At 46.7% G+C, this 72,089-nt stretch overlaps 2 protein-coding genes across 2 annotated transcripts in view; both read right to left on the bottom strand.

The window, feature by feature from the left end:
• The window catches only part of LOC129380098 (uncharacterized), a 17,975-nt gene extending 4,334 nt beyond the window's left edge, over positions 1–13,641 (bottom strand). The window contains exons 1-4 of the mRNA XM_050172226.3: positions 13,528–13,641; positions 7,382–7,530; positions 4,081–4,148; positions 2,753–2,836 (exon numbers count right to left, since the gene is read on the bottom strand). Coding sequence (XP_050028183.3) covers positions 2,753–2,836; positions 4,081–4,148; positions 7,382–7,530; positions 13,528–13,641 — 415 coding nt within the window. The remainder of the gene's footprint in view (positions 1–2,752; positions 2,837–4,080; positions 4,149–7,381; positions 7,531–13,527) is intronic.
• Positions 13,642–29,182: 15,541 nt separating this feature from the next.
• Positions 29,183–45,418, bottom strand: LOC126523627 (uncharacterized). Its single transcript, XM_050172228.2, has 5 exons — positions 45,295–45,418; positions 38,726–38,874; positions 35,355–35,422; positions 34,035–34,118; positions 29,183–29,437 (listed from the first exon to the last, which is right to left on the bottom strand). The coding sequence occupies exons 1-5, from the start codon at positions 45,406–45,408 to the stop codon at positions 29,286–29,288; spliced, it is 567 nt and encodes a 188-aa protein (XP_050028185.1). The 5' UTR covers positions 45,409–45,418; the 3' UTR covers positions 29,183–29,285.
• Positions 45,419–72,089: the final 26,671 nt, after the last annotated feature.

The raw sequence follows: 72,089 nt of genomic DNA, 5'->3' as shown, positions 1-72,089 counted from the left end.
GTCCCTAGAATAGGGTCTCCGATCACAATAATTGAGCCATGCATACATGCTGTTTCTTCCTCTCCATGGAATACTACGAAAGCACGCTACAGGTACTGTCAATAGAAAGGCTGACCTCAATTTTGTGAGCGTAAATATTGTGAACCGTGCACACGATGCGAACCACACTTTAGCCACTCGTCATCGCGAGCCTGGTATCAAGTTGATGGACAGGCACAATAATTAGTGTCAGCACCAAGGCGAAAAACAAAGGTGGGGTACCTTTGTGCGACAGTTCTCAGATGAGCTTTCGTACTCATTATCACAAGGGTTCAGTCTTCCTCAAAAAAAGTCCCCGAAAACTTTTCAGAAAGTGAAGTAGATTTCTTGCAAGCGTAGTTTCAACTTGTGTTTTGAGCATCCTCTGTAGAATGGCCCAGTAGCTTTAGCACACCGTGCGTCAGAACAATCTAGCCGTTATTTCCAAGTGATTGTGACATAAAACTTGAGTAATCGAAGCTAATATTTATGTGATATCTTCAATGAGACAACCATTATGAAGTCATTGCTTCGGCTCTTCATTCAGCAAAGCTAGTAATTGGAAACATGACTGTCTTACGTTATAACGTAACCTTTTGCTTTGGTTATATGCCAGTCCATAAACACGCTCACGTGCTTTAATATTGCTGACTCAATGAACCCGTATGTATCAGTCGACCAACGTTACTAAGAAATATGGAAGACTCTTAACACCCAGTTTGTTGTTCACTTTCTAAGTGTGAGTAACTCGCAGTAGTTGGTAACACTTGATAGGCGTGGCTTCTGGGTCGTAATTCTTCCAAACGCCCAATCTACGTTAAATTACAAGCAGTAATTACCGCCTTCAGGATTGCAGTCCAAGTATCAGTGCTAGATACTCTATGTACATCCCTCTCCATCCTGAGACAACACTGCAACAATTGAGAGACCGTTCGAGCAATTTTTCCTGATCTAAACTTGCAAGCGCCATTTTTTTCCATGACATATTGATAGCTGATAATGCACTCGAAATGTGCCGCTTGCGGCAGCAAGTTGGAAGCTATATTCATAACCGAAAATTTTCCACGCGTTAAAAAAAATTAAGGTCCCAGGTTTCAACTAGCTTAAATTATGTGATTATGAAGGACGCTGCAGTGGGGGACCCCTGATAAATTTTAACCACCTGTGCTTCTTTAACATGCTCCTAAATCTCAGTAGACGAGTGTTTTGGCCTCCAAGTGTAGCCGCCGTGACCAAAGCTGCAATTTAGAGCTCAGCCGCGCAACGCAATGGCCACTAAACAACCGCAGGATATAGAGAGAAAAACACAAGTTGAGACGTCTAAAAGCTTAACACTCCTTTCCAGTTGTTGGAACAGCGGTGGTTACTAACTGGAAATGATTTAGAGACTCGATCCAGGCGACACCAAATCTGATGACCCACAACGGACCTTTATATAGCTTTAAGTTAAAAAGACCCACAAGATTATATGTACAATTTCTGTTCTCGCATGTAAATAAGTCTGCTTTATTACAAATATTTTAGCTAGTTTCATAGATCAGTCCAAGCATCTTTTCAGGACAGTGTATTAGATGAACTGAGCTCTACTGCTCACTTCCCTCTTCAGCTTGTATAAGTCTCACCGATCCTTGCAAGGGGAGCGGCTTGGACTCAACCGCCAGCCAAATAGCAAATGGAGCTCTCAATGAATTTATAAAAGTAAAGTATCTTTTTTCACACTATCTGCGACGTCCATGGACATCCTGATTGGTATATAAATTGCTGCAAACGAAACGCATTCTGTCCATCTATCAATGTTTCTATGCATGATTGCTAAGTTATGACCATACAAGATAGTGTCACGCTGTCATTTACAATACCCAGGAAGAACACGTTTTGAGTCTAGTTGGTTTATAGCTTTCAAACATGAAGCGCCAACAGAGACAGCACACTCTTCATTAGTGGGCAGTCTCTGTTGGCGCTTCATCTTTTGAGAGGATATGCAAGCCTTTCTGTTGGTTGTGCTACAAACCCTTGCGTGCGACCTTATGTTTTTCTCTTTAAAGCACATTGCTTAGTAATTCGTCGTTATTATAAAGAATAGCCAATTGTTGATGTAGAAAAAAGAGCTCCACTAACGTACGGTTACATTTCATATATATATATATATATATATATGCAACGCTTTTCGACCGCTTCGAAGCTTCACCATGCTGCCTGCTTCAGGTGAAAATTCCAGTGCTTACAAAAACCCAGATGGCGGAAATTTTATAAACATAGATGACGTTGTATACAAATTTCGTTCGTTCTTTATACTGTACAAAACGTCCATTCGCAGCCAACACACGCACAAACACTCACTTTCGCGTTACAATTTTTTCTTTGAAAGCTTCATTGACTTTGTTTACGTTTTTGTTACCACACAACGGGGCCGCAAGCTCAGGTTTACTGATCAACCAAGCATTTTTGTCATTGAAAACACCAACATGATCGCTTTGGCAAGTCCAAAACGTAGCTACTTCCTTCAATATTTATGTTTCGCTGTACTGGAGAAGGGATCTTTGTTTGCCTTATTGGAAAGCCGAAACATTCGGCCCTTATTTTAGGGGCGTGAGCCCCATATGAGTAACTGTTCATTTTTCTTTAAATTGTTACCCTGACTATTATTAGTTTGTCAGTCACATAAGTTTAGCTTCAAAAGCAAGAAATAATTTCATATAGCGATCGATTGAGTGTCATTTGACTTAATGCTTACGGTCTCCGAAGTGTGGAACTTCCGTAATGGCGCAGTCCTTGTAGTCGCTCCAAATTATATACGCCACTTCCACCTTGTTCGAATCTGCAAAAAGGCGGGAATACAAAGTAAATACATGCGAAAATTGAAGCACAAGGCAATTGCTAATCGGTAAAAGTTTACAATGCACGTCTATACACAGAAGTAGCAAGTGGTCTGCAATGATCGAATACGGGAGTGTCCGACTCTAGAGCCATTGTTTTGATGAACGTATCTGTTACTGGAAGAGCAACTGATTTACTTTTCCATGGGCATATAACTAACACTGTCCTAATCCCCATCGGTAGGAGAATAGCAGTGCACTGGGAGTAGGGTCACAGAAGTCGAAATAATAAAAAAAAGGATATGCTTATTTGTGACAGCAAGGTAAATGATCACAATGAGAGCGGGGAGGAAATTGTTTGAAGTTTATTCAAGAAGAAGGTGCAAGATAAATGCAAAGGAATCTTGTCAAGTAGGCCGGTGTTGCCCATCCATATCGGCTTAGTTTTCACCGAAAACCATGGAATTATTAAGAGAGAGGCTTTGTACAAAGAAGCATTAAACAACATAAACACATACCGTAGTCGTCAGAGTCGTAGATAAGTTTGCAATATGAAGGTAGACGTTTTGATGAAGAGAAAAAAAACATCATCTAGACATTTGCACAATGCTTGACTGCAATTACTCCTGTAGGGTATCATTAGCTCAAGTAGGCTTGGTGTTGTCGCCCCGTTTCAAAGGCAGTGCCACTAGAACTAATTGTCACCAAACTATGGGTCACTGGAGGGAGTGGGGATTACTTTCTTGGTGGTAAGTGCCACGAAGAAACGCAGTCGTCTTCAGCTGACGTAGAACAACCACAAGGGACTAGCTGCACTTGAAAGGTCTCGTGCTATAAGACGTCAGACATTTACAAGTGCAGCTACGGCCGTCTAGAGCATACCGACAGCGTTGCGCATATACATTGGCGGACACAGCAAGTACGGGAGCTGTAATGTAGACTGGAACGTTCAATACAATGAGCCGACTAAAGATATTCAATTGTATTCAAGGTGTAATTCTTACACTTGCATTTTTACACAAGATCAATCAACATATTTTGCTGTAATATGCGGAGAATTTCTTTCGGCGATAGCAGTGCACGTCTTTATGTTATGGTACGAAAGAAAAATTTCCAGAAGTGCTCACGGCATTTTCGTTTAGCGTTGAATGAGAAATTCAGGCACTGTGGCCTCGTTACGACACAGCCGATCAAGAGTTGAGTTTGACAAGTACGATCATGAAGTGAGAATATTCAATGTACGTACGTCTGCCAACTGTAAAGTTTGTGGCATCGGGCGTTGCCCCGGCGGTGTGGTGGAAACCAACATGCTTCCTGAAAGGCAACATTGCTCAATGAGCACCCATTTTGTGCAACGCTTAATGCAGTTCATCTTTCAATAAAGTTAGTACGCGTGAGCATGACCGTGAACTCTCCGAGTCAGCGCTTCAAATGCTAAAAACTATCAATACATTCTGCTAAGCGTGCTACCATCAATCGTGCTTTGCCTTCTTTATATGCGTAGGTATATTTTTTTAACAATGCACCAAAAGAGAAAGTTTCTAAATATGAGTCAAGCATGGGCGTGACAGCACTCTTCTGTTGACTTTCCTTGTAAGATTTCCGTTCGACATCCGTCAGCGTGAAGTGATGATCATGTAGATAGCTGTAACAAGTTAATACACAATGTCACAATGATAGATAGCCACCAAATTTTTTTCCTTCCCCTTTCCGATCAGTGGCCTTGCTGCTGCTTCATCCGGTTCCATCATTCTCTCACCGGATACATAGAATGCCTAACGTCATAAAGCATGCACCTTTGCTGTGAACACATCGCTATCTGTATCAGGGGAGCATTTAACAATGTGTAATGGTATCGACAATTATTATAGACCACCTGCTTAGTGGGTATGGTGTTGGGCTGCCAAGTGCGAGGTCGCGGGATAGAATCCCGGCCGCGGCGGCCATATTTCGATGGGGTTGAAATGCGAAAACACCCGTGTACTTAGATTAGGGTACACGTTAATGAACTTCAGGTGGTCCAAACTTCCGGAGTCCCTCAGGACGGCGTGCCTCATTATCAGATGGTGGTTTCGTCAAGTGATACCCCCCCAAAAAATCATTTAGTGTTTGCGTATGCGCAAAGCTTGTCAACACTGGAGGCCATAAAATAAGATGGTGAGAGAAGCCTTAGTTGTGACTTGCGCAGTGCAAAAACAAAATTAAAAACACATAAGACTGCATTTCCATAGAATCAAAATAAACAAATTATACGATTCGCCATTAAGTGTGTTGCACTTACTGACTTAACTAAATATAACGTTCACCACTATTCTAAAATGTGCGGTAGTTCTCCAATATTGTTTTCATTTCTACTGTAAATTGGTGTTCTGGAACTGCAGTTCTGTCAATGCTTTTTATCTGCCAGGCAGCGCCCAATAATCAGACTCTGCCGACAACTTGTCCTTGTACTCAATTTTCCCTCTGGCGTCAACTGATAGTATTTCCTCAATCATTAAATAATATCTAAAAATTGCCTTAAGCTCAACCTCCTAGTCAATTCTAATTTCTCCATTTAAATACATGTAAAACACAGAAAGTATCTCATTGGCCAACCGCTCATCTGATATTAATGAGGTTTCTTACACTCCATTGAACTAGACGATTTCTTGGGTCAGCAGAAAGCACTACAATAGACTCCAATTCTTTCTTTACGATAATGGACTTAAATTTATAAGCTTAAAATTTTAAATACGCGATTACTAATCGGGTGCTTCGTGCTGAGAGCAGATATCGCAATAATAGAGGTCGCGTAAATGTGATCTATTATGCAATGTTGTGTTGGAATGTTATAAATATGATTCCAAAGATTTTTTCGCAATATTCAAGCATTTTTTATAAATTATTGATAGCTTTAATCTCAAAACTGCTCCTTTCCCCTAGGGATCTTTTATGTTTTTCTCTAAAATTTAGTAATGTTCATGAAATGTGGGGCACTGATAGCAGGGAAAACGATTTCTCGGATTCCATGTGTTTAGAAAGAAGCCTCTAGGGAAAAGCTTTCTAATAACATCCCGTTTTGAATCAACTTTATGTCAAGTACAAGCGTTATTTCTTCGTTTAGATGTTTTTTACTTGCATTCGTTGGGACATAGAAGTGAATGTGTGTGGAAGCAGCGGCAATTCGTATCACCTGAATTTTGCACTGCGGAACTGCGTCGCACACCACTCTATTTCTGTCTATGCGCGTAAAATTCTTGCTTTGTTTACTGTCATGCTGGAATAAAATACGAACAAAAAGAAATAAACAAGTATACATCTTCAACGCAACATCTTGAAATTAATATTTCGCAATGTTGGCGTAGGAGGGCCTTAAGGCTCCTCTGGAGGTGAACGTTAGCGTGCGTAAAGGAACAGTTTGGCAAAAATAGAAAACGTGCCAAAATTATTTCGATTTCTAGCTAGTTTTCCAGTGTTAGCGTTTCCTTCCAGTGCGACTGTGCGTAACAGTATTGTTTGTCTTTTATATCCTTCGGAGCGAGACAATAACTAGTGCTTCTAGAGACGATACAGATAATCAATACGTAGGCAGAAATGTACAAGCTACGATAGTTGAAGCGCAAGGTTTTGAGAAACAAATATCTGTTTTAACCCCGCTTGCCTTACTGTGCACCGTTCCATATCTATACTAACAGGTACTTTGCGGTAGTAATGTTTCCGTCCTGCCTCATCAGCCGCAATCTTTTCAATGAAGATGAAATGTGGCTGCTCTTGGAATTTTAACCGGAGCCGCCATCGCCATGACCAGACGGTCCACCCATAAGGTCACAGAGGCAGTCATAGAAGGCGTGAGTAAACAGTGCTACAGGCGATCCTCGTTCCAGTTACTTCCTGCAAAAGATTGGCGAGCGGGCCCTGTCATGCATTCACAATTTGCGCCAGCATTCAAGCACATCTCCGAAGCAAAAGGTTCGTGCTGCTTAAAAAAGGTTCAGTCATTGTCGTTGTCGTCATCGTTCCGCCGACATTGCAACCGTGCTGCTGGCGTCGTCTTGCAGGAATCATCAGACACAAGCTCGCATCAACCACATACTTGCTCGCCTTTCCCGCATATGTGCCACCTCGTGCAAACCTTAAACAGGCCTCATAGATTACTGCAAAATGCTTCGCGTGAGATCTCTTCCCCCTGCCCTGAAAAATGAAAGCGTAGGATCTCCAATTTTGGTTTAATGTAAGAGCTTAACCTACTCCAGATGGCGAAACTGAGGCTGCAAGTCTCTTTCATCTTCTTTTTTATATGTGATAACTGCTAATTATTCAAAAATATTGGAAGCAGAGCATTTTGTCCGGACACTGCGGAGCCCTAAAGTTTTCAGGATATCTTGGTTAGACCAGGATATTATTAATATGTAGCACGATATCTTGCGCATCTCAACTACAAATGTAAGTCCAACGAATTTTTAACAGGCATTATTGAGCTCAGCTATGACGCTTTTGTAGCCTTGAATATCGCTATGGTGTTTGCTTTGGTTAATTTTTTTGGAAAACGAGAGTTACGAAAGACTTACCTCTTGCCAGGACCATTATTTATTGACCACACATAGGTTACTGTCTTCGCCTCTGGGTCAAAGTCCTTGCGCATCGTCGTCATGCATTCAAAGATGGTATCATTGTCAGCGTCGGAAATGGCGACAGCGTAAGGGAACGCCGCGAATACCTAGGAGTGAAGAAACCACATTTCAGGTATATTGCCTACCGAAAATTTTGGTTGTAAGCTGTGCATTTACGAAGTGATGCCTTCCTCAGAAGATCTAAAAATGTGACAATGTATACTCTACGCTCAAGTTCTAATATTAAGGGTGACAGCTTCGTAGAGTATATACGTCAGGTTTGTTGCACCGGGACATCTGCAAGTATACATTGATACCTATTCCCTGTGAAGGACTGTGCAGTGAAGAACTCACTCATAAAATAAAGAAATAAAGATAACTGAGATATCTACCTTCAGGAATTGTCTCGCTCTCAGATTCACCCTCATTTCCTTCACAACTTTTCATGTCCTTGAAAAATATCTTCGCAGTGAACAACCGAAGAATTCTTTGAAAGTTGCGCCCACGACACCACACTGCACCTGGTCTCTATACATCTGCGCTTAAACGTGGAGTTATGCGCGTTTTTCGTCGTACGTCACCAGATAACATATAGAGAGGAGATGTAGCACTTACGTCTACTGTGGGGACGTATTATGGGGTTGTCACTTTCGGCGATACTATCAATCGCGTAAAGTAGTGCTGAACAGACACTTATCTTTATCACTTTATCTGGTTTTGCTCAACCACCCAATAAGTGCCCAGTGAATGTAATATAGTGGAAAGTAATCATCCAAGAATACGCCCCCTACTCTCGCTGGAATTCCGCAGCAAGATCGCCTTTTATGGTCCGGATTATTCGGTATAAGCACTTCGCTTGATTAATTGCTCAGTTTCTCAAAAAAATTGCAAATATGCTCTAATTCCGCCCCTCGCAATGTCGCATATAATGTACGTCCCAGTGGCTAGTGAAAACTTATGTCCAGTGGTATTCTGCGAAGTGCTGCCAATGACAGAAGCGACAAAGTGACGTCACAGCCGCAATATCTTGAACATCGCTTAATCTCAAAGGACCTGGGCAAAACTAAATGACAATATATTTCGTCAAAAACGGGCTGGTTGAAGAACCAAGTTCTATATAATACAATATCCACAATAAAATGGAACCTTCATGTGAAACTTCAGTGTGTAGAAAACAGCCGCAATCGTGAAGTTGATTTTTTTTTTATTGATATCCTCCGAAAACCGTACGTCTCCGTATCCCCCGAGATGCGTCGATAATACATGATATTCGCCTCCACCGGCTCATCACAGAAACGACTGAGCTCAATTGCCTGTCATGTGTGTACAGCGCTGAGTGGTACAGCTATATGTTGGGCACTGTTAAGGTGTCACCGCGGTCAACCATATTAAGCAATATTTCCTTTCTTTATATTTGCTGTGTTCTTCGTTTTTGCCAAGACAATCTTTTCCTTCTTCCTTTTCTGGGTGTTTTGAAAGTATTCTATAAAACAAGTGAAGAAACTACCATGGCGCAACAAGTAGGGATAGATAAGATGTCAAGCTAGGCGTTTGCTAGAATGCTCTGGAAACGTCGCATTGAAAGTTTTGTCCAAAGGTTAATAATCGTGAAGTTGCTTAAATAATGTTAAGTGATTATGCTATTAAGCTAAATACAAAATAAATTTTTTTTGTTTCATATGTGCAGCATCCATTTAGCAGCGTCAATCTAAATCGTCGCGCTTTTAAACATTGGCTAAAGCTGTCTGGGACACCCTATGTGTTCAGTCTTCTCATAATGTACACTCGGACACGCGTCGGTTTTGCGGTGACGCCGCTGTATGGCGCAGCGTGTCCACGGGGGTCAGAAAATTTGGTTGTTGGAGTTCATAGTGGTTGTTTTTGTCTGTTTTTATTGTTTAAGCTAGGTAGGGCATTAAACAGTATAATAGCAAGGGCTTGGTGGCGCCACCCACCGCCCCGTTCCAAAGGGGACGCTCATAATATCCATCCATCCATCAGAAGCGAGCTACAATAGACGGCCTGCAGTGCACGCCTCATTCATAAGGCATTTAGCAGGTGTCAAAACGATGGGTCGCTTAGTTGCCTAAATGTTAATCGCATTAATGCCAACAATGAACCTCAGATCGTTTGTGTCCGGATGCATTTTTTTTCTTTAACTTATGAAATGCTAGATTTATATCACACGGATGGTAACACTGATTGCGTGTGCCCCTATAAGTGATCGAACTGTTACTATTATTCTGAGTAATTCGTTTAGAGAAAAAGATATTGCCAGGTTGAGCTCATAAAACAAGTGATAGACTTTTCTTTAGGCAGTCAGCAAATCATATCCTCATGCACGTATATATTCCACGGCCACTACGACCCCCGCACAAACATTCTTCCGATGGAACGTTCTTCTTTCGCGAAAACGCCTGCCTGTGCTTCTTAACAACAGGCGCCCACAAAGAGAAAAAAAATATATCGCAAGGGCGTCTGAAGTATTTGAATAAGTATAAAATATATTGTTTTTCCATTGTAGTGAAGCGTTTTTCAATTCAGTCAGCATCGGATTAACTTCCTAAACCGCATGTAACAAAGAGATGTTACAATATTTGCTGTGACTACTAGTACGTCTGACATCTCCCTACAGAGAGAGAAAGAGAGAGAGAGAGAAATAAGGGGAGGAGAGACAGGGAGGTTAGCCAGTGTAAGTACCGGCTGGGTACCGTGTGCTCGGGAAAGGGGTGAAGGGAATAAAAGGTAGAATAAAGAATTTAGAAAAATTATCATCTCCCTACAACTTTCTCTAAAGGTACACTCGCCCACAATATATTGCGCGACGCGTAAGCACGTGGCGAAACGGCCCTCCTCCCCTTCTAGCGGCGCACCCCTGTTGTCGAGACCGACGCCTGCGCGCATGCGCATCTCTCCGAGTCTGCAAGCGTGCGTATTTCCGCGCTTCATCTTTGCGCGCCGGCGATAACCGAATGTAGCCGCGAGACGCCCCTCTTGCGATTGGCGCTGTGGCGGCTTCGACAGGCAAAACTAATTCAAGCGCGAGCTTGTGCGCTATGCTGCGGCCGCGTTTTCTCGGGTCACGTGCACAGACGCATAGGGCATGGTGGCGAACGCAGGAAGTCTTTTTTTCTTTCTGCGCTGCACCTTTAAGTGGCCAGTCTTCGGTGTTTGTTTCATTTTACGAACGGGGTATTCTCCCGCAGAAGAGCGTGGCAGAAAACGCGCTCAATAGAAGGAGACAGGCAAGAGAGAAATGGGGAAGTCTTCATTTCCGTTGCGAAAACGAAGTTTCGCCCGTCACAGCCGCCACGGCGCCAATCGCAGGAGGGGCACCTCGGGGCTGCACAGGGATATCGCCAATGCCCAAGGAGGAAGCGCGGAAACATGCACGCTTGCACTCTTGGAGGGACGCGCATGCGCGCAGGCGTTGGTCTCGACGCCAGTGGTGCGCCGCTAGAAGGCGAGGAGGGCCGTTTCTCCGCGCGCTCGCTCTCCCCATAATATTAGAGAGATTTAGTTTAGGGGACGCAAGGCGTTGGGGCCCCTATAGCGCTTGGGTGCGTTTGCGTTTGCGTAGGAAAGCAGAAACACCCTATAGGTTAGCGCCCCAAACGCAAGCCGCAGTGAGGTCGCATGCGCTCGCAGCGCCATCAACGTCCGATCTTTGCTGCGTTATCATATTTTAAAACATGGAATCAAGCATATAAAGTTAAGCACATAAAACTATTCTTATTAAAAGCTGTTAATAGAGAGGTTTAGCGTGTCCAGTATTTGGCTAAACGCAGGCGGAGCAGGTTGAGGCGTTAGGGCGGAGCCGTAAACGGGAGCGGCCTTCATGGTGCAGCCACCTGGTGGCGCAAAGCTCAAACAGACAAAAACAGCTAATATTGCAGTAACCAAGTGTATTTTACTCTGCTGCGGATGTATATTTTTGCCAGCAACACGATTACGCCAGTGCCGAAAATTTATACCAGCAACTAAGTAGAATAGACTCGGTTACAGCAATATTAGCTGTTTTTGTCCGTTTGAGCTTTGCACCATCAGGTGGATGCACCATGCAGGCCGCTCCCGTTCACTTTCTCGCCCCAACGCCCCAGCCTGCGTTTTTCCGAATACCGGACACGCTAAACCTCTCTAATATATATAAAAACGACGTCTGTCGACACTTGGCGAAAGATTTATTAGATTATCTACCCGCTAGCTACTCGTAAGTTCTCCTACACCGCGAGAGTCACGTGGGTAACGTGACCACTTAGGGGAGCGATGTTTTCAGCCGGCCAAACAACCCAATGACGCAAGTAGACGAAGCAGTCTGCGCATGCGCAGTACCGTCGCTCCCAGTTCTTGCGTACGCAAGCCGCTTGCGTCCCCTAAACTAAAATTCTCTATTTTCTGGGCGAGTGTACGTTAGACGGATCCGGCAGTCTTTATGGAAGTCGCCCGACGCTTCTCGTTGATTTTGCAATGGTTCACGCTTGGATACGTCCTGCATAAGCACGCTGAACCGCAAATCCACGTTCACCTCGTGTCACTGCTTATTTGGTGTGTGTTGTGGTGCGGTGTGCCTGTCGCTACCCAGCCAGCACTGATCAGCGTGCTCGTCATAACTGCAACAAATGCCGCATCTGCTTCTATATAGCGTTGATGTGCGCGTTCACAGCACGAAACACGCATTCTATTCGCTGCCCCTCGACGCTATACTATTAAAGAAATTATCTCTGGGGTGTTGCATGCGAAAGATACGATCTTATTTGAGGTCCGTCGTAGTGGGGGACTCCGAATTAATTTTGACCACCGTGAGATATTTGACGTGCCCCCATTACGGGACGCGAGCGTTTTTGCACTTCGCCCCCACTGAAAGGAGCCCGCCGCGGCCGGTATTTTATCTCGCCACCTCGAGCTAGCAGCGCCGGGTCTGTAGCGAAATGCGTGGCGGAATTTATTTAACAAAAGCAACAATAAAATTTATTCTGTTTCTACTGAGAATATTCCTCTGGAGAGCAGCATTCAGTGAGGCGGCTTATGAACTGCTCGCATCTTTTAAGAATTGAATAATTCCACCGTCTCAACAGCCGTTTTCCTGGCTTCTCTACTACCATCATGCATCTGGATGTACTTATTTGCAAGAAATAGAATTGAACTCAACTCAGCTAAGCAACAGCGTTGAAAATATTATTGTGTTGAGTAACTCTTAGACTTAGCTAGTGCAACAGCAAAGAGTGATAACAAATTTTCGGTTAAATTATAGTGTGCCAGTGCTGTCAAAAACTGGAAGCATTCGTAAACTTCCGTTCAGAAGTACAAATTGCCCTTTCGAAATCCGTAAGCATTTCTATGCCTACACAATGAGGAAACCCGTCCGTCCGTCCGTAAAGTAGGAGGATCACTTTCAAGATAAGGCTCACAGCAGCCAGAGAATTGACCTTCGGGCTGCCTCTCGCTTCAAGGCCGACTAAGCGGCGAGAACACTGAGCGCAACAAGCTATCAGCATTCGGCGCACTGTGTCCCTGTCGCAGATCGCGTTCAAGATAGGCCCCGCTTAGGCACGCCACGATCAGCCGTAGTACGGCTGATCCTGATTGATTACGGTTCATATCGAGTGGAGGCAGGGTCATATCAACGCGCTAGGTCTGCAAAACGTGAGACTTCAATTACGTCACGTAGTACAGCGCGCATCGGCCAGTGCTCATCTGCCAAGAAGCAGCGACATCATTCAAATGCCTCATCATCCAATTTAAAGATAAAGAAGAAACGCAACAATAATAATCACAGAAGACAAACTGTATCTTCCAGATATTTGGTTCATTTACCAAATCTTCCTCGTCATTTCATGTTACGTCCATATCCTCTGGAATATACGTATAACATGAGTGAATATTGCTACTGCTCGTATCTTTGTCCTCGTCTCATGCTGATATTTCTGTGTTGCAACCACGATTCTCTGTTTCATAATTCGTTCGCGATTTTTCTTGCTATTACACCAAACTCAGCAGCAGGCGTCGACGAAAGAGCAGGCGATTAGTATTAAGACCTTATGTATCATTTAAATAACCCATACAGGAGATTGTCCTCGTATTTTCTATGAACCATTGTTCCTTACCTTGAAAGCGTCAGGTACGTCGCGCTGCAGAACATTGGGTCCTTTGCCAGCATCTGATTTGGATAGCAGCACGATGGCCACAGCAGCCAAAACCACAATCAGAGAATTGTTCATTCTGTTAGCTGACTACGTCCACAAGGCTTTTCTCTCGATCATTTATACTCTCGCCGGTTAATTTGATGTCGGTCAATAACGTTCTGCGCGAGAATGTGCAGAGCTGTTACATTCTTCACTGATAAGTTGGACGTTTGAAATTAATTATTCTGTCGCTCTCGCTTCACGATGAATGCCACATTTCTTTTTCTTGTTAGTGCTAGTTCATTGATCTTGTGTCCGCTGGGCATGTTTCACTAGTCTGTCTCCTAGACTGGTACAGCTTATTGTTCATTTCACATCTTTGAAGCAAACAAGCTGTGCAAAGTGAAATTAGGTTTATGTAAATTGGTGTCACGTTCGCAAAGAGCACTGTAGCTGTGAAGCGCGAGGTATGTATGCCCTCGCGTTGCTGCCATGCGTGTCACAGCACCTCGACATTTCTGTCGACATCACTCCTATCTCAGGTCACTCTTTCTTTTGATTTTTTAATGTCTACGTGTACGCTAGCCCAATGTTTTTCCACTTAAAAAGACAATTTTTCGTTGATGGAAATACCTCAGACCTTCAGAAGCCCACACTGGGAACTGCGGAAAGAGAACCGAAGCTGGACCCTGGGGTCATAATTTATCTCCAGCCACAGACCCAAGCGAGTAAAAACGCGAGACATTCCTGGAATTAAATTATTGCCCTTGACAGTGGCTTGTGTTATGAAAAGAGACGATGGATCGCCTTCAGCCAGAAAGTGACAGGACATGCACGTATTCATATTGAATGCCCGCAATATTAAATTGCGGATTTCAAACTGGCGGCTCAGAATTCTGAAGAGTTTTAACGGTAATTGTACGTGAAGAACTCAGAATGACCGCGCGTTTTCGGTAAAGCTGCTCGCTAATTAGTGATGGTGACCCTCAGGCACCGTATATTAAACCAGTTTTAGCGACAATTTTTCAGAATAAAATAATTATATGGCAAAAACATGACAATTTTACACCACCTTGTCACTATTTCAATGATGTGCCCCAGTGTTTGCGTGATAAATTGCCAATAATATCAGTAAAACTTTGCTTAATATGATTGCTTCATGGCTTTACCAGACATGCAGCAAATTTAAATTGAAGTCAGTCGATACAGAAAATGTAACCTTTTTTTTCTAGAAACTATTTACCTTGTACCATTTCTAAAATAAGTACCCAATGTCTTTACCAAAATGCATTGCTTTTCTAGGTTATCTAATTACACACTTGAAAAGAGCAATACAGAAAACACTTGTACAGCAATGCCTCCCCCTTCAAACATTCACTCTGTATTCCTTGAAACTAAAGATGGGAACGGCTTTAGCCAGAAGTCTTTGTTTTAAGAACTGACTGACTGCAGCTCAAAAATGCAATATATCTTCTAAATGCGTTATTCAAACCTTAAACAGCAAAAATTTTCATGTTCACTCTCTTGCCAATCGTCGCGCCATTCGTACCTCGGAGATTGCAATGCGGCTTGGTGACTGAAAGATGTCGCACATCTTTCGTTACCAGGCGACGTTCGGTACAGTGCCACGCATTGCACAGAAACTGTCTGAAATCTTTGAGCAAGCTCAGTCAAAGAAGCCAGGAATTTCCGATACCTTTTCATTAAATAAAGAACGATATTTGCATGAAATGCTTCTCAATATATCTTTATTGATGGCGATAAATTTGAAGTTTCCCACTCTCCTTTCGATCGAGGCACGTGCGCAATCCCGTTCTGTATTGCGGTGCCAACTTCCATGTATTTCGTACCTTATGGGTGTAGCAAGGGCTTCTTCAACGCATGCCTGAAGTTGCGACCTCTGCTCGATTGCTTAAGGATTTAGGGCAGAGATTTCACTGCTTTCGACATCGTAGCGTCAGTGTAAATGTGGCAGAGGAAATCATGATGCGCTAAGAGCCAGCGTGTCCTTGTCGAATCCGGCGCCTTCTCTGCCATCGCGTCGTTCTCCGTACTCATTATTTTGAAGACCTGGGAACAACAATGTCATGTGATAACAATGTTTTGTGATATGGGAACTTCGACAGCACATCGAGCATGACTAAGGATAAAAAAGAAGCTGTCTTTGCCCACCATCGGTTTTTCGCATGGCTGCTGCTGCTGCTGCGGCCGCCGCCGCGGCTCTTTTTAACGCGACAGAACGTGTCGCAGAAAAGCCGGTGTCGTCGGCGTTGGCCGTGGGCCAAAAATCCCGGAAGGCAATTCATAGATATGAACAACTTGCAAGATGTACAGTGTGGGAATCGAACCAGCGTCTTCGGCGTGTAAGACGGAGACTCTGCCACTCAGCCATGAGTTAGATGGTTCAAAGCGAGACAAAATTCCCTCTATTGAATGCGGTGTTGCCTTAGAAACGTGCCGTAGAAAGTTGTACTGCGGTGTATATTGGTAATTCGGAACATGTAAATTACAGAAGTCGCAGTTAAACGAGTAGGTAAGTAGGTTTCCGCTACATTTCTTTTGCGCTTGGTGCACACACAGAGCCACCTTGCGGCAAACACAGAAGACCCCCTCCTCGCAATGTACAGCGCTGCCCCGACAGGTGGCGCGCCACTCACCCGCTTCTCCCCTTCGTCTCGTTTGAGCGCATTGGGGCCGTGCGGGGACCGGTGAGAGGATGCCCCAATACCCTTGCGTTTAATAAGTTTTCTCGCTCTCTCCCCTTCCAACTTCCAGCGTGCGTCACTCAAACCCTCGTGTTTAGGCGACGCGGCTCCTCTTTCCGCTCACAGCGTGATTCCTAGGTGCAGCGTCTCATGCGGGACGCCTTTGACGTGATCGCTGCGCCGTAGCACGTCCGCTGGGAAAGCGTCCCCTGCGATGTGTGCCGTACTGCTGGCGAGGAGTCATGCGTCTGCGTGGTGCTCCTGGAACCAATAATTAGAAAAAAAGTTGTGCTGTGGACTTACAAGTGTTGTATATGAAGACTATGTCTTTGTGTGACTCAAGAGCAAGCTGAGCGAATGAGTGGACGGTGCGAACGGGGTGCGATAACTCTATCGCGTTCGACTCTTGAAGGCGAAGCTTAAGCGTCCACCAAGTTTTTTATCATTCATCTGCTTCTTCCTGGTTACATCGTTGGCTCATCTCACAGTGGGTGTTCACCTCATTTGGTGTTTACATTTCGCCATAGCTTGTGAACGGTGTATTACATGTGCATAAACATTACTTCAGAAATAACTTTGTATAGAATGAAAATGAACATGACGATACCCATTGTATTAGGTTGCATAGTGTTTCAAAGAAGTGTCATTACCCTACATGTCAAATAGGTAAAGATACGGTTGATCTTGCGTACTATGGTGACAACTTACCTTTATGACAACGTAGTATAACCCTACGGAACTGGGAAAATACCATATGACGCTTATTTACGTTTAACAGAATATCGGCGTCCCTTAAGTAACATACGGTTATCGTACATTAACAGGGTTAGTGAGTTAGAATATTTTGCACAATGTGGAAGCACCTGATACTTCAGACTCTATGAAGATTTTCCTGTTATGAAAACTCTTCACCTTGCTATTTTAGTACCTTTCAACCTAATCTAACCTCGCACGAGCTTACTCGTCGAAGAACTAGGTTTCAAATGCACAATCTCCGTAATTTTGCTGGACCACTTTTTCTGAACAAAGAAAACTGCTGTTCCCACGCACTGCCGTCACTGGAGTAAGCGAAGCTGTCTGTGTCGTTTGCGTTTATTGACAATACCTAGATGTGATTTTTACGGGAACTGTTCATCAGCCTTTAGTGAAACACTACAGTGGTGAGTTCATGGTAAATGTTACTTGCGTGCTTCATTTGTCACTATGTATTACTCTGAACACACAGCGACTTGTGTTTTCTTGCGGTGTTGTCGTGCGCAACTGCTCATTGTCTGCGAAAAGGTTAGCACTATCACTGCCTCACATGGCGCAATTCATTGTTACAGAAGCGTTAAACAATAATTAAATCATGGGGCCTTACGCGGCAAGCCCAAATACTAATATGAGGCATGCATCAGTGCCTCTTAATAAAGTAATAATCTTTGATCACTTAGAATTCTTTAATGTTCACATAAATTTGAGTACACGAGGATGTTTGCCTTCAACCGCGGTCGAGTTCGAACTCGTGTCCTCGAGCAATGTCACTGCCACCAAACTACCACGGCGGGTGCATAACTGTTGAATTAATGGGTGCTCGCTTCTGAAGTGTCCCCTAGACACTGCGATGCTTTAGTGCGGCTTTGCGTGCTCATGCCCTACGTCAGTGGTTCGTTAAGAAATTTGCGCGGGACTCGGAAGTAGAAAGAAAGGAAGATGAAGTGATTCTCGTAGAGACCACTGTTTCTTCGCGCTGCAGTATTTTCGGCTTTTTTCCCGTGTTTTACTGGGAGGCGCCACTCCCACTGCCACGGCAATGGAAGTGGAGTCGGCAGAATGCCGACGCGACGTGACTGCTTCGGCAGGTACCGGCCCGAGGAAGAGAAATTGCCCTCCTAGTGAAACTGACAGCGAGGACACTGTGTTGTACTCCTGCTCAAGCGATGACACCTCAGATGACGAAGGCTTCGAAAGAGTGGTACACCGCAAGGCCAAGAAAAGAAACATCAGCGGATGATCTTCATCTTCGTCAAGTAAGTCTACCGTCATGCCATGGCGAAGGCCATCGGCGCACACAGTTCTTTTTGTGCCGGACATACCTGCCAACAACCTCAACCGCCTTAATAGACAAGCGATTTCCGTCTCTCTGGAGACTCTTGTCCCAGGAGAAATCAAGGATATAAAAATTAATACTTGAAAGAACGTCCTGGCTATTGATGTCCACACCCAAAGCGCAATCAATGCTTTGATGACAGTAAAGCTCCTGGGCAACATCAATGTCCACTACCTCATTCCGCAGCACAACGAAACCACGGCTGGTGTTGTTTATGATATTGACAAATCGATTAGCGACAGCGACCTGCCAATTTTAATCAAGCCTGCCAGAGATGGTGTTGGCTTACTACAAGCTCGGTGCCTTGGCAAATAGACCTGTGTAAGGCTCGTGTTTAAAGGTGACTACCTACCTTCACATGTAAAGGTCGGCCACTTTCGGCATGTGGTACGGCCTTTCGTACCCAAACCACTTCACTGCAGAAAGTGTCAAAGAATTGGACATGTGAGCGCTGTCTGCCGAAATACAAGGACATGCCCACCATGTTCCGAACAATACGACACTGACACTTGCCGTGCAACAGAGCTCAAGTGCCCAAATTGTAAAGGCTCGCACGCCGCATCCTCAAAAGACTGTCCACGCCTAAAGAAAGAGCAGAAAATCTTGAGAAAAATGGCTAGAGACGGATCGTCACACAGAGATGCTTCTGCAGCGATAAGGCGACATCGCTCCCGGAAACGAAAGTCTACGAAATCCTCTTCCGGTTCAAGGGAAAAGTTTCGTCCGGCAACGCCGCCTCCTGTTCCATCTGTCTCCAGTAAGAGCACGAATGTCAGCGATAAAAGTGACCCTGCTATTCATGCTTCATCAAGTGAGGTGTGGCCCGCACTGCCGAAGACATGCCACGCGCCAGAGCCAGAGCACATGACTCGCCACTTAACGTCAAATGTCACTTCAGTTGACCAAATGCGAGACAAGGATTCACAAGTGATTGCTATGCTCAAATCACTCACTAATGTCATGCGTCTACTACTGACAAACATGGACACTCCGGCTGCTCGTAGCGCACTCGAAGTACTGGACGTGCCGACTCCAGTACTTGAAAGCATCGCATAGCACCATGGCCCGCCCCTCACTGCCTTTCCACAAGGAACTCAAGAAAGCATCTCTATTGCTGTGGAATGCCCGTGGTCTCAAATCGAGAATTTCAGATTTTAGACACTATGTCTTCGAAAACCGATTTCCCATCCTCGTGATTTGCAAGCGGAACGTGCAGAACGTTATGCGCATTTCTGGCTATGAAGCATTCATGTCTTCTACCTGTGGTGATGTGAGCAAGGTAATTGTATATATTAGATGTGATCTGACATACGTGTTACAACCAGTACCGCCTCATGACGACAACCAGTACGTTTGTTTAATTGTGAAAACGAATAAGCTTACGTTCACACTTGTCGCTGTTTACATTGCTCCTTCAAGTGGCTTCGACTCTAAACGACTGCACGACGTGCTATCAGCGACACCCGGCCCGGCGATTCTCACCGGAGATTTTAATGCTCACCATCCGCTTTGGGGGAGTTCGAAGATGGACTCCAGGGGAAGGATACTAGCATCCTTTGCAACACAGCACGACTTTTACTGCCTCAACGATAGTAGTACGACATATTTATGCGGGCTTACATACAGAAGCTGCCTGGACTTGACCCTGGTTTCTCGTCGTCTTGAAAGAAACGTGCAATGGTTTCCAGACATTGAATCACATGGAAGCGACCACATTCCAACGTACCTGAAGATCAAGGGACTATCTAAATGCCCCTCCACGACCCTCCGGAGAATTGACTGGTCGGCGTTTCGGTCGCACATGGAGGAAGTGTATCAGCAAGGGAACCATTCAAGTCTGGAACACGAAATTCAAAAAGCCATGCAGGAAGCTACGCGTGCTTTTCAGCCTTTCCCGAAATACGAAGAATTTGATGCCGAACTGCAGCGACTACAAGCAATTCGCCGGAGGGCTGAAAGAAGATACAGGAAAACCAAATCCATTCATGATCTCAGAGAGGCAAGGCGGATGCAAAAGAAGATTCAACGCTACATTGATGCACTACAATCCCAAAGATGGAAACGTTTCTGTAAGTCGTTGGATCCACGTCAGCGATTGTCTCAGATATGGAGAACTGTGCGTGGACTTCGCGTATCACCGCAACAGCGTGTTCCTTTCAAATCCCTCGCTTTGCACCAAGGTCGCAGCGAAATAGGCATTGCTGAAGAATTTTGCTCAATACTTGCCAACTCGCAGCTCCAACGCGCACTCACACCTTGTGCCACTCGTGTGCCACGGTATTCCCGCATGGATGTAATGTTTTCGGTGGAGGAGCTTGAAGCGGCACTGGCGACTTGCAGGCACTCTTCGTCACCTGGCCCGGACGGCGTTACCTATGCGGCGCTCGCCAATCTTGGACAGAAAGCACGACTCATGCTACTAAACCATTACAACGAATCTTGGCGCAAGGGTTTGGTTCCACGTGAATGGAAATGCAGCCGCTTGGTTCCACTTCTCAAACCTGGTAAATCACCATTAGATTGGACATCGTACCGCCTCATCGCTCTGGCCAGTTGCATAGGGAAAATAATGGAAAGAATGATTTTGACTCGCCTGGAATAGTACCTGGAAAATTACAACGTGTACCCAGATGTTATGGCTGGCTTCCGGCGTGGGCACTCATCCATAGATAATGTCATCAATTTGGTAACGTTTGTTCAACATCAAAAACGTCTGAAACGACTCACTGCAGCATTATTCTTCAGCATAAAAGGCGCCTATGAAAATATAGCACATTATGCCATTTTATAGGCTGTAATTGAAGCTGGAATTGGTGGCCGCACTTTTCAGTGGCTGTGCAGTTATTTGACCGACAGGCATTTCTTCGTGATGACCGAGGATGGCGCCACAACTCAACAGCAAACGTTCCTTGGAGTACCGCAAGGTGGAGTGTTGAGGCCGACGTTATTCAACGTAGCGCTCACTGGATTAGTCAGATGCTTGCCCAACACAGTTCAAGTTTCAATCTATGCCGACATCTGCATTTGGGCGTCTGCTGTAACACGACTGCAGGTACGAGCACGGCTACAAAAGGCAGCTACCTTAACATCACTGTACTTGCGAAAAGAGAACTTAGAGCTGTCTTCAGAGAAATGCTGCCTTGTTACTTTCACTCGGAAGGCCATGAAGCGTTACTCTGTAAGTGTCAACGGACAAGCAGTTGCAAATGGACTGAAACACCGCTTTTTAAGTGTAATTATCGACCACGACCTATCATGGAGCCCGCACGTTTCACGCCTAAAGAGAAGGTTGATGACAATAATACATCTCAAATTTCCCGGCGGAAAGTCATGGGGCACGTCGGTGCGGTCAATGCTGCAGCTTTATAACGCCTTGTACCTCAGTTTCGCAAGATACAGCCTCCCTGTGCTTGGTAACACCTGCAAAACAAACCTGCGTGTACTCCAGGGACTACAAGCTCAAGCGCTAAGGACGCGTCTTGGTCTTCCGAGGTGTGTGTCTACAGCGGCAACAGTTGTCATAGCTCGAGATCACCCAATATGAACGTACTTGGTAACTGACGCTCTCAGGGCGCATATTCGACACGTTGCCCGACTACCTTCTCACCATCTTGCAGCTCTACCCGCAGAAAGGCCACACGCAACTATCAGTCGTATAATTGTTGCTAATCATACCTCATTGCCATCGAACTACATGCCAGCAGCAAGAGCATCCTCACCTTTATGGTGTCTGCACAGACCTGAAATACGCCTCACCATCCCAGGAATCACGAAGAAAGCTAACATGCCGTCGTTTGCCCTGAAGCAGGTCACATTAGGGCTTTTACATGAGGTGCACAGTGGCAGCGTACACGTTTACGTCGATGGCTCAGTCACTTCTACAAGTTCAGCTGCTGCTGTGGTGATACCAGCAAGATCCGTCAAAATACAGCTAAAAACGCCACATGTATCATCAACGACAGCTGGTGAACTGGTAGCCCTGAGTGCGACTATTCATTTCATTCAGGAGGAAATACCCCATGAATGGTCAGTCTTCTGTGATTCCAAGGCAGCCCTACAGAGTGTACTCTCAGCACTGCGCCATGGATCAAATGAGCAGCTCGTCGCAGAGATCAGTGAAGTCCACCATAGCATAGTTGACGAAGGACACGACAGAATATATCAGTGGTTACCTAGTCACTGTGGCATACATGGCAATGATCGAGCAGACGCAGCTGCCCGATCTGTCCATGACGGCGTCAACTGCGTTGCCATTCCTCTTTCGAGAGCCGACGCAGCAAAAATACTTGCCGTACTTGTGCATGACCTGACGTTAGCTCCGTGGAATTCATCCGATTTCACAAGTGCACGCCGTCATACCCTGGACCCTAATTTACAACTCTGTATTCCGCCCGAGCTTCCACGACGCGACTGCAGCCTTCTAGTTCGTCTATGGCTTGGAGTAGCATTTTCAAATGCGTACTCCTTTCTTATCGGAATGTCCAACAGCCCACTTTGTGACTTCTGCGGGTGCAATGAAACAATCGCGCACCTTCTTTGTCAGTGCTCTCGTTTCAACCCGCAAAGAGCGGCCCTCTCAGCCACCCTTGACAAACTGGACAAGCGCCCAATGACAGAAAACAAGATCCTTAGAAGCTGGCCTACGCGAACATCAGCGCGATCGGCTATGACGGCGGTGCTGCGGTATTTAAAAGACACTGGACTTTCTGACAGATTGCGACTTCACTTTGTGACGCAGGATTGTGCGGTGACACTGCATAACAATAGGAACGCCTTTGCGGGCTGCGTGACAGTACCCACAGAAACAGTTTGTGGGTACGTGCATGTGTGTGTAGTTTGATTTTTTTGTATTTTCTTTTATTTTTTATCCTTCTTTCTCTCATCTATCGCATTCCCTTACCCCTCCCCTAGTACAGGGTAGCCAACCGGTGATAATCTCTGGTTAACCTCCCTGTCTTTCCCTTGCCTTTCTCTCTCTCTCTCTCTCTCTCCGCGGGACTCATTTTTTAGAAACAGCAGAAACCTATCGTAGCCTTCCTTTAATTTAAATTTGTACAGTTTGTTCCCCGCCGCGGTTGTGTCTAATAGTTGCATTTCCTCGCCTTTCCATGTAGCCTTTTCTTTCCCCCGTACTCCCCCATGAAAGGGAAATGCGAGAGAAAGGTGGCAAGACTGTCATACACTCGTTTAGTGAGTGCGTCGACTCTACCCATTCTCTGCGTCCTCTCTCTACCTCCGCTCTACCATCATATCTAGCTCCCGTCTGGACTGTTGCGGGTCAGTAGGAAGGTAATGTGCAGTTTCTGCAAGGTTGCCAGGAGGTCAGGAATAATTACAGTTGTCACGGGCGTACAGTGTGTTGGAACGAACGGTCAAGTGGGCGGTACTCTCCGCGTGGCTCCGGCGGCGTCGCAAGTAGCAGCGCCACTGCGATCGACCGCTCTTGAAAAGAAGCAGGCGAAACGTTCGCATCTACTGCGACGCACGCGTATGTTTGGTGCGCATAGAAGATTTTGAAACAATAGCGTTAAGGGCCCCGTGTCGCCGAAAATCCAGCGTTGCCATCGGCGTCGCGCGTCGCCGTCCAGTGTCGCACGGCGATTAGGCAAAAATATTTACGAACCACCCATACCCAGGCCCTCCATGTGGCACAACAAAGTTACTGGAGTAATTGAATTTCTTCAGTTAAAATACGTAGAAAAATAGTAAAGTACGACGTACACACAACCTACAGACATGATAGCGTCAGATTGTAATTTGAATATATTAGAAAGCATAAATCTGTTATGCGAAAACTCATACCGCTTTTCCAGCGTTTCTGCGATTGATAGACCGGCCACGACGTCCGCCATTTGCGCGCGCAGGCCGCGAATATCTCGGAGGCCACGGACCGGCGTGCCCGTTTCCTTGAAAAACTTCTACATGGCGCTCGCCTTCACCGCATCGCGGCCCACACATGAGATCGCGTATCTACCGGAACGCCTGCGTTCGTGCATGGCGTTCGCTGCGAACGTTTCCCGGTAAACATTACGATTCCGTACGCTGCAGTTGCCGAGAAGAGTTAGAAGCAATCGAGGATCTTTGAATGCTATCGCGCTCCACTCTTAAAGGCGAATCTTAAGCCTACTCCGAATTTTCGTTCAGATTTTGCCGATAAGCACTTCGCTTACTTCGTCTGCATTAGCTGCTTACGATTAGGTAAAAAAATGCATGTTGTTCCTTGACAACATATGCAAAAGCGGTATTTGAAATAACTATAGCGTGTCTGACCTCGCCGCCAGAATCCAGACACTCTCTCGAGAACACGGGCACTTTCGATCGCACCCATATGAACCTTTTCAACATAGCAAGAAATGATCACTCCAACACGTTTAGCAGTCAGGGTCGAGTTTACGATTACAGAGCTTGAGGGCGAACGACAGTGTATACAATCGTGAATGAGCTGATTCTGATCGTACATGATCGCAATATGCAAATATGCATATTGCGATTCAAGTATACCGCGCGTGTAGCACTCTTCTTTTTGGTAGTATGCATACATTGTCTCTTTTGTTGAAGACATGGGTAAGGTAATGCAGCCATAGTTGAGCAGACTGTGAAAGTCAAGTATGACATTGTCGTCCAGTGAAACCAAATTATGATATGCTGCTCTAAGTGTCGCCCTATACTGAAGGTCGTTGCTCCGGTTTTGGCATAATACGGATTTCTCAATAACACAGGTCGCAATAACAGCCGTCATTACTCTTCAGATAGATCCCTTAATAATGGAACCCACTGCTTATATGACAGGTTGGCTAGCATAGCTACTTGGAAAATGTATACCGGTTTACACATTACTTATACACATAATTCATAGCATGGGTCCATATTGTGGAACAGAAACTTCACTATATCTGTACCGAACCTTTCCTACGAAACTGACTACATTCGAACTAAATATTGTCCCACTGATGGCAAGCGAGCTTTTTCGCTGTGTAGCAACCGTCTGTCACCTCGCCGTGGTGGTTATTGCCCGTTGCTCCGGAAATCCAGTTTACCTTATGCTGCCTCACCGTGGGGGTCATTGCCCCGCACACTTCCTTGGAAGCGAGCTGGCAGCCCGACATGGGCGCCACCACAGCCGTTCTTCTAAACCTAACTCCCAACAATTTAGCACATTTAGTTTTTTTTTTCCGAACACTACCCATGCACGATGCTGCTCCTACCCCTGCTGACAGAGACGACGCCGGGATTACGTCTCCTGTCATCGACGCGGAGCTTTAGCTACTCAGCTTTTCGCCCAAGGATCCCTAAGTATGGTTCATGCAAGTGAAAGCCCGTTTTAAAATCCGGCGCATCAGTTCACAGACAGCAAAGTAGCTGCACGTTGTCGCCGCGCTACACCTCCCACACCGCCGATGCCATAGATTACTTGCCAGTGGGTACGCCTCCGGTCACCCCATAAGACGACCTGAAGCGCCCAATCCTGCTTTGCCTCTCGCCATAGTGACAGATCAGGCGCTAACAGCGTCTCTCCGAGGAACTGGGTGACCACCGACCATCCCAGCTGCTGCTCAGGATGCGTCAGTTACTGGTTGAGCACTCCACAAAAGAGAACCAGCTTACGATTTCGCACAAGCTGTTTTGCAACGGCTCCCACATTCCGCACGCATGGTAGTGGCGGGTTCCGATGAGGTGAGTCTCGATCGCCTAGCTGCACTTGCTGGCCGCATATGCGAATGCTCGTCTTCGGCGCAGCTACCTATTTTCGTAGCGAGACTCTCAGAGCCAGGAGACCGACTCTCACGCCTGGACGAAACTGTCGTACGGCTTACCAGTGCACTGGAGAAACTGACGACTGGCGGCAACATCGACGACAAACTTCAGTGCAACTATTCAGCTTCACTGTCTCGCAGTGCACCTAGAGACTCGCCACGGTAGTTGAGCTGGTAACATTGCCACTTTCGCGAACAAGCAAGTCGCTGCACCCAGCCCTGTTCGCGGACGGGAAACGCACTGACCAGTCACTAACGGCGGCACCCGACATCAGTCCCCGAACAAGCCGCCTATACTTCACAGTCCATCGCATCACCTAAACCCGCCTCCTCGTCAACACCGGAGCTGAGCAGTCTAAGGTTGCGACCATGGCCACAGATCGACAGCACGGCAAGTCCGCCCCCACCCTCCACGCAGTGAACAGTACCCCCATCGCGTCAGATGAGCTCCGGTCAATAACGCTAGACGTCGAACTCCGGCACTTGCACAGATAGTTGTTTGGCATCGCCCACGTCAGCTTTGCAATAGTGGCAGCAGATTTTCTTGGCAATTTAAACCTCGATGTAAGTGTTCACGATCGGCGCCCAAAAGATAACGTCACATCCCGCGATGTACTTCGGCTGCAGTCCAACCTCGCCTCATCTGGCATCCGTACGTTTCGCCCGGTCTCAACATACGACAACATAATTTCTGAGTACGTGCCACTCATGAAGCCCCGAAACAATGCATTGGCCCTGAAACACAAAGCGACGCATCATATCGCCACCATCGGCCCATCTGTCGCCGCCTGGCCACGGACGCTCCCTGGATGGAGGCTGGAAGTGGCCCGCCGTGAGTTCGGACACATGATTCAGCATGGTGTTATTTATCCTTCGTCCTGCAATAGCTCTTCACCTCTGCATCTGGTTCCAAAGCAGTACAGTGGTGACTGGCTGCCTGGTGGTGATTGCCGAGCTTTGAATGCCTCACTACTGCGAAAAAATATTCCCTTCCCCACATAAATTACTTCGGCGCCCATCTCGCCAGAAACAAAATATACAGCAAGATTCATTTGATGAGCGCGTACCACAAAATTCCTGTGGAACCCAGCGACACTCCGAAGACAGGAATTGCCACTCCACTTGGCCCATTTGAGCTTGTGCGTTACCTTACGGTTTGCAGAATGCGGCGAAAACTTTTCAAGGCTTCATGGACCAGCTTACGCGCGGACTCCCGTTCATTTTCGTTTACCTCGACGTCATTATCGCTGCAAGTAGCACAGAAGGAGAGTACAAAGAGCAGCTTCACCATGTATTTGAGTGGCTGGATGAACACGGCTTGGTCCTAAAGCACAAGAAATGCATTTTCGGAGTTGCAGAAGTGGATTTTCTCAGACATCGCATTTCACCCCAAGGTATCAAAGCACTGGAATCACGGGTGCGGGCCGAGTTGGACTTCCCCTCACTAACCTCCCTCCGAAAGTTGCGCGAGCTTATGGTGCTCATAAATTCTCACAGGCGCTTCACACCACCTGTGCGCGATTTCTTCAGCTGGTTACCGACATGGTGTATCGTGATTCCAAAAAGAATGCCCACCTCTCACTAGTACTGGGAACACGAACACTGCTTCCAGAAGGTCAAAACGCGGTGGGCGACTGCAATGTAGGTGATTCATCTGTCGCCCGATGTGCTAACTTGTCTTATAATAGACGCGTCGACCACAGCACTGGCTGCAGTACTGCAGCAGCACGATGGCACAGACTGGAGGCTGCTGTACTTCTTCCCAAAGCACCTCAAACCTACAGATGCTCGCTACAGCGCCTTCGGAAGGGAGAAGGGCATCTATTGCACTGTCAAGTAGTGCCGTTTTTTTTTTTCTTCAGAGCTGTTGCTTTTACATCTGACCAACCGCAAGCCGTTAATCTTCCTTTTCAAGAACGACAGTTCCTCGTACTCAGAACATGAGCATCGGCAACTTTCCTGTATCTCGGAATTTTCTACTGATGTCCGCCATATCTCTGTGGCCGAAAATCAGGCAGCTGACGCAGTGTCGCGGATCGGTGCTGTGCCTGCTGGCTCTGTGGATTTGCAAGCTGCAAGCTCTGTGGATTTGCATTTCAGATGAACTTGAAATGAATTTCCATGATGGCACCAGATTCGAGATATTATTTTCGTATGCCTCAATTTCAGCTTCTTTACAATATTAAGTGCTGTTTTTATATTTGGGTAAACAATTGATGTGAGGGTGCTGCAAATCTAAAAATAAAAATTAAGAATGAAATAATTTTATAATTTCGCTGATGAAACACTTATAAGTATTTGTAGTAATTTACATAAAGGCAGATAAATATGAACGGAACACCTGTAGTTGTAGACATTGAACTGTATAACTTCGTGTATAAAGTTGAGTATCGTTATGAAAAGGTGCCGATAGTTTCTTTTCTTAGCTTGCCCATAGTGACCACTGAGATTATGTTTAAATAAACATGGTTCCTACCATTTTTACAGCACTGTTCCATTTAAATTTGATCCACCCTTATATTTGACAAAATATGGTTTACAGTAGCATTTACTTGAAGGCTTCAATAGTGAAATCTTACTTTCTTCTTGAGAAGTAAATTAAATCCTGTTGCAGAATGTGATGCAGTAGTCAACTCCACTTGCCAAAAAGAAAACCTTCCTAGCGTATCAACTTTTCTTATAGAAATGCTTCTACACTAACACTTATTCAATGTGAAAAATATCTACAATTGCAACCGTCGTTCTCTGTAATCCGTCTGCATTACTGTATTTCAAACAACACACTCCTATAAAAAAAACATTGATTTTTTTATTACAAAGGCTAGAGACAAACTCTCCCGGCCAATCTTTCCTCATTTCTCTTCATTATAACCTCCATTTTTCTGTCAACAATACCAAAATCACATTTCGCGCACCTTCGCCGCGAATTCTGTCTTCAGCGAGTTCTCTTCGCTTACCTACAGCATCTGCACAATACATCTCAGCATGCTTTTGTCTCAGCAGTTTCGCGATATAAGCATCGCCTGACAGTACGTGGAAGAAAAATGAATAGACACTTGGGCGTAATAATATATGATCAATACTTCCAAGCAAAATTTTATTTGGTAAAAAACTTGGCCGCGTTCACCGCACAATCCTGACCACCACATCCTGGCTATTAACAGCCTTTTATCCAGTGTGTGCTTTCGGCGCCTAGTCATCTTGGTCCTCCTCGTCATTCTCATCATCCTCACAGAGGTCGCTTTCGTGAAGGGGTACCACGACCCCACATACGTCGTGAAACTGCTCGAGACAGTACACGGGTACAAGGTCCTCCACTTCTTTCGACACCCATAGTGTGCATTCTGCAGAGCAAGAGAAAAAAAAATGTCAGACGATTAAGATACTGACATGTGTGCCTGTTCACCTTTTTATTGTTTGACCACTTTTCACCGTCTAACAAATGTTATCGCTCAGCGTGGGATACACCCCCATCTATCGGAAGTTTCTCGAATGTTATCGATGATTCTATCTGCTGTCGTCACCGAAGCTTGTGTAATCTGATCGCAGATAGTGCGTGTGAGGTGGCAGCCTTCATCGCTCCCCAAAAAAATGTGAGCTCTGAGTAATCCCTCAGATTCTGGGAGCTAGATCCCTAACACCACCAGCTGACATAAACTTCAAGCTTAACGGCACCCAATGCCTATAGTGCAAACAGTCCGAATGCTTGGACTGTATGTACAATGGATGGCAGGGCGAATCACATAGTTTCCATCCTAAAACAACAAGCAGATGAAATAATGGCCATGATACGACGCGTAAGTAATCGCCGATCCGGCCTCAAGGAACGCGATCTGCTTAGAATCACTGAGGCATGTGTCGCATGCCGAATCACATACCACCTTCGATATCACCGGCTCATTCATTCACAAGCGAATAAAATCAACGTCATCATACGGAAGGCAATAAAACTAGCTCTGGGAATCCCTATCTATGCCTCAACTGAACAGCTCCTCGTACTGGGAGTGCATAACACTCTGAGTGAGCTACTCGAGGCCCAACGTCCTACTCAGCTGCAACGACGCAGACTGAAGTACCCGGAAAGGTACCTCTTAGGACGGCTAGGGTACTTCCAACATCACCATCCCCACTGAACGGCACACGAACTACCTGCCCGATCCCCCAAAACGCGCATGCCTAATATCAGTAAGGAAGATGATAGGCCCGGGACAAATACCTTCGCCAGCTCATTGAGCCCCAAGCTTCCGTTACGGTCTACCACAAGGACACTGCCTCAGAGCAGAGAAGGCGGGTGGCTATAGTTATAGATGATAAACACCACATCACATCATCTGTCGCTGTCCTTAACGCCAGCCCCAGTGAGGATGAACAGATGGCTATAGCAATCGCCATCTCGCCCATCCTAAACAACAATAATCCCAACGCACACCTCATAATTAGGCGTTCGCAGGACGCCTGTAGGGCGTTCCTACGGGATACTAACCTGCACCAAGCCACACACAAAATCTTAGCGCAAATCTCTATCACTACCGCACCCCAGAGGGTCAGGCTGATCTGGATACCTGGCCACGCCTTACTGCCGGGCAATGATGGCGCTCATGCGCTGTCCGAGTATTTACTGGCCGGGAGAACCCGTGCACTGGGACGGCCAACCCATACCCTAAATCGTGGAACATTCCACACAAGATTAGAGACACTCTGGATTATTAAAGATTTTGCCATTTCAGATACAAGCCACCCACCAGATCATTTACCCTTGAAAAATCTGTTCGTTTGCGACGCCCCAAAAGAAATTTGTTTCCGAACCTACTGACCGTTTTCCCCTACCTCCTAAACCAGTTTATGTCCAGGCTGCAGCGCCTCACCAGCAACTTTTCACTTCACGGTGGAGTGCCAACAGACACCTAATGGAATTATTACTACAAACATGCCCACGCCAAAACTCTTCAGTGGCAGGCCGTCTTGTGCCACGGCGAACCTCGAGCCCAGCTGGAGCTCATCCGGCGAGGCCAAGACGTGGCGGGGTCCGGTCCCTAGAATAGTTTCTCCGATCACAATAATTTCACCATGTGTACATGCTGTTTCTTTCTCTCTATGGAATACTATGAAAGCACGCTACAGGTACTTTCAATAGAAAGGCTGACCTCAGTTTTATGAGCGTAAATATTGAGAACCATGCACACGATGCGAACCATACTTTAGCCACTCGTCAGCGCGAGCCTGGTATCAGGTTGATTGACAGGCACAATAATTTGTGTCAGCACCAAGGCGAAAAACAAAGGTGGGGTACCTTTGTGCCATATTTCTCAGATGAGATTTCGTACTCATTATCACAAGGGTTCAGTCTTCCTGGCAAGAGGGAAAGGAGACGACACATTGCAGTGTTGTCTTCCGTCCGACCCCTCAAAAAAGGTGCCCGAAAAGTTTTCAGGAAGTGAAGTAGGTTTCTTGCAAGCATGGTTTCAACTTATTAGCATCCTCTGTAGAATGGCCCAGTAGGTTTAGCACACCGTGCGTCAAAACAATCTAGCCGTTATTTCTAAGTGGTTGTGACATAAAACTTGATTATTGGAAGCTAATATTTATGTGATATCTTCAATGAGACAACCATTACGATGCCTCGGCTGTTCATTCAGCAAAGCTAGCAATTGGAAACGGGGCTGCCTTACGTTATAACCTAACCTTTTGCTCTGGTTATATGCCAGTGCATAAACACGCTCACGTGCTTTAAATTTACTGACTCAATGAACCCGTATGTATAAGTCGACCAACGTTGCTAAGAAATATAGAAGACTCTTAACACCGAGTCTGTTGTTTCCTTTCCAATTGTGAGTAACTCGCTGTAGTTGGTAACACTTGACAGGCGTGGCTTCTGGGCCCTTATTCTTGCAAACGCCCAATCTACGTTAAATTACAAGAAGTAATTACCGCCTTCAGGATTCCAGTCCAAGTATCCGTGCTAGATACTCTATGTACATCCCTCTCAATCCTGAGACAAGACTACAACGATTGAAAGACCGTTCGATCGATCTTTCCCGATCTAAACTTGCAAGCGCCATATTTTTCCATGATATATTGATAGCTGATAATGCAGTCGAAATGTGCCTGTTGCAGCAGCACGTTGGAAGCTATATTCATAACCGAAAACTTTCCACGCATTTAAAAAAAATTAAGGCCCCTGGTTTCAACTAGCTTAAATTATGTGATTATGAAGGACGCTGCAGTGGGGGTCCCCTTATAAATTTTAACTACCTGTGCTTCTTTAACATGTTCCTAAATCTCAGTAGACGAGTGTTTTGGCCTCCAAGTGTAGCCATCGCGACTAAAGCGGCAATTTAGAGCTCAGCCGCGCAACGCAATGGCCACTAAACAACCGCAGGATGTAGAGAAAAAACCACAAGCTGAGACGTCTAAAAGCTTGACACTCCTATCCAGTTGTTGGAACAGCGGTTGTTACTATCTGGAAATTATTTAGAGACTCGATCCAGGCGACACCAAATCTGATGACTCACAACGGACCTTTACATAGCTTCAAGTTAAAAACACGCACAAGATTATACGTACAATTTCTGTTCTCGCATGTAAATAAACCTCCTGCTTTATTACAAATATCTCAGTTAGTTCCCTGCATCAGTCCAAGCATCTTTTCAGGACAGTGTGTCAGATGAACTGAGCTCTACTGCTCACTTCCCTCGTAATATTGTATAAGTCTCGCCGATGCTTGCAAAGGGAGCGGCTTGGTCTCAATAGCCAACAAAAGAACAAATGGAGCTCTCAATGAATTTCCAAAAGTAAAGTACCTTTTTTCAAACTATCTGCGATGTCCATAGAGATCCTGATTGGTATATAAATTGCGGCAAACGACACGCATTCTGTCCATCTATCAATGTTTCTATGCACGATTGCTAAGTTATGACGATATAAGATAGTGTCACGCTGTCATTTACAATACCCAGGTAGAACACGTTGTGAGGCTAGTTGGTTCATAGCTTTCAAACATGAAGCGCCAACATAGACAGCACGCTCTTCTTTAGTGGGCTGTCTCTGTTGGCGCTTCATCTTTTGAGAGGATATGCAAGCCTTTCTGTTGGTTGCGCTACAAACTATTGCGTGCGGCCTTATGTTTTTTCTTTAAAGCACATTGCTTAGTAATTCGTCGTTTTTCTTCATGTTACAATTTTTGGTGGCACAATGCCACTAGGTATTAGGAAGAATAGCCAATTGTTTAGTACCAGCTATTTGGCAGAGTACATTAACTAACAGTGTCAGAACTGAAAACTTTCGGCCTGCTTTCTTGCTAAGAGAAATGTAACACTTTATTAGATTGCCAGTAAATCCTTTCGCCCGCTTCGAGGCTTCAACATGCTGCCTGCTTCAGGTAAAAAAATACCACATGAAATGCTTAATTCCGATGGAAATAAAAATTCCAGTGCTTATAAAATCCCAGATGGCGGAAATTTTATAAACCTAGATGACGTTGTCAAATTTCGTTCCTTCATTATACTGTACAGAACGTCCATTCGCAGACAATACACGCTTCTAGTCACTTTCGCGAGACTATTTTCTTTAAAAGCTTCATTGACTTTTTTTACTTTTTTGTTAGCACACCACGGGGCCGCTAGCTCAGATTTACTGATCAGCCAAGAATTTATTTCTCATTGAAAACACCAAGATGACCGCTTTGGCAAGTCCGAAATGTAGCTACTTCCTCCAATATTTAAGTTTCGCTGTACTGGAGAAGGGATCTTTGCTGGCGTTATCGGAAAGCAGAAACATTCGGCCCTTAATTTTAAGGGCGTGAGCCCCATATGAGGAACTGTTCAATTTTTTTTCATTGTTGTCCTGACTGTTAATAGTTCGTCAGTCACGTAAGTTTAGCTTCAAAGGCAAAAAATAATTTAATAAAGCGATTGATTGAGTGTCCTTTGACTTAATCCTTACGGTCTCCGAAGTGCGGAACTTCCGTAATGGCGCAGTCTTTGTAGTCGCTCCAAATTATGTACGCCACTTCCACCTTGTTAGAATCTGCAAAAAGGCAGGAATAGAAAGTAAATACATGCCAAAATTGAAGCACAAGGCAATTGCTAATTGGTAAAAGTTTACAATGCACGTCTACACACAGAAGTAGCAAGTGGTCTGCAATGATCGCATACGGGAGTGTCCGACTCTAGAGCCATTGTTTTGATAAACGTATCTGTTACTGGAAGAGAAACAACTCATTTACTCTTCCATGGGCATCTAACTAACACTGTCCTAATCCCCATCGGTAGGAGAATAGCAGTGCACTGGGAGTAGGGTCACAGAAATCGAAATAATAAAAAAGGATGTGCTTATTTGTGACAGCAAGATAAATGATCAGAATGAGAGCGTAGAGGAAATCGTTTGAAGTTTATTCAAGAAGATGGTGGAAGATAAATGCAAAAGAATCTTGTCATGTAGGCAGGTGTTGTCCATCCATATCGGCTTAATTTTCACCGACAACCATGCAATTATTAAGAGAGGGGCTTTGTACAAACAAGCATTAAACAACATGAACACATACCGTAGTCGTCAGAGTCGTAGATAAGTTTGTAGTATGAAGGTACACGTTTTAATGAAGAGTAATTGCACAATGATTTGCACAATGCTTGACTGCGATTACTGCAGTAGTATATCATAAGCTCAAATAGGTTTTGTGTTGTCGCCCCGTTTCAAAGCCAGTGCCACTAGAACTAATTGCCACGAAACTTTGGTTCACTAGAGTGAGCGTGGATTACTTTCGTGGTGTAAGTACCACGAAGAAACGCAGTCGGCTTCAGCTGACGTAGAACAACCACAAGGGATTAGTTGCACTTGAAAGGTCTCGTGCTATAAGACGTAAGACATTTACAAGTGCAGCTACGGCCGTCTATAGCATACCGACAGCGTTGCGCATATACATTGGCGGACACAGAAAGTACGGGAGCTGTTATGTAGAGTGAAACGTCCAATAGAACGGGCCGACTAAAGATTTTCAATTGTATTCAAGGTGCAATTCTTACACTTGCATTTTTACACAAGGTCAATCAACCCATTTTGCTGTAATGTGCGGAGAATTTCTTTCGGCGATAGCAGTGCACGTCTTTATGTTATGGTACGAAAGAAAAATTCCCAGAAGTGCTCAAGGCATTTTCGTTTAGCGTTGAATGAGAAATTCAGGCACTGTGGCCTCGTTACGACACAGCCGATCAAGAGTTGAGTTTGAAAGTACGATCATGAAGTGAGAATATTCAATGTACGTACGTCTGCCAACTGTAAAGTTTGTGGCATCGGGCGTTGCACCGGCGGTGTGGTGGAAACCAACATGCTTCCTGAAAGGCAACATTCCTCAGTGAGCACCCATTTTGTGCAACGCCTAATGCAGTCCATCTTTCAATAAAGTTAGTACGCATGAGCATGACGGTGAACTCTACGTGTCAGCGCTTCAAATGCTAAAAACTACCAATACATTGTGCTAAGCGTGCTACCATCAATCGTGCTTTGCCTTCTTTATGTGCGTAGGTATATTTTTTTTAACAATGCACAAAAAGAGGAAGGTTCTAAAGATGAGTCAAGCATGGCCGCGACAGCACTCGTCGGTTGACTTTCCTTATCAGATTTCCGTTCGACATCCGTCAGTGTGAAGTCATGATCGTGTAGATTGCTGTAAGAACTTAATGCACAATGTCACAATGATAGATAGCCACCACAATCTTTTCCTTCCCCTTTACGATCAGTGGCCTTGCTGCTGCTTCATCCGGTTCCATCACTCTCTCACCGGATACATAGAATGCCTCACGTCATAAAGCATGCACCTTTGTTGTGAACACATCGCTATCTGTATCAGGGGAGCATTTAACAATGTGTAATGGCATCGACAATTATTATAGACCACCGGCTTAGTGGGTAGGGTGTTGGGCTGCCAAGTGCGAGGTCGCGTGATGGAATCCCGGCCGCAGCGGCCATATTCCGATGGGGTTGAAATGCGAAAACACCCGTGTTCTTAGATTAGGGTACACGTTAACGAACTTCAGGTGGTCCAAACTTCCGGAGTCCCTCAGAACGGCGTGCCTCATTATCAGATCGTGGTTTCGGCAAGTAAACCCCCCTCCCGAAAAAAATTTCGGGGACCACTTCGTCCTTGCGATATCGCTGCTCTCGCGTCTCAGACTGTCTCTCGACCTCATTTATTGTTTGCGTATGCGCAAAGCTTGTCAACACTGGAGTCCATAAAATAAGATGGTGCAAAAAGCCTTAGTTGTGACTTGCGCAGGGCAAAAACAAAGTTCAAGACACATAAGACTGCATTTGAATAGAAGCAAAATAAACAAATTATACGATTCGCCATTGAGTGTGTTGCACTTGCTGACTTAACTAAACATTACGTTCACACGTGTTCTAAAATGTGCGGTAGTTCTCCAATATTGTTTTCATTTCTACCGTAAATTGGTGTTCTGGAACTGCACTTCTGTCAATGCTTTTTATCTGCCAGGCAGCGCCCTATAATCAGACTCTGCCGACAACTTGTCCTTTTACTCAATTTTCCCTCTGACGTCAACTGATACGTATTTCCTCAATCATTAAATAATATCTAAAAATTGCCTTAAGCTCAACCTCCTAGTCAATTCTAATTTCTCCATCAAAATACATGTAAAACACAGATAGTATCTCATTGGCCAACCGCTCATCCGATTTTAATGAGGTTTCTTACACTCCATTGAACTAGACAATTTCTTGGGTCAGCAGAAAGCACTACAATAGGCTCCAATTCCTTTTTACGATAATGGACTTACATTTATAAGCTTAAAATTTTAAATACGCGATTGCTAATCGAGTGCTTCGTGCTGAGAGCAGATATCGCAATAATAGAGATCGCGTAAATGTGATCTAATATGCAATGTTGTGTTGGAATGCTGTAAATACGATTCCAGAGACTTCGTTCGCAATATTCAAGCATTTTTTTCTAAATTATTGATAGCTTTAATCTCAAAACTGCTCCTTTCCCCTAGGGATCTTTTATGTTTTTCTCTAAAATTCAGTAATGTTAATGAAATGTGGGGCACTGATAGCAGGGAAAACGATTTCTCGGATTCCATGTGCTTAGAAAGAAGCCTCTCGGGAAAAGCTTTCTAATAACATCGCGTTTTGAATCAACTTTATGTCAAGTATAAGCGTTATTTCTTCGTTTAGATGTTTTTTACTTCCATTCGTCGGGACATAAAAGTGAATGTGTGTGGAAGCAGCGGCAATTCGTATCACCTGAATTTTGCACTGCGGAACTGCGTCGCACACCACTGTATTTCTGTCTATGCGCGTAAAATTCTTGCTTTGTTTACTGTCACGCTGGAATAAAATACGAACCAAAAGAAATAAACGAGACTACTTCTTCAACGCAATATCTCGAAATAAATATTTCGCAATGTTGGCGTAGGAGGGCCTTAAGACTCCTCTGGAAGTGAACGTTAGCGTGCGTAAAGGAACAGTTTGGCAAAAATAGAAAACGCGCTAAAATTATTTCGATCTCTAGCTAGTTTTCTAGTGTTAGCATTTCCTTCCAGTAAGACTGTGCGTAACAGTATTGTTTGTCTTTTATATCCTTCGGAGAGAGACAATAACTAGTGCTTCTAGAGACGATACAGATCAACAATACGTAGGCAACAACGTACAAGCCACGATAGATGAAACGCAAGGTTTTGAGAAACAAATGTTTGTTTTAACCCCGCTTGCCTTACTGTGCACCGTTCTATATCTATACTAACAGGTACTTTGTGGTAGTAATGTTTCTGTCCTGCCTCATCAGCCGCAATCTTTTCAATGAAGATGAAAGGTGGCTGGTGTTGGAATTTTAACCGTAGCCGCCATCGCCGTGGCCAGACGGTCCACCCATAAGGTCACAGAGGCAGTCATAGAAGGCGTGAGTAAACTGTGCTATAGGCGATCCTCGTTCCAGTTACTTCCTGGAAAAGATTGGCGAGCGGGCCTCGTCATGCATTCCCAACTTGCGCCAGCATTTAAGCACATCTCCGAAGCAAGAGGTTCGTGCTGCTTAAAAAGAGCTTCAGTCATTGTCGTTGTCGTCACCGTGCCACCGACATGGCAACCGTGCTGATGGTGTCCTCGTGCAGGAATCGTGACACACAAGCTCGCATCAATCACATAATTGCTCGCCTTTCCCGCATATGTGCCACCTCGTGCAACCCTTAAACAGGCTACATAGATTTCGACAAAATGCTTCGCGTGAGGTCTCTTCCCCCTGCCGCGAAATATGAAAGCGTGGGATCTCCCATTTTAGTTTAATGTAAGAGCTTAACCTACTGCTGATGGCGAAACTGAGCCTGCAAGTCTCTTTTATCTTCTTTTTTTATATGTGACAGCTGCTAATTATTCAAAAATATTGGAAGCAGAGCATTTTGTCCGGACACTGCGGAGCCCTCAAGTTTTCAGGATATCTTGGTTAGACCAGGATATTATTAAAATGTAGCACGATGTCTTGCGCATCTCAACTACAAAGGTAAGTCTAACTAATTTTTCACAGGCATTATTGAGCCCAGCTATGACGCTTTTGTAGCCTTGAATATCGCTATGGTGTTCGTTTGGCTTATTTTTTCGGAGAACGAGGGTCACGAAAGACTTACCTCTTGCCAGGACCATTATTTATTGACCACACATAGGTTACTGTCTTCGCCTCGGGGTCAAAGTCCTTGCGCTTCGTCGTCATGCATTCAAATATGGTATCGTTGTCAGCGTCGGAAATTGCGACAGCGTAAGGGAACGCCGCGAATACCTAGAAGGGAAGAAACGACATTTCAGCTATAGTGCCTACTGAAAATTTTGGTGGTAGCTTGTGCATTTACGAAGTGACGCCTTCCTCGGAAGATCTAAAGATGTGACAGTGTATACTCTACGCTCAAGTTCTAATAGTAAGGGTGACAGCTTCGTAGAGTATATACGTCAGGTTTGTTGCACCGGGACATCTGCAAGTACATTGATACCTATTCCCTGTGAAGGACTGTGCAGTGAAGAAGTCACTCATAAAATAAGGAAACAAAGATAACTGATTGTCTCGGTCACAGATTCACCCTCATTTCCTTCAGAACTTTTCATGTGCTTGAAAACTATCTTCGCAGTGACCAACCTAAGAATTCCTTGCAAGTTGAGCCCACGATACCACACTGCACCTGGTGTCTATACATCTGCGCTTAAACGTGCACTTATGCGCGTTTTTCGTCGTACGTCACCAAATAATATAGAGTGAGGAGATATAGCACTTACGTCTACTCTGGGGACGTAATCTTGGACTGACACTTTCGGCGATACTATCATTCGCGTAACGTAGTGCTGAGCAAGCGAATCACCTTATCTGGTTTTGCTCAAGCACCCAATAAGCGCGCACTGAATGTGATATAATGGAAAGTGATCATCCAAGATTACGCCCCCTACTCTCGCTCGAATTTCGCAGCAAGATTGTATTTTATGGTCCGGATTGTTCGGTAGGACTACTTCGCTTGATTATTTGCTCAGTTTCTCAAAAAAATTGCAAATATGCTCTAATTCCGCCCCTCCCAATGTCGCATATAACGGACGTCCCAGCGGCTAGGGAAAACTTATATCCAGTGGTATTCTTCGAAGTACAGCAAATGACAGAAGCAACGAAGTGGCGTCACAGCCCCCATATTTTGAACATCGCTTAATCGCAAATGACATGGGCGAAACTAAAGAACAATATATTTTCCTCAGAAACGGTCCGGTTGCAGTAACAATTTCTATATCCTACAATCTCCACAATAAAACGTAACCTTCGTGCGAAACTTGAGTGTGTAGAAAAGAGCCGGAAGCGTGAAATTGATTTTCTTTTATTGATATCCCCAGAAAACCGTACGTCTCTGTGTCCCTCGAGAGGCGTCGATAATACATGACATTCGTCTCCACCGGCTCATCACAGAAACGAGTGAGCTCAATTGCCTGTCATCTTTGTACAACGCTGAGTGGTACAGCGATATATTGGGCACTGGGCTTCTTCGATTTTCCACTTCTGGCTACCCGCGGGCTGCCAGAGCCAGCCAGAGCGTCTTCGTTTTTCTCGGGTTGCTCCGCCCACCGCGCGGCGCACTTCCGCCGGGCGTTCGTTTTGCTCGGGCTGGACGGTTCTGGCTACCCGCGGGCTACCAGAACTTGCCAGGATGATTTTGATGTGGCTGCTCTTTGGAAGTTCTCTGGCTAGCAGACGACTAAAAGAGGTTATGGGCGCTTGCCGCCATCATTGCGGGGACTTCACGGATTGCAATGCGGGCACTTGAGGACCTAAATTTACCTCGCTCGGCCAGCTGTCTACGGTCATCTTCGGATTTCCTAGCTTCTAGCGTTATCTTTTTAGGTGCTAACGCTCCGTACCGCATTGCGAAGCGGTGTGATACGAGCCGTGATGAACCGTTTGAAGCTTTTGTGTGTGTGTGTTCCCTGATGGCTTCTTCGCGGCGGTGATCAGCGCGCCGCGCTCTCATGCGTGCATGTTATCTGCATCGTGTTCCACGCAAGTTGTAGACGCTCATTCACACATTGCGGCATATTTTGGATTCGTCTTTCTCTGGTGGCGTTCCGTTTCGCATATCTTGCGTATGTATATATCTAGCTCCTTTTTCTGCTGTTGGAGAAGGCTTTGCAGCTAGCCCGTGTTCGCTCTGTGTATCCGTCGTAGGCTTAGGTGGCAGCTCGAAGCCGATATGTGTTCGGAACTGCAGGCCGTTGATCTAAGAATACACTGATTGCACTCGGTACATTAGACACACATACATTGGCGCATTGCTCTCATGATCGCGACCAATATTGTTTTTCGTGTGAAACGTTTCTCTGGTCACAGTCGGCGTGCATTTTCATGGGCCAGCCGTGTCCCCAGCTGCTTGGGATAAAAATGCGAAGCACCATCAGCCACAACAAACTTTCTGAAATCGAAGCCCAAGCAGGTCGGCACAAAATTTTATGCGTATGAGACGTACCCGATAACCTGCTTTTTCATGTCTTCTGATGACACAACGCCAACTCATCAATGTCGCCAGTGGGCGACGAGATCACTGCGAGCCGGGATACTCGAGCTATCGCTTTTGAGTATACAATCACGCGCGATTTCGTGTCTTGTCATCCGCCGCGTCGGAGGCCATCTGTTGCGCTCCGCAAGGTGAGGTTGGCCCAGTGCGCGTCCTGCGCCGAGTCGCGCGAAATCGCGCGAAGGTGATCGTATCCCTGAATGCAACCATATATTTTCAAGCTGGCAACGCATAAATTGGCCGACTACGCCGAGCGCACCCCGGCCTCGCCGGGCGCTGCCATGCTGGTCGCTTGTTCACATTTGGCCAGCTGTACCGGCGTTCAATTTTTCAAACTTCAGGCAGGTTCGGGCTGTCTTGGGATCCCAGCCCACGTGACTTCCTATCAGAAGCGGAACTAGCTGGCTGCCATCTTGCTGCCAGCGGGCTGCCAGAACGCCGAAAATCGAAGAGGCCCACTGTTATGTTGCCACCGCGGTCAGCCGTATATTAAGTAATATTTCCTTTCTTTGTATTTGCAGTGTTCTTCGATTTAGCCAAGACAATCTTCTTCCTTTTCTGGGTGTTCTCAAAGTATTCTGTTAAACAAGTGAAGAAACTACATTGCGCAACAAGTAGGAATAGAGAAGAAGCCAAACAAGGGGTTTGCTAGAATGCTCTGGAAACGTCCCATTGAAATTTTTGTCCGAAGTTTAATAATCGTGAAGTTGCTTAAACAACGTAAAGTGATTATTCTATTAAGCTAAATACAAGAATATAGTCTTTTGTTTCATATATGCAGCATCCATTTGGTCGCGTCAATCTAAATCGTCGCGCTTTTAAACCTTGGCTGAAGCTTGCTGGGACACCCAATGTGTTCAGTCTTCTCATAATGTACACGCGGACACGCGTCGGCTTTGCGGTGACGCCGCTGGATGGTGCAGCGTGTCCACGGGGAATCAGAAAATTTGGTTGTGGGAGTTCATAGTGTTTTTTCTTTCTCTTTTTTTTTATTGTTTAACCTAAGTAGGACATTAAACAGCAAGGGCTTGGTGGCGCAATCCACCGCCCCGTTTCAAAGGGGACGCTCATAACATCCATCCATCCATCTATCCATCCATCCATCCATCCATCCATCCATCCATCCATCCATCCATCCATCCATCCATCCATCCATCCATCCATCCATCAGAAGCGAGCTACAATAGATGGCCTGCAGTGCACGCCTCATTCATAAGGTGTTTAGCAGGTGTTAAAACGATGGGTCGCTTAGTTGCCTAAATGCTAATCGCATTAATGCCAGCAATGAACCACAGATCGTTTGTGTCCGGATGTATTTTTTTCTTTAACTTACGAAATGCTAGATTTATATCACACGGATGCTAACACCGATTGCGTGTGCCCCTATAAGTGATCGAACATTTACTATTATTCTGAGTAATTCGTTTAGAGAAATAGATACTGCCAGGTGGAGCTCATGAACCAAGTGATGGAAATGTATTAAGGCACTCAGCAAATCATATCCTCATGCACGCATACATTCTGCGGCTGCTACGACCCCAGCATAAACATTCTTCCGGTAGAACGTCCTTCTTTTGCGAAAACGCCTGCCTGTGCTTCTTAACAACAGGCGCCGACAAAGAGAAAAAGAAATATATCGCAAGGCCCTCTAAACTATTTGAATAAGTATGAAATACATTGTTTTAGTGAAGCGTTTTTCAATTCACTCCGCATCAGATTAACTTCCTAAACCGCATGTAACAAAGACATATTACAATATTTGCTGTGACTCAAAGTACGTCTGACACCTCCCTACAAAGAGAGAGAGAGAGAGACAAAAGGAGAGGAAAAACAGGGAGGTTAGTCAGTGTAAGTACCGGCTGGCTACCGTGTGCTCGGGAAAGGGATGAATGGAATAAAAGGTAGAATAAAAAAAAATTAGAAAAATTGACATCTCCCTACAACTTTCTCTACAGGTACACTCGCCCACAATATATTGCGGGGCGCGTAAGCACATGGCGAAACGGCCCTCCTCCCCTTCTAGCGGCGCACACCTGTTGTGGAGACCGACGCCTGCGCGCATGCGCGTTCCTCCGAGACTGCAAGCGTGCGTATTTCGGCCCTTCATCCTTGCGCGCCGGCGATAACCGAATGTAGTCGCGAAGTTCCCCTCTTGCGATTGGCGCTGCGGCGGCAAAACTATATGAAATGCGAGCTTGTGCGCGCCGCTGTGGCTGCATTTTGTCGAGTCACGAACGCTGACGCATTGGGCCCAGTGGCGAACGCAAAAAGTCTTTTTTTTTCCTCCGCGGCACCTTCTCGTGGCTAGTCTTCGGTGTTTGTTTCTTTCTACGAACGGGGCGTTCTACCGCAGAAGAGTGTGGCAGAAAACGCGCTCTATAGAAGAAGACAGGCAAGACAGAAATGAACTCTTGATTTCCGTTGTATAAACGAAGTTTCGCCCGTCAGAGCCGCCACAGTGCCAATCGCAAGAGGGCCACCTCGCGGCTGCATTCGGATATCGCCAACGCCCAAGGAGGAAGCGCGGAAACATGCAGGCTTGCACTCTTGGAGGGACGCGCATGCGCGCAGGCGTCGGTCTCGATGCCAGTGGTGCGCCGCTAGGAGGCGAGGATGGCCGTTTCTGCACGCGCTCGCTCTCCCCGTAATATTTCCTGGGCGAGTGTAGTTAAACGGATCCGGCAGTCTTCATGGAAGTCGTCGGATGCTTCTCGTTGATGTTGCAATGGCTCACGCTTGGATCATCATCATCATCAGACTGGTTACGCCCACTGCAGGGCAAAGGCCTCTCCCATACTTATCCAACAACCCCGGTCATGTACTAATTATGGCCATGTCGTCCCTGCAAACTTCTTAATCTCATCCGCCCACCTAACTTTCTGCCGCCCCCTGCTACGCTTCCCTTCCCTTGGAATCCGGTCCGTAACCCCCTTGGATACGTCCTGCATAAGCACGCTGAACCGCCAAATCCATGTTCCCTTCATGTCACTGCTTATTTGGTGTGTGTTGTGGTGCGGTGTGACTGTCGCTGCCCAGCCAGCACTGATCAGCGTGCTCGTCATAACTGCAACAGAAGCCGCATCTGCTTCTATATAGCGTTGATGTGCGCGTTCACAGCGCGAAACACGCATTCTATTCGGTGCCCCTCGACGCTACACCTATAAAGAAATTATTTCTGTGGTGTTGCATGTGAAAGATACGATCTGATTATGCGGTCCGTCGTAGTGGGGGACTCCGGATTAAGTTTGACCATCTAGAGATATTTGACGTGCTCCCAATGCACGGGACGCGTGCGTTTTTGCACTTCACCCCCATTGAAATGAGGCCGCCGCGGCCGGTATTTTATCTCGCCACCTCGTCTTAGCATCCCAACACAGTAACCGCTTGCCACTACGGCGGGTCTCTTACGACTAAACATAGGCTAAAACTAACTTTTTTGCAATTTTGTCGCCAGCTGTAGACGTTATATCACGTTATATTTGTCCCAAATTATTTTTCAGTTACAGTAAAGCTGACTGGCAATTATTTTCTATGAAATATCACCTTTCGGTAAAAGTTATCTTTCTGCAAAAAAATTTCCAATATGCACAAAGTTTTGCATATTTAGTGCCGTATAAAAAACTCACGCAAACGTAAAGATCGATGACACCGTTTTTAAGTGAAAAGCCTATCTTCCTACTCAAGGGAAAATTGTGTGCTCGCCTTATTTAAGAAGAGAAAATTTTTTGACAATGCGTTTTACGACTCATACTTTCGAGCTTTATAAAACATTTCGCATGTTCCTAGCGGTGCTGAAAAATTTTTTATCACGAAAATGTTTTACAGAAAGACTTCTTGCTTTAAATAGATAGTCCTCAATTTTTTTCGAAGAAATCGCTGATGAACAAGCGCCAACCTTGGGACAATTGGCGTGGAATGACCCTTGTATAACAATTGAACATTGCTACTACTAGCATCTTCGTCCTCGTCTGATGCTGATATTTGGGTGTTGCAACCGTGCTTGTCTTTTGCATAATTCTTTCGCGGTTTTTCACGCTATTACACCAAATTTAGCAGCATGCGTCGACGAAACAGCAGGTGATCAGTATCAAGAGCTTATATATCATTTAGATACCTACTACAGGAGATTTTCCGTGTATTCTCTATGAACCATTGCACCTTACCTTGAAAGCGTCTGGTACGTCGCGCTGCAGAACATTGGGTCCTTTGCCAGCATCTGATTTGGAGAGCAGCACGATGGCCACAGCAGACAAAACCACAATCAGAGAATTGTTCATTCTGTTAGCTTACTATGTCCACAGTGCTTTTCTCTCGATCATTTATACTCTCGCCGGTTAATTTGATGTCGGTCGATAACTTTCTAGTGGTACTGCTCGAAAATGTGCAGAGCTGTTACATTGTTCACTGATGAGTTGACCGTTTGCAATTAATTCTCCTGTCGCTCTCGCTTCACTTGAACGCCGCATTTGTTTTTCTTGTTCTTGCTAGTTCATTGATCTTGTGTCCGCTGGGCATGTTTCGCTTGTGTATTTCCTGGAGTCGCGCACCCTGTTATTCATTTGACAACTTTGAAGCAAACAAGCTGTGCAGAGTGAAATTATGTTTACGTAAACTGGCGCCACGTTCGCCAAGAACTCTGTAGCTCTGCAGCGCGTGGTATGTATGCCCTCGTTGTGCTGGCATGCGTGTCACAGCACCTCGACATTCCTGCAAAAAGAGCAACACCACTCATATCTCAGGTCACACTTTCCTGCGATACTTTATTGTCCACGTGTATGCTAGCCCAATGTTTTTCCACTTAAAAATACCATTTTTCGTTGATGAAGCCCACACTGGGAACTGGAAAAGAGAACCGAAGGTGGACAGTGGGAGTATAATGAATTTTCCAGCCACAGACCGATGCGAGTAAAAACACGGAAGATTCCCGGAATGAAAATATTCTCCCCTGACAGTGGCTTGTGTTATGAAAAGAGACGATGGATCACCTTCAGACAGAAAGGGACAGGACATGCACGTATTCATTTTGAATGCCCGCAATTTTATATCACCGATTTCAAGCTGGTGGCTCAGAATTCTGAAGTGTTTTAGCAGTAATTGTAGGTGAAGAACTCAGGATGACCACACGTCTTCGGTGAAGCTGCTCGCTGAATAGCGATGGCGCCCCTCAGGGATCGTATATTATACCAGTTTTAGCGACAATTATTTCAGAATAAAATCATTATATTTTAAACAGATTTATCATCATTTCAATGGTGGACTCCAGTATTTGCGTAATGTATCGCCCATATAATTAGCAAAACCTTGCGTAATATGGTAGCTCCATAGCTTGAGCGGACATGAAGCAAATTTAATATCGAAGTCAGCCGATACTGAAACGTTAACTTTTTCTTTTGCTAGAGACTATGTACTTGTACCATTTCTGCAATGAGTACCCAATGTCTTTACCAAAATGCATTGCTTTTCTAGGTAACATAATTACACACTTGAAAAGAGCAATAGAGGAAACACTTGTACAGCAATGCCTCCCGCTGCAAACATTAATTCACTCTGTATTCCTCGAAACTCAAGCTGCGCACAAAATTTTTAGCCAGAAGTTCTTGTTTTAAGAACTGACTGACTGCAGCTCAGCAAATGCGATATGTCTACTAAAGACATTATTCAAAACTTAAACAGCAAAAATTTTCATGTTCACTATCTTGGCGATCGTCGCGCCATTCGCATGTCGGAGAATGCAATGCGGCTTCGTGGCTGAAAGATGTCACGCATCTTTCGTTACCATGCAGGTCACGTTCAGTACAGTATCACGCATTGCACTGAAACTATCTGAAATCATTGGGCATGGGCAGACAAAGAAGCAGGAATTTCTTATACCTTTCATTAAATAAAGCGTGATATTTGTGTGAAATGTTTCTCATTATATCTTTATTGATGGCGACAAATTTAAAGTTTCCCACTGTCCTTGCGATCGAGGCACGTGTGGAATCCCGTTCTGTATTGCGGGTGACAACTGCCATGTATTTCGCACATTATGAGCGTGACAAGGGCTTCTTCGACGCGTGCCTGAAGTTGCGATCTCTGCTCTATTGCTTAAGGATTTAGGGCAGAGATTGCGCTGCTGTCGACGTCGTAGTGTAAATGCAATTGTACTAAAGCAAATCATCATGGGCTAAGAGTCAACTTGTCCTTATCGAGCCGGGCACCTTCTCTGCCACCGCGTCGTTCTCCGTAGTCGTTATTTTGAAGCCCTGGGAAGAACAATGCTCTGTGGTAACGATATTCTCTGATATGGGTACTTGGACTGCACATCGACCAGGCCTAAGGATAATAATGCGAAGCATTAAGGATTATGGCATTATGGTATTATGGCATTCGCTTGTGGGAAGCATTATTATCCCACCATCGGCTTTTCGCATGGCTGCTGCTGCTGCTGCTGCCGCCGCGTTTCGGTGTTCCAACTAGTCTGAATATACATAAACGCAATAGGTGCGCGGATGGAAGCTCCAGGAAGCGGACTTATATTAGCTCTGTGTGCTGACCGACAAAGCAGTTTCAGTAGCGCCTGACATAAAGCCTGTCATACCGTGTCAGCTCAAGAGCATCCCTAAACCACACTGGCTTCAGTGTGCACGTGATTTGATGTTCTTCGATTTGGCCACTGGGAATGCAATCATTCAGGGCCATTCCTGCAGAATGAGTTTCGAGTTAGTGCGCAATGCTGATCCTATGTATACACATTTCATTAGCATTTTTCTTCCCACAAGCTTCATTTATCTCCTTCGTCCTGGTTACATAGTTGCCTCATCTCTCAGTGGGTATTCACCTAATTTGGTGTTTACATTTCGTCATTACTTGACAACTATTTATTACATGTCCATAAACATTCCTTGCGAAAGAACTTTCTATAATATGACAATAAACATGACGATACGCATTGCATTAGACTGCGCAGTGTTTAAATGAAGTCTCACTACACTATATCCACTTCAAGTAGGTAACAATACGGTTGACCTTGCGGACTATGGCGACAACTTATACGCCTGTCACACGGGATGAATTAATGTCATTCGAATCGAATGACATTCGATGCATCGAATGCCATTCGGTCTCTTGCGGTGCTACACAGTAAAATATTATGGCATTCGCAAATGATAGAAATGACTGTCTGGAACAAAATTTGTGATATTCAAAGAAAGTTTGTGCCTATTAAACGCGTTTAAGAGCTTTTGCGAGTACTTTTAAAACGGATGAAAATATTTCGAGGCCAATTATTCAAACTAAAAGCACTTCGATCAACACATCCAATATGGCCGACCGCCGCAACAGACTCCTGATGCAAAGAGTAATAGCCCTTGAGCACAGCCCGTGGTGAAAATATCATCGCGGCGAAAATAATTATTCCTTTTTATAAGTCTAGAAAATATCTTCTGACTTTGCTGATGCACGCATTATTTTTTCGCGTTGCGTGTCGCTGTTGTCTATCTGGGGTCAAGAGTATAGATTCGGTTCGAAATAGAATGCCAATAAGTTCCCTTAACTCATTCGATGGCAAATGTCATTCCATTCGAATGACATTAAATTTTCCCGTGTAAATCCCGATTAGTGGGATTATATGCGAATGCCATACGATTCTAATGACATTAAATCTTCCCGTGTGATAGGGGTATTACTTTTACGACAACATAGTATAACCCTACGGAATGGAAAAAAATACCATATGGCGCTTCTGTACGTTTAACAGAATATCGGCGTCCCTTAAGTAACCGTACAATTTTCCTACATGACACTAGTTTAGCGAGTTAGAATATTTTACACATTGCGGAAGCGCCTGATTCTTCAAAATCGATGAGGATTTTTCCTTTTATGAAATTTCTTCACCTTTCTATTTTAGTAACTTTCTACCTAACCTAAACTCGCACGAGCTTACTCATCGAAGAACTACGTTTCAAATACATCTTCACAATTTCGGTGGACCACTTTTTCTGAACAAAGAAAAAGCTGTTCCCACGCGCCCTGGTAACCGGTGTAAGCGAAGTTGTCTGTGCTGTTTGCGTTTATTGACAATACCTGGATGTGATTTTTACGGCTACTGCTCAGCAGCCTTTAGTGAAATGCTACAGTGGTGAGTTCATTGTAAATGTTACTTGCGTGCTCGACTTGTATCTATGTATTACTCTGAACACACAGCGTCTTATGTTTTCTTGCGTTGTTGTTATGCGCCATTGTTGGGAGTCTGCGAGAAGGTTAGCACTATCATTACCTCACATGGCGCCATGCATTGTGACCGAAGCGTTAAGCAATAATTAAATTATGGGGCTTTGCCCGCAAAGCCCACAATCCTAATATGAGGCATGCAGCAGTGCCTCTTAATTAAACTATAATCTTTGATCACCTGGAATTATTTAATGTGCACATAAATTTCAGTACACGAGGATGTTTGCCTTTAACCGCGGTCGAGTTCGAACTCATGACCTCGGGCAGTGCCACTGCAACCAAACTACCGCGGCGGGTGCACAACCGTTGAATTAATAGGCGCTCTCTTCTGTAGTGTCGGGTAGGCACTGCGATGCTTTAGTGCGGCTTTGCGTGCTCACGCCCTACTTCAGTGGTCCGCTTAAGCAATCTCATCATCATCATCATAATCATCATCATCATCAGCCTGGTTACGCCCACCGCAGGGCAAATGCCTCTCCCAAACTTCTCCAACCACCCAGGTCATGTACTAATTGTGGCCATGTTGTCCCTGCAAACTTCTTAATCTCATCCGCCCACCTAACTTTCTGCCGCCCCCTGCTACGCTACCCTTCCCTTGGAATCCAGTCCGTAACCCTTAATGACCGTCGGTTATCTTCCCTCCTCATTACATGTCCTGCCCATGCCCATTTCTGTTTCTTGATTTCAACTAAGACGTGATTAACTCGCGTTTGTTCCACCACCCAATCTGCTCTTTCCTTAGGAATCTTAAGGAATCTGCGAGGAATCTTTTCTTAAGGAATCTGCGAGTGGTTTATTCTTTAGAAATAGTAGAAACGTATCCTAGCCTTCCTTTCACTCAAATTTCTACAGTTTCTTCCCCACCACGGCTGTGTCTAGCAGTTGCATTTCCTCGCCATCGCATGTCGCCTTTTCTGTCTCCCGTACTCCCCCATGAAAGAGAACTGCGAAAGGGAGGCAAGACTGTCATACACTCGCTTAGTGAGTGCCGTCTGCGTCTTCTCTCTACCTCCGCTCTACCATTATATCTAGCTCCCCTCTGCACTGTTGCCAGTCCGTAGGAAGGTAAGCGCTGCAGTTTCTGCAAGGCTGTCAGGGGGTCAGGAACAATTACAGTTGTCACGAGGGTACAGTGTATTTGAACGAACGATGAAGTGGGCGCCACTCATCGCGTGGCTCCGGCGGCGTCGCAAGTAGCAGCGGAACTACGCTCGACCACTGCTGAAAAGAAGCAGGAAAAACGCTCGCATCTACTGCGACGGATGCATATGTTTGGCGCGCATAGGATATTTTAACGCGAGTGCATTTAGGGCCCCGTCTCGCCGAAAATCAGGCGTTGGCATCGGCGTCCCCGTCGGCATCCAGCGTCGCACGTCGTTTCGGCAAAAAGATCCTCGAACCACCCATACCCAGGCCCACCACGTTGCACAAGAAATTTACAGAACTAATTGAATGCCTTAAGCTAAAATACATAGAAAAATAGTAAAGTACGACCTACACACAACCTACAGACATGATAGCGTCAGATTGCAATTTGAATGTACTAGAAAACATAATTCTGTTATGCGAAAACTTATACTTCTTTTCGAGCGTTTCTACCATGCATAGACCGGCCTCGGCGTCCGCATGTGCGCGCCGGCGCGCGAATATCTCGGAGGCCACGGACCGCCGCGCCCATTTCATCGAAAAACTTTGAGATGGCCCTCGCCTTCACCGCATCGCCGCCCATACAAAAGGCCGCGTTTTTACCAGAAAGCCCGCGTTCGCGCATAGCGTTTTCCGCGAGATTTTCCCGGTAAAAATTACGATTACATACGCTGCAGTTGCCGAAAAGCGTTAGAAGCAATCGGGGATCTTTGAATGCCAATGCGTTCCACTGTAAAAGACGAATCTTAAGCGTCCGCCTAATGTTTGTTAAGATTTTGCCCATAAGCACTTCGCTTATTTCGTCCGTATTAGCTGCTTACGATAAGGTAAACAAATGCATGCTGTTCCTTGACAAGATATGAAAAAGCGGTATTTGAAATAACTATAGCGTGCCTGACCTCGCTGCCTGTATCCAGACACTCTCTCGAGAACACGGGAACTTTCAATCGCAACTGAGTACCACCTAGATGAACGCCTTCAACATAACAGAAAATGATCACTCAAACACTTTCAGCAATCAGGGTCGAGTTTGTTTAGATTACAGAGCTTGAGGGCGAACGAGAGTGTATATAATCGTGAATGAGAAAATTCTGATCCTACATAATCGCAATCGAGTGCCCGCGTGACAAGGGAATCAAACGTAGCTTGTGCCCAGAACGTTGAAAGTAAATATAATTTAAACAGTTACATTGTAAGGTCGTTTCTTATTGGCGCTCCTTTCAACGGCACCTAAAAGGGCATCCTGTAAGAAAAAATGAAACTGCGCAGAGGAATGATGATGTTTTTTGCCCACTTGTAGACATACTATCTTCTCAATATCGACCCCCTTTATTTATTATTGGTTTTGCACCCTTTGGTGAGAAGTGATCTGGTCCATGCGCATGTGCAGGAGACGTTTAAGGGATTTTTCGAGCTTTAATGAAGGTAGTTACAAGTGAGCGTCTTTCCTGTCTGTATTTGTTTTCTTTCCGCCGGTGTTCTTTCCATCGGCAATCCAGCGCTCTTCTGCCCTCAAATCTCTCCAGTAGACTTGGTGAAAAGGAAATATGGACTAATTTGTTTTTGTATGGACTATTGATGAAATAATAAGATAACCCTGAATGTTGTTTAGCCTTTCCCCACATGGACGACGAAGTGTACTGCTTCCAAGGCACTGAATTTGTTTCGTCCTTAGATTTACGAACCGGTTATTCTCAAATCCCTCTGCAGAATGCCTAAAAATAATGCTTGACTTTGTTTCGGCTATACCTGAATTCCATCCTTATTTTTCCGGTCGCCCATTGGACGTCATAACGGACCACGATGCTCTCTGCTCACTATCATCATTGAAAAATCCTTCAAATTGCCTCATTCGATGTCTGATTCCCGCTCAAGAGTTCAATATTCCAGTGTTGCGCCGCTCTGGCCGTAAACTTTCTGAAGTGGATGCCCCGCCTCGATTCCTTGGGCCAGACAATATTCGCGTGTTCTGCCAAACTGGCCGTAAACTTTTTGAAGCGGATGCCCTATCGAAATCACTTGCGTTAGGCCAGGCTAACTCTCCGAGAGTAGAACTTTGCGATTACTCTCTTACCATCATGGACATACATTTGGAGCAGAAGGCAGGTCCATGAATTGTTTTTATGCTGCCTTTCCTGTTATACCCATCAACACCTTCTCCCAGCCGTGCACTGAGCCGCCAAACACACAACTTCGCTATTCGCGATGGGTTCCTATGGCACTGTGCTCCGACATATGTGCGTCGCTTCACGATGACCCGGAATGCGGACATCCAGCGGTACTAAAGCATACTTGTCCTTACGAATCCCTTATTGGCGCAACATGTACCGATTGTTCCACCGATATCTCTAATGATACCTCGCTTGCGAACGCCGCAAGATTCCTCCTCATCCCTCAGCTGTTCCACTACGACCATTGCCTTGCCTCGGACACGAATTTGTCCGCGTCCATGTTGTTCGTCATTGGCCGCTTCCAAGTAGTTCACACGCCAACCGCTAGGTTATTGGGAGATAGACAGGCGATGCGGAAACGTCGCCTCTACATAAGGCGTCTGCGTGTGATGTCACCTGGTTCCTTCTGCACAGACTTCTCTATGAAGCCCATTAAAACGGCTGAGTGGTAGTTGTCCCTTTCTGACGTTATAGAAGCACTACTGCAGCAACGTCAGGCGTCTCACCCTATCACCAGGAGGCAGAAACACTGTACGCCTGCCTCCCTCAAGCCCCTGCTAACTCATTGACACTAGCATGAGTCTCTTTGGCCACACCTGGCCCTTGCGCCATTAAACATTAAATATTCATTCATTGTACGCCTCCCAATGACTGTTTCAAATTGCGTCACAATTGCGTCAGGCCTGCAGACAGCACCAATTATTCCCCTGCTTGGAGAGCCAAAAAATTCACCGACGATTACGATACTCCTTATAGCAAAATTTGAACGCCTACATGTATTTTCACTACGCGATATATTCAACCATCCCACCGATGATCGCACCGACTGTCAGAGCCGGGACGCGTGGCCTTATATAAGTATGGCCTACACAGCTGTCACTTCCCGGCAACTGCATCTTATGCAACCGTAATCTTTACTGGCGCACACTTGCGGCGAACGCTACGTGCAAAGGCGAGCTTTTTCGTTCGGTTGCTTTTTTTTCTCCCGCGCAGCCGGTGCCGTCGCTGCTGCGGATGCGCAGATGTGAGCGTCATCTGGTGGTGCTTCAAGGTGGCTTCTTCCGCTTTCCTGCTCGTGCTTCCGCTGCAGCTTCCTCCTCCGCTTTTGGCCTCCGCTCTCGCCGTCTTCCATCCACTGCTATGCTCCGCGTTCCCTCTTTCATTTTTAACGCGACAGCGTTAAGGAGCTCGTGTCGCAGAAAAGCGGGTGTCGTCGGTGTCGGCGGCGTTGGCCGTGAGCGATAAATCCCGGGAGCCACTTCATAAATAAAAAACAACTTGCAAGATCGGCTGGGTGGGAACCGAACCAGGGTCTCCGGAGTATGAGACGGAGACGCTACCACTCAGCCACGAGTTCACTGCTTCAAAGCGGTACAAAAGCGCCTCTAGTGAATGCGGTGTTGCCTTAGAAACGTGCCGTAGAAAGTTATACTGCGGTGTATATTGGTAATTATGAGCCTGTAACTTACAGAAATCGCAGTTACACGAGTCGCGAAGTAAGTTTCCGCTACATTTCTTCTCTGCTCTGCGCACACACAGAGCCATCTTGCGGCAAACACAGAAAAACCCCTCCTCGCTATGTGCGGCGCTGCCCCGACACGCAGCGCCACTCACCCGCTTCTCCCCTTCGGGCCGTGCGGGGACCAGTGCGAGGATGCCCCACTACCATTGCGTTTATTAAGTTTTCTCGCTCTCTCCCCTTCCAACTTCCAGCGTGCGTCACTCGTACTCTCGTGTTTAGGCGACGCGGCTCCTCTTTCCGCTCACAGCGCGATTCTTAAGTGCAGCGTCCGATGCGGGACGCCTCTGACGTGATCGCTGAGCTGTAGCGCGTCTGGTGGGAAAGCGTCCCCTGCGATGTGTGCCGAGCTGCTTCCGAGGAGTCATGCGTCTGCGTGGTGCTCCCAAGCGAGATAGAGGACGATCCCATGGAGGCGTCAGCCCCATGATTGCGTCGGCCTTCATGGCGCGTCGTGGCCCGGCTGTCCGTGCCGATAACGACGGTTGGCTGGCGTAGATCGTTTCTCCCTCCGAGACACCGAGTTCTTTGGTTCGTTCCGCTTGCTCAGGCGCACGTTTCGTTGCCGCGCCGAACGGTGCGTTGCTCGGCGCTCACCGCGTGATTGGTGGCTGCAAAGTCCGATGCGGGGCGCCTCGTAAGTGATCGCTGCACCGTAGTGCATTGTCTTACACCCCTTGGCGGGTCGACGGGAACGCTCTCGCGTTCCACTCTTGAAGGCGAAGCTCAAGCGTCCTCCAATTTTTTTTTACTGTACCCCTTCGCTCGGTTACGCCATGGTACGACGCCGAGGCACCCCAGCGCTCAATGCAAGAATCGGCGCCTTAGAACTACGCTCTACAAGTGTATCACAAACATAATAAAAGTGGCAGTGTCGTCAAGCTCTCTTTTTTTCCCTTCCACGCTTATTTCTTCCTGCCGCATATGTCCTCCTTTTTCCTCACGGCTCTCCGTCTATCGCCTTATCTTCTCTTCGCCGGCCGCTCGCGCGTTGACCAGCGCGACCCCGCAGTCTCCTTGCGCCACTTTTGCTACACGGAGCGCTGGCTTCTGCGTGTTATTCATGCGTCGTGGTGGTGACTCGAAACGAAGCACAAACCTTAGTTTGATTTTTTAACAGCTATTTGAAAACTGATGAGCCAGCCAACACACGCCGCGTCTTGAAGGAGCACCAAGTTTCCCAAGAGCTTGTGCATCTCTGGTTTCGCAAATGACTGTATCGTCTGCTTAGCAACCCTCTCGGTAACTTCCAGGCGCTTCCTTTCTTGCTATATGCTAAGAACCAAACTTGTAAAAATAAGCAAAAAACACTCCTTCAGCAGATGTAGTGCTTGCTTTAATTCGTGACGATAGAGAATCATTGCAGACTCATCGCGCTTATTGAATCACAGCTGTGAAATAATGCGAGCGTCACCTTGTTTATCAACAAACCTGATTTTTTATATAAAGCACTTCAACGTAGGTAGTGGGGGAGGGGCAAGACTTATTTTTGAAACGTTAAGGCCGAGTAAGATTAACATAAACTCAATAAACGTACTGTAGGTTAAACTAAGCTTCCACCAAGGAGAGGCCCAGGGCTGCTCCAGCTGGTTTATGATCCTAGCGACCAGCCAAAAATGTTCAAATAATAAACGTCAAACGCTTGCAGGAGAGAATGTAGCTTACCTGTCATCTTTAGGGAATCTAAAGGACTTGGCGTAGACCAAAGTGCCGCAGAAGTGTGGGCTCCCGACATAGCCATCTCGTCATCTGACCTGCTCGTCTGCCACAGTCTTTCTTACACACCCCGCAAATGCGGATGGTTCCGACGTTTTCTATTGTGGGTTGGCTAGTCATAGTGAAATTTGTCCCCAAATCCAAGGAATACGTGCCCAACACTCAACGACACCCGCACCCAAAATGAGCGCCGAAGCCGGCTGAGCTGAGCGAACGTCAATCGTTGCCATGTCGCCGTCTCAGACTTGCCATCTCAGACGAAATCGACAATATGGGGTGGGGAAAAGAGAAAGCGCTTTCGGTTTCTTCAGACAGTGTAAGTTGTCATATTTTATTAATGTATTAGGTGATGAAAACACTACTAGACCTAGCACAATTAGACAATTTTATTTTGTACATTGTTATCCATATATTGTCTAAACAGCGTCACCGGCGAAGGCAGTGCGGAATTCTAAAACCTCATAAGCGATTGCGCCCCGCCCGCTGCTACCACTACTGCATACCACCCGCCGACTAAAAGGATGACTGAGTTATTTAACTGCACCATTCGCGACATGTTGATCATGCTCGTCACATCTGACAAGACCGATCGCGACTCTGTTCTATCCCTTGTGAGGCGTACTTATATTACCGCGCCGCAGATCACTATGGGATTTCATCCGACCTTTCTCCTTTACAGATGCGAGCCTCTCTGCACAATGGACACTATGCTACCGTATCGCCCCAAGACAACAGAGTCCACTGCCCTATACCACGCAGCAGCACACGCGCAAGAATGCCGAAAGCGAGGCCGCGCATCTACTTCGGAATATCAGCAGCCCCAGAAGCAGCGCCGAGGTACTCCCACCGCCCCTATACCCTATGCCCCTGACTCACTTATCTGGCTTCTGGCTCATCCATCCAGCCTCGGACTTTCATCTAAACTCTCCTATGAGGCGCTAGCATTGGTGGGGTATCTCACGCACTTTCTAGGGGGAGGAGGGGGGGAGTATATATATATTGAAATGAACGCCTTGCCACGGTCACTGAGAAGAACGCGAGGAGCCCCATGGCGCAAGACGATGGCGCGCAAGAAAAAGTCGGCGACCTCAGAAGCGGTGCCGGATCGCAGAGGGGCAGTCTCGGCATATCTTGTTAAATGGTCGACCGAAGTGACAATCCAACGGTGACCGGAGGGTGTCAACGGCAAGGGACCATATAAATCAATGCCAACAAATTCAAAAGGTGCGTCCGGGCAAGGGAGAGGTTGTAGTAAACCGGCAGGAGGGGATGTCGAGCGTTTGCGGTGCTGACATGACGCACAAGAGGCAATGTATTTGGCCACCGTTGAGGATAGGCCAGGCCAGAAGCAGCGGGTCTTTATGCGGTCGTAAGTCTTGTGGAAGCCTAAGTGGCCAGCCGATACATCGTCGTGAAGTGCCTCTAATACCCGCAAACGAAGGCAGCGAGGTAGAACTGGGACCCACCGGTGACCTGTTGGGTGGTAAATGTAGCGGTGTAGCACGCCACCTTGAAGGCGGAATTGTCGAAGTTGGCGTCGCAAGCGGCTGTTGGGCGGTTCGGCGAACCCACTAAGGCGATCCATGAGAGCTCGACAGTAGGAGTCGGCCCGCTGAAGCGAGACGAAATCAGAGCGTGATGAAAGCGTAACTTGGTCCAGAGATGTTATCGAGAGTTGGTGAGAGGCAGGCGTAGCATCGGAACGACGTGGTTGGGAAGACGACGGCGCGTTACCTGGAGAGAGTGAGAGTGGGCAGCGAGACAATGCGTCTGCATCATGATGGTGTTTTCCAGACTTGTACGTTATAGTGAAGTCATATTCCTGCAAGCGGAGTATCCAGCGTCCTAAGCGTCCTGACATGTTTTTCATTGATGACAGCCAACACAGAGCATGATGGTCGGTGACGATGGTGAAGTGGCGGCCGTAAAGGTATGGGCGAAATTTCTGAATCGACCAAACGATAGCCAGGCACTCTTGCTCTGTAATGGTGTAGTTCCGCTCAGCTGGAGAAAGTGTTCGGCTGGCATATGCTATGACTTGCTCTTTAGATGCTGTATTACGTTGCAGAAGTACTGCGCCAATACCTTGTGCGCTTGCGTCAGTATGGAGTATGGTGGGGGCACGATTATCGAAGTGGCGAAGCACTGGTCCGGAAGTAAGATGCCGCTTAAGAGCTTGAAAAGCCGACTCGCAGTCGCTAGTCCACGTGAAAGAGGCACCGGTAACCAGTAGCTTGTGTAGAGGAGCTGCTATTGCTGCGAAGTTGCGTATAAACCTACGAAAATATGACGCCAAGCCGAGGAAACTACGTAGATCTTTCTGTTGCTGGGGGCGAGGAAACTGAAGAACGGCACTAATCTTGTCGGGGTCAGGCTGGATGCCATCTTTTGAGACGACGTGACCCAATACTTTTATTGTTTTGGTTGCAAATTTGCATTTTTTTGTATTGATCTGGAGACCAGCATTCGCAAGGCACTTGAGAACTTCGTCTAATCGTTGAAGATGTTGGCTGAAGTCAGACGAAAAGATGACAATATCGTCCAGATAACAGAGGCATGTCTTCCATTTTAGACCACGAAGTACGTTGTCTATCATGCGCTCAAATGTGGCAGGAGCATTGCAAAGGCCAAAAGGCATCACGTTAAATTCATAAAGGCCATCCGGTGTAGCGAATGCGGTCTTTTCTTTGTCAGTCTCGTTCATTTCATTTCACAAGTCCTCGAGGAAGTTCTTCGAGCCACTAATACCGTCCACAAATCTACGTCCACTTATCATCCGCAAACCAATGGCCTTACTGAGCGCTTCCACCGTACGCTGTCTGACATGATTTCCATGTACATCCGTCCTGACCACACTGACTGGGATAAAATTCTTCCTTTTGTGACATTCGCATATAACACTGCTATTCAACGAACTACCGGCTACAGCCCTTTCTTCCTTGTGTATGGACGATCTCCTTCCACCATAATCGACAGAGAACTATTTTTCGCACCTTCTTCGCCTAACGCGTCGCTTCCGGAAGATTTCGCTGCCCGAGTTGCACATTGCCGTCAAATCGCCCGGCAAAGCACAGAAGCTACCCAAGCTGAGCGCAAGCGTTACTGCGACAACAAACGCCGTGACCTACGTTTTCACCCTGGAGACCAAGTCCTGCTTTGGACTCCAGTCCGCACCCCAGGCCTCTGTGAGAAGTTCCTTCCACGCTACATTGGCCCATACACCGTTGTGCAGCAAACATCTGCAGTGAACTATCTCGTTCGCCCAGTACACTCCGTCACTGACCGGCGCCGCCGGAATGCTGAAATTGTTCACGTCTCGCGGATGAAGCCCTTCACTCCCCGTTTAGATAATCTCTAATCTGCGGCCAGGCTGGCCGCTTCCATGACGGGGGGAAGTTAGTGTAAGCACTATTAACGTACTTCGTCGTTTTCATTTGTACATAGCCATCATCATCTTCACTGTTCTTCGACTTCTTCGCGCGTGAGCTGGGGGCGTTGCCTTTGGTGGAATAAACAGCGCTGGACAACTTGATCGGTCTCGGTATTATAATATATATATATGTTTGTCTTAACCGTTTTCCTCACCTTTGTTTCTACCAACCTCGGCTGCACATGCTGCCTGTGACTTACGCTATTCTTTTCTATTTGCCCACTGCCTGCCCCTCAGCAGACAGAATTTATGTCAATAGGCTCAAAATTATGGATCAAAAGCTGCCAACGAGATCAGTCATAATTATGTGGACGCCAGTTCATCACGGCATTTCTGGCAACGAGGTCGCGAACCACGTCGCTCGAGATTTGGGTCACCGAGACGACGCGGAAGAATCGGACCCCTTGCGCATGCACCCTCTAGTCTCCTGCCAAGACATCGCACAGCATTACAAGCTAACCAGCACAACATACGTACCCCCCCATAAGTTGCTATCTAGAGATAAGGAGCAATTTCTCCGAGATGTACAAATTAATATACTCCCCAACCCAATCAAAAACAGCTCATAGCCCCTACGCAATTCACTCCGATCCACACGATTTCCCAGCCAAGACCCATATAGTCATGGAAGCACTCAGAGCACACGTAAGACACCTTGCTCGAGCCCCTGCCCATCATCTAGCCACACTGCCGGAGGATCGACCACGTGCTTCCTTTTGTGAAACTGTCCTGCCCTATCGTGCATACCTTCCATCAGGTTATACAGCTCCAGCGAAAGTTCCGTTTCCACCATGGTGCTTGGCTCAAGCAAAGGTTCGACTTATCGTACCAGGCATACGAACAAAAGCCCAACTCTCGTCTCCAGCACTCAAGCAGCTTTCACTGCTCTTGCTGTACGAGACGTACAACGATCATCATCATCTGTATACTGACGCTTCAACCACGGTGAATGGGTCTGCAGGATCGGTGATCTTTCCTGCAAAACCTTCCACCATAAAGATTCGACTCTCTCACCAGACTACATCGACTGCCGCGGAGCTTGCTGCTATTCGTCGTGCACTTCGTGTAATTTCTGAAGAAATACCCAAGAAATGGAGCGTGTTCACTGACTCCAAGGCTGCACTTCATTGTTTGGTTTCTGCCTTACGCCGAGGACCCCACGAACAACTAGTTCTAGAAATCAGACTGCTGCTTCACCACCTCGTCGAGCAAGGACACGACATCACATTGCAGTGGATTCCAAGCCACTGTGGCATAATGGGCAATGAACTTGCCGACGCGGCAGCACGATCTGCACATGAGGAGGGCTTGCAAGACTCCATTCCATTCTCAAGAACAGACGCTGCAACGAAAATTCGTGTGCTTGCAAATGAAGCCATCAAAACTTTATGGAACACACCAAGCTTAAAACATACACGTTTACACCGACTGGACCCATCCCTTCGACTTCGACCCCCATCTGGACTCTCTCGACTAGAAACAGCAGTACTTTGCCGACTGTGGCTTGGTGTCGCCTACACAAGATCCTTCGCCTTCCGAGTCGGTATGGACGACAGCGCGGCTTGCAGACACTGCGGCGGCGAGGAGACCATCGAACACGTGCTCTGCCACTGTCCTCAGTACAGCGCGCACCGGCTGTCACTAGCGACCACGTTGGCACGCCTTGACGACAGGCCACTTTCAGAACAGTCAGTTTTGGAATGCCGACGTGAACTGTCGTCGCAGCAAAAATCGGTCAAGGCTTTGCTGACTTTTCTACGTGACAGTGGCCTATTAGAAAGACTATAATGACCCCATTTCATCCCTTTTCATATTTTTTTTCTCACGCTTTTATTTTTGTCACGCTCTTCTTTCCGTCTTTACTTCCCCTTTCCCTTCCCCTAGTGCAGGGTAGCAAACCGGAGGTTTTAAGTCTGGTTAACCTCCCTGCCTTTCTCTCATTTGCATCTCTCTCTCTCTCTCTCACTCCGCAATTCCGCCTCTGCGCAGAACAGGAAGACGACGTGAAGAGATGACAAAATGGTTGCGATGGCGCAAACGATGACGAAGTCACAAAGAATGTATGTGAAAACGGATGGTGACGAAAAGATGACATCGATAGAGTGACGATAATAGAATGTCGATGACGAAACAGTGATGGCGGCATTCCACAAAACAAATGTCAAAGTGAACCGAATAAGGATGGTGGGAATGAACACGACAAATTGACAATGGAGCAATGATGGTAACTGCCCGACGGCGAAAGTGCGTTTCTTTTGGAGATCACGAATGCACTTGCCTAGATTATCTGCGGCGCCGAGTGACCTCTGTTTGGACTATATCCGGCACTGGTCTGCCCAGAACCCTGGACGGCAACCGCGCAAGACAGCAGCCCAGTGGCATATAAATATCTATCCAAGTTGCATAATCAGCAAGACAGCAGCAGCCGACAAGAGAAAAGTCCAGGACAAGAGGCAAAAAATAAACTTCGCATTAAAGGAATGTATTCCTAAGGGCGTTGCACTTCCGCCTCTTTTAATCTGTTCGTATTTGGAGTGTCAAAGCGGAAAAAAGAAAGCGCATGTGTGTAAAGTGTGGCTACGCAGTATTGCGACAGATACATGCTTAAACGAATAAATGAATGTTTCCGCACGCATTACAGGATGCAAAGAAAATGCCGCCTTACATAAAATACTCAGATACTGTTACAAACTAGCGTAATTTTACGTAAAAAAAAGTGCAGAACAGAATTTGTCCAGCTTCGCAGCAGCACACCAGACGAATTCTTTTTCACGACGGGAACGTGAAGTGCGCTAGGACAGTAGAGGACCAAACCGAACACAATCTATTGACAGACCCTACACGTATAGTGTTTTCGTATTCTTAGGAATAAATAGTGGTTTGCGTAACAATTAGACATGTTCTTTATTCCGTGCGTTTAGTTTCGTTTATCAATGAGCAATGAAACTATAAAGAACAATAAATAAACGAACAAATATTCCTGTAGGCTGAAGCTGCAACCAGCTTCAATGTGTTCGAAAACACCGGGCTTATGTGGAAATGTGGTTCCATGGCATACGTCTCGTGTTTTGCGGAAGCACGCTTTGCTGTGACGCGGACACAAATGTAACATCACAATTGAAGGGGTTACGTGAATTGTTTTGCGCTTCTTCATTAAACGCTTGTCGTGGCAAAAACGTAGCCTGCCAAAGTGTCATGCTCATGACGCAGTTAATACAATAACGTGCATGAAGGAGCGAGAACAAATGTGCCATGGGAAGGAAGACACGCTGGAGGATAGCGAGAAATACACGATCCTATAAAAGAAACACACTGCAAAAAGGAAATTAGCAGGCCCAGAATGGAGTAAATGTACGAAGGGAGATTGCAGATAATTGGAAGGCTTTCAATGTAGAAAAATTCGGCTGCTGATGCTGATCTCATTGCTAAAAGTTGTCATGGTGCTTGTGTTTTTTTTTTTTTTAGTTGGCGAATTTTGCTAGACAAGACGCTTAATTAAATTGTCACAATGCCGTTGTTCATTTCCTTTGGTGCGTTACCGAGCCACGTAACGCATTGTCCAGAGTTAATTGAAGATTACATTTCATTGCAGCCATCCCACAGGTCAGCGTGCCAGCAGAAGTTTCCGAGTCAGTGCACCAGCAGACGTTAAGTGCGAATACAATCCACTTTGTGGGGTCAGTACAACCTTGCTGCCACACGTGCGCGGTCATTTCAGGCTGACTTTTCACACATAAGTAATGCGGTCTCTTCTAATCCAGTAAGTGACATTCCGCGTGACCCTCAGCTGATTTTCTACACATGAAAGTGGAAGTATATCGCAATTCTCGCTTTTATTATTTTGTTCAGGAAACAGTTTGAGCTATGCCAGTGGAGATACTTTCTTTTGTTTCATGTAGCATGGATTCTTCGACTATGAAATCAATCACGCGCACCTTCCAATCAATTTCTACTTTCTTTTTTTCATGTCGTCTTACGGCGACCGCAGTTAAGCGTCACTGCCTACAACGACGGCGTAATGACAGTGCCACAAGTTTTTACATAGCGCATCACACTACTCGCAACCGCTAAGCCCGCGTTATATCAACACTGAAGGTTGAGAGACAAAGGCTCTTCGCTCAAATCTCGCAGGAGGCACTGCGCCATTCCGCTTGTGACATCGTTTGTAGATTAAGTTGTGGTCTCATAGTGGAATTATTTCTAACAGGGATATTTATTTTCAATCATGGAGCGTCAACAACCCTAAAACGGTATGTTTAAATATAATCTAAAATGTCATGCTGCTGACACGTTGGGCCAGCAGATGCTTGTACCTTGTCCTACTGAATGACTGAAACAGCAAATATGGTAGTTTTGTACACTCAATAAACTTATTACAGTGACAACAACGCAATGTTACCATGACGTTCCTCGAAAGAAAGAATATTAGACATGATGCAAGGTTATTCTCAAATAAAAAATTGGAACTTCACTGTAAGATCTTGGGCTGCTGTGAACAAAAATTGCGTAATGCTTAAACCAAACAGTTGTGAACATAAGGCGATGATGAGCCGCAAACATACCCCTTACCCAGAATGAAGAATGCGTCAGTTGGTGGGATACAACGTTAAACTTATCGACGGAGTCATTGCCAACAACGATACCGTTATGGCAGCCACAAATGTTTGTTTTTTTTTCTACATAGCACACCATGCGATGCACAACCGCCAAGTCATTGATATACCACCCGTGCAAATGGACCAGCAAAGAAACTTGCTCATATCGTTTAGATAAAGCTGTTCCATTTCATTCGTGATATCAGTTTTAGAGGTTCTGGCCCCATACTTTAGTAATCCTTTGCAGGGACATTTAAGTTGGCTCATCAAGCCAGAAAAGCAGGAAAATTTCATACTGAAAGTTCAGCTCAACTTCCGCTCTGCCGACAGATTGGGCAGGTAGGTATTTGGACGTTGTTCCACTGAATGACGGAAATCGTCCACGTGGTTGGTTTAGGTAATTTATGTAAACTTTTATCGCCGTGACAACGAGACACCCTCACCATGATAACACACAAAAGAAGCTAAAGTAGACAAGATGTATCATGATTGTCTGGCTGTAAGGTTTTTGAACAGAAACATTTTGAGCACGGAGAAAAACGATGGAGTGCGTTGAAATAAAATAAATGTAGGCCTTTAGCGAAATACCGTCGAACATTAGCATGCATAAACGTATAAATATGCTATCAATAAATATAGGCTGCTTTGGGATAGGGACCCGCCGTGGTTGCTCAGTGGCTATGGTGTTGGCTGCTGAGCACGAGGTCGCGGGATCGAATACCGGTCACGGCGGCCGCATTTCGATGGCGGCAAAATGCGAAAACACCCATGTGCTTAGATTTAGGTGCACGTTAAAGAACCCCAGGTGGCCGAAATTTCCGGAGTCCTCCACTACGGCGTGCTTCATAACCAGAAAGTGGTTTTGGCACGTAAAACCCCATAATTAAATTATTATTGGCATAGGGAGCTTGAGATTACTGACGTGTGTCCATGAATTTTCAATTTCACAACATGCATTTCTATAATACACAGAAAGGAAGGTACACACACTAAATTAACCTAAATACACAACTCCATTAGCTAAACAACTTAAAAGATATTTCAAATATTTATTTTTGTAAAATTCCTACTACAAATTAATACATTACCGCACACCGCAACCAATAATTATAATGCCAATCTTTGACATTCTCCCGTAGCATGTGGTTATATTTACTTTAATGAGAGGAAGCAACCAAAACAACTAGTGGTCTTGGCTGTCATGGAATGCTACTTTTGCACTGTATGACTTCAGAGCCGAATTGTTCACTGATGTATGCAGCCTTTTTCCCCAGAGAGCACAATTCTTTGTTTCTTACAGTACAGAATCTTTTATGAATATATTAAATTGCTCGGTACAAGCAGGGTGCAGCGTTCAAGTGACAATATCACACATTCGAACCTGTAGCAACCATCGACCTTGTATCCATTTACATGAAGAGCCTTTCGCTGTAATATTGAGTGTTTTCATACGATATACGCGGGTGATATTGTTGTAAAGAATTATGAAGACGATGAAACTCATTGGGGAAATCCTGAAAAAGAAACATTATAGTGTAATACATTGTTCCAGCTTACTATATAGGAAAAAACACTGTCTGTAAGGTCCGGACGCCTATCACTCGCTGAAAGAACAAAAACGAGGGACCCCTCATGTTGCTTAAACAGGATCAGCAGCGGAAGACGTCAGATCATGGCACTAACAAATGTCCCCACAAAGGCTCGCGCCAAACGCCCGTGGCTAGGTGTGCGCTTGCGTTCTAGACACAATCCTTGTCCACATTTCAAAGGCCGTCTGTTAAGTCACTTCTGCCTTTGGAAATAGGCTAGTGGGTATCGGTGCACAAATGAGTGAAGAGTGCAGAAAAGCCTTCATACGACGAGAATGATTTCGTCTCTGTACGTGGGCCAGGGGACCGGGGAAGGTAAGTGCAACTCATCGCTGTTGTTGTATCTTGTACCCCTTCAGTTTTTACTCCCAAGTACGCATTGTTCAAGTAAAGAATTAGCGACACTGCTATGCTTCATCACGGTGTCAACCTGTGCTGTGTCTTGTGCCCGTACGCAGACGAACAACTGACTTCTACCCCCGGATACAGAACTCTACACTGGTAGACAGCCATGTACTGCAGCGGAATGCTGCACGAGTGCCTTTTATGTAAGCATAAACAGCACTTATGCTCGTGGTAGAAGCGAGGCAAAGGCATATTGTTTTTCCTGTGTGCGTTCCTGCTCAAGTAAGGCAAAATATTTTGCACGTAGTTGTGAGCGGAAAGCGAATGGTATGAGCCTTGGTGTCCCGTATTCATGTGTGACATACAAACGTTTTGAGGCGAGTCGCATGTATAGCCGCAGCATGCGCATTGCGACAGGCTTTGCGGTGATTCCAATAGAGACTTTGAATGCGGGACGTCGTTTTGCAGTCCATATCGATCAAAACTTGTAACCAATTAGAATCAATAAACTCAATTAAACAATTACACAAACACCCCAGGTTTCGAAGTGCCATAATAACACGTGAGCCAGTGGGTTCCCACGTGCCCTGTATTTTGAACCTACTAGTATGCGAGATATAGGAACACGTGATAGGCACGCCTAAGACCATTTCTCTAGTGTGATCAATCAGCAAATCGAATTTACCCCGTCTATACACTGTCCCTCATTAAACTATCCCCAACGTAACCACCATTATGGAGCATTTTCGTACACGCCGGGCAGCTTGCATGGAAGCAGCGTTCTGCTGTATCGAAAACGCAATTATTCTTCGAGCGAAAGCGGCTGAAGTATTATGAAAGAGCGATAAAAAGAAAAGTGCTTTGAAAATTAGAAGACGCCAGAACCGCAGCAATATTTCTGACGGCCTGTAAAAAATTATTGTGGTCTTTCGTGTGAGAAACAGTGGAGGAAGAAGAAGAAGAGCCGACCAGTGCGGACGGCTGAATATCGGCTCCCGCTTTGTTAAATGTTTTTGGCAGGTTCTTTTGGCTGCCACGTTACACAATTGCAGTATTCGACGCGGTTGGTCGCAAGGAACCGGAGGACACCGAACTTTCACCGGTGGGTGCTTTTGTGACTTTTCGCTTAACTGTTTCTGGTGGACCACGCTGGCGCGCCGCTAAACCTAACGCGCTCAGCCTAACGGCAGAGCGGTGGCCGCTCGGCGAGACGCTCGCTCGAGACGCTCGGCGAGTGGCGGCGAGACGCGGTGCTATGGCCTCCAATCCAAGCGTGGTGATTGTTGAAGGCATGGATATTAGTCCGGAGGATGCGGAGTGCTCAGGCTGGGTAACAGCGCTGGGCAAAAAGAAGAAGACCGGACCGGGTGAGCCGCGGATGCCGGGGCCCGAAGCGAAGAAAAAAGGCGAGAAACGCGGCAGCCGCACTGCCGCACCACGGAGCGCGTTGAAGCGTATCGTGGACGCCTCGAGGCTCCCCAGATTACCGAGGGAGCAATTCAAGATCATCGTCCGACCTCGAGGGGGGCTGGACTTAAAGAAGTCGGATTTGATACACCTCGCCCGGGCGCTGGCCATGGCGGCGGCCCTGGCGCCGACGCAAGTGCGGGATGACACGGTGTGCCCCAATGGCATCCAGAACATCCTAGTTATTTCCACGCCGCATGAAGCGAATGCGCGCGCCTACGCCAAGATCCAGAGGATCCACACGAAGGAGGGGCCCTTCGACGTGGCAGCATACGTGGCGGCATCGGATGACACCTGCAAGGGAGTGGTGCGGGGGGTGGACCCCGAGATCAGCGACGCCGATCTAAAGGCGCTCATTGTCAACCACCGAAACCCCGAGGCATTAGAAGTACGAAGAATCAAGAAGACCCCCACGATCGTTGTGCTCTTTGAAGGACAAAGGGTGCCGAATCACGTGGTCTGCGGGACGGTCATGTTGCCTTGCGCCCTGTATCGCAGGCAAGTAGACGTTTGCTACACGTGTGGAGAGCTCGGCCATAGAGCAGACGTCTGCCCTAACGGCGAGGACAAAAGGAAATGCCGTGGTTGTGGCATGGTTTCCCCACCAGAAGACCATCAGTGCGACCCAAAGTGCGCCATCTGTGGAGGCGCGCACCCGACGGCCGACCGCAGGTGCAGCCAGCGCTTCCAGGTGCCGTACATAGTGCGTCGGAGGCGGCAGCGCCGGCGGCGCGCCCGGGAGGCGCAAGTGGCTGCAGGATCAAGTGATGCCAGCGTGGCAGGCGCGGTCCCTTCCCGGGGCCTTTCGGCAACGAGAGGGCGCTCCCGATCCAGGGAGCACGCCGACAGCAGAGCGCGGTCCCGATCCAGCGGGCGCCCCGTCAGCAGAGCGCGCTCCCGTTCTAGAGGACGCTCGCGCTCCAGTGTTCGCATCCAGGAGGGGCCTACGTGGGTAGACAAGGTCACGGAGACGACGACTGGAAAGAAGGTAACGCATGGTACACTGCCAGAGCAGATGGAGGATCCGCGTCTTGCGGCTTTAAAGCAGGAAAACGCGCAGCTCAAGGCGGAAATGCGTAAGTTGAGGGCAGACCTCGAATCGATTCGTAAAGCACAGCACGGTCATGGCAGCACGTCGCCCGCACCAGCGCAAAAACCAGTGCTGGGTCAGGCAAAGCGTAAGGCGCCCCCTCCCGAGTTGACCGAGGCTGCGGTGGAGCTGATGGAGGAGGCGTCCGTATCGGCTTCCATGCCCGCCGCGACCATCGCGAAAGGATCGCTTGCAGAACTCCTCGATCGATTAGCGGAGGCGATTAAGACACAGTCCGGAGCTATCGAGCAGCAATCCGAGACCATCAAGAAACAGTCTGAGGCCATTGCTACCCTAAACCGCAGAATGGGGATAATGGAGGCTAAGCTTGTTGACGTAAGCAGACTAAAGGTGGCCGGTAAAGTTAAGAAAGCACATCAGGATTCCGAGGCGTCGGGCACGTGCACCGCGCTCAAGGGAATGCTAACTAAATAGAGACACAATGGCGGACAACACAGGCAAATTATTTGTGTGGCAATGGAACTGCGCCAGCTTCAAGAGGTGCAAGGCCTCGCTACAACAGTTTGTGAAAGCACAAGCGGACAAACCGCATGTCCTGCTCCTACAGGAGACCCTTTGTGAGGAGGCGACCTTCTCGGGTTACCGCGTTGTCTCGACGAGAGGAGACGGTAGGAGAGGGGTAATCACTATGGTTAAGAAGGCAATTTCCTTCCAGGAGCACGATATCACAATAGGCAGAGCTGATGCTAGCACTAGATTGGAGGCGCAGCTGCTTGAGATAATCCCTAGTGGCAGGATCAAACAGAGCATATTCGTCCTCAATGTGTACAGCCCTCCGACAGATCATAGGCAGAGTTTTCGCGGACTCCTAGGCAGGGCAGTCGCCATAGCGGGTGACAGCCCTCTGATAGTGGCAGGGGACTTCAATGCCCCGCACATGGCCTGGGGTTATAATAGACAAACGGCGAAGGGAGTGAACTTAGTGAGCACGGCAGAAGACTGCGCGTTGACCCTAGTGGCGGACCCCCGCTTTCCCACGAGGATAGGCACCTCGGTCTCGAGGGACACGATGCCAGATCTGGCTTTTGTTAGAAACACTGACGCAGCCTGGACTAACTTGCAAGAAAATTTAGGGAGCGACCATCACATTGTGGCGTTATCAATCAGAATCAGAGCGGCCCCGCTTAGGATATTTAAGTACGTTGATTGGGATCTCTTCCGAAAGATACGGGACGAAGATGAGTCGGAGTACGGTGCACTGGAGGATCTACTCGCGCAGGTCAAGATAGACGTTGAAAGGGCCACCAAGGAAATATCCACGGACCTTAGGACCCCCAGGATGGACGCGCGCCTGGCGCATCTCCTGGAGGCCAAGAGGTCTGTGCTGGAGAGGTGGAAAACGCAAAGGCTAAACCGCAGGCTGAGAAAGAAGATCGCGGAGCTTAATCGCAGCATAGAGGCACACTGTCTCGAGCTCAACAGGCAACAATGGAACGAAGCCTGCTCGGCAGCAGACGGGCGAATGCGCACGGGGGGAAAATGGAACCTTCTTAAGCACCTGCTCGATGATAAACAGACCAAGGGTAATCAGAGACTCTCCGTAGATAGACTTGTGCATAAGCAAAAACAGGAAGGTCATTCCGATACGTCCCTTCTCCGAGACCTGGCAAGGAAGTATCTTCCGGTAGGAAAGGATGAACTACGGGAATGCCCTCAATACGTGGGGGAGGACGCCCCAAAGCTCGATGATCCGTTTTCTGAGGCAGATATCAGGGAGGTGCTCTACAATCTCAATGGTAGGTCGGCCCCTGGGCCGAATGGCATAACCAATCGCGTTTTGAGGAACCTGGACGACCGGTCCATTAGCACCATTACAAAGGAAATCAACAAGGTATGGGAGGAAGGTAGTGTTCCGGACTCGTGGAAGCAGGCGACGGTGGTACTGATCCCTAAGCCTGGAAAGCCCCCAAGCCTGGACAACCTCCGGCCCATTTCGCTAACGTCATGTTTAGGTAAGGTTGCCGAGCACGTTATTCATAACAGGATCTCAAAACACATAGAGCGGGAGGGGTTGTTCTCGTACAATATGGTAGGGTTTAGACCATCTCTTTCCACGCAGGACGTCATGCTACTGCTAAAAAGACAGGTTATTGACAACAGGACTAGAGACGTCAGGGGCATTCTTACACTAGACTTGTCCAAAGCCTTCGACACCGTGTCGCACGACTTCATCTTAAGTGAGATTTCGGCATTGAACTTGGGAGGTAGATTTTTCGCCTTTGTGGAGTCCTTCCTGAGGGGCAGGACGGCGGTCGTCAAGGTGGGGCAGACCAAATCAGAACCATTCCCGCTAGGAAACAGAGGCACGCCACAAGGGGCGGTGATCTCCCCCCTCCTATTTAACATTGCAATGCACGGACTCTCGAAGCGGCTGGCCGCCGTGCCAAACGTGGGACACGCGCTGTACGCCGATGACATTACGATCTGGTGTCCGGGAGGCTCGGAGGCGGCCGTGGAACAAGCGCTCCAGGAGGCCTTGGACGTGACCCAGTCCTTCCTGGAGGGCACGGGTCTCCAACTCTCCCCGACGAAGTCAGAGCTCATGTTATACAGACCGGCAAGGCAGGGGGTTCGGGGGCTCGTGCCGCTCGAGCAAATCCCCATAGATGTATACACGCGGGACGGCCAGAAGATCCCCAGGGTAAATTCAATTAGAGTTCTAGGATTGTTGCTCGATGCCAGGGGCTGTAATGCCAAAACCATTGCGCATCTGACCGCCAAAACCGAGAATATTCTCAGATTAATCATGAGAGTCTCCAATAAGAAGGGGGGCCTAGGCGAGGACAACCTACTTAGGGTGCATCACGCTTTTCTTATGAGCCACATCAACTATGTGGTCTCGGCCCTGCAGTGGACAAAGACTGAAAGGGATAAGCTTGACACGTTGATGCGGAAAAGCGTCAAGAAGGTACTGGGTATTCCGATCACGGCGAGCACGGACAAGCTAATGCAGCTCGGCGTTCATAACACGACCCTCGAACTCATAGAGGCGCAACGAGCGGCGCAGATCACGAGGCTTTCGGGCTCCAGCGCCGGTAGGCGCCTCTTGGAGGCTGCGGGCTTGCAGCCACGTTACAGTCACAGCGAGGTGGTTCAGCTGGACGAGAACTCCAGAGGGACCTACGTCGTCAGCCCCTTCCCTAGAAACGTTCACCCGCAACATAATGCGGGCAGGCGAGCAGCTCGTGCCAGGGCGATATTGAAGAAAACGGTCGGCATGGAAGCCTTCGTGGACGCAGCTCAATATGGGCGCTCCGGTAAATTCACGGTCACGGCGGTCAGCGAAAAGGGCGAGCTCCTATCTGCGGCCTCGGTAGGCGCTGTGACGGCCGACGTGGCAGAACAGGTGGCGGTGGCGCTGGCGATGCAGGATTCAAAAAGGCCGTATATCTACACTGACTCACGCGCGGCCGTCAGGGCTTTCGCTTCGGGAATGGTTGTGAGACAGGTGGAGGCGATTCTGAAAAACAAATCCAGAACTAATTGTGACCCAGTGCATTATATTATATGGTTCCCAGCTCTCATGGGCGACAACGTGCTGCCGGACCGCCCGAACCCCAATGAAATTGCTCACCGCCGTGCGCGAGAATTAACGCACCGCGACGGCGATGGGGCTACATTGGATCCGGAGGAGCTCGGCCACAGCGACCCCTTATTA

Source organism: Dermacentor andersoni, chromosome 6 (assembly GCF_023375885.2).
Source record: "Dermacentor andersoni chromosome 6, qqDerAnde1_hic_scaffold, whole genome shotgun sequence".
Taxonomy (NCBI): Eukaryota; Metazoa; Arthropoda; class Arachnida; order Ixodida; family Ixodidae; genus Dermacentor; species Dermacentor andersoni.
The sequence above is the reverse complement of the archived record's forward strand: the minus strand, read 5'-3'. Positions and strand labels throughout refer to the sequence as shown.

Bases quoted from the DNA above. Each gene is read 5' to 3' on its own strand.
- LOC126523627 (XM_050172228.2), bottom strand. From the start codon at position 45,408: ATGAACAATTCTCTGATTGTGGTTTTGTCTGCTGTGGCCATCGTGCTG. The intron at 34,119-35,354 runs GTACGTACATTG...GCCTTTTTGCAG, and splicing joins AAACTTTACAGTTGGCAGAC to ATTCTAACAAGGTGGAAGTG. The intron at 29,438-34,034 runs GTAAGGATTAAG...CTTGCTCTGCAG, and splicing joins AGTTCCGCACTTCGGAGACC to AATGCACACTATGGGTGTCG.